The sequence below is a fragment of a genome, unplaced genomic scaffold (assembly GCF_019419815.1).
Source record: "Pyrus x bretschneideri cultivar Hongxiangsu unplaced genomic scaffold, Pyrus_bretschneideri_v1 Contig266, whole genome shotgun sequence".
Lineage (NCBI taxonomy): Eukaryota > Viridiplantae > Streptophyta > Magnoliopsida > Rosales > Rosaceae > Pyrus > Pyrus x bretschneideri.
In genome coordinates this window covers 125,680-197,768 of record NW_025999575.1, presented here as the reverse complement: position 1 = coordinate 197,768, position 72,089 = coordinate 125,680, and the positions used below count along the sequence as shown (strand labels likewise).

The 72,089-nt window shown below is 36.9% G+C and overlaps 2 protein-coding genes and 1 pseudogene across 2 annotated transcripts; 1 reads left to right on the top strand and 2 right to left on the bottom strand.

The window, feature by feature from the left end:
* Positions 1-23,813: 23,813 nt before the first annotated feature.
* LOC103939906 (ribonuclease S-5) lies at positions 23,814-24,769 on the bottom strand. The gene is made up of 2 exons (XM_009350009.2): positions 24,513-24,769; positions 23,814-24,364 (listed from the first exon to the last, which is right to left on the bottom strand). The coding sequence occupies exons 1-2, from the start codon at positions 24,756-24,758 to the stop codon at positions 23,927-23,929; spliced, it is 684 nt and encodes a 227-aa protein (XP_009348284.2). The 5' UTR covers positions 24,759-24,769; the 3' UTR covers positions 23,814-23,926.
* A 5,318-nt stretch (positions 24,770-30,087) lies between these two features.
* LOC125478796 lies at positions 30,088-45,954 on the top strand (the record flags this gene model as incomplete). Its single annotated transcript, XM_048587415.1, has 4 exons — positions 30,088-30,579; positions 31,468-32,175; positions 44,900-45,047; positions 45,917-45,954. Coding segments are annotated over 4 exons (1,386 nt in total), but the record flags the coding sequence as incomplete, so codon positions are not given.
* Positions 45,955-50,052: 4,098 nt separating this feature from the next.
* Positions 50,053-50,165, bottom strand: LOC125478803 (annotated as a pseudogene).
* Between the last annotated feature and the right edge of the window lie 21,924 nt (positions 50,166-72,089).

Here is a 72,089-nt window from a genome sequence, read left to right as displayed (position 1 = left end):
CGCATTTAGGCAGCAACCTCCGGGATTCTACCAAAGGCTGTATGCACCCACACCACCCCAAGCACAACCTACACAACCTAAATCAGGTTCTCTATAGATAATGATCAAAATTACTAACTTCTATAGCGCAGGGAATGCAAAATAGGGACAAAAAGGTTGATGAATTAGAAAAGCAAGTGGGGTAGATTGCAGAGTTCATGGGCCAATTCGGAGAGCAAGGCAAGTTGCCTAGCTCGATCATCGTCAACCCAAAAGGAGGTTTTGAAACCGCTAAGGCTATCACCTTGAGAAGTGGCAAGGAAGTTGGAACTATCCCCGAACCAACCAAATCAAGTCAAAAAGAGGACGAAAAGTTGTTGCTCGAAGAGGAGAAATTGGACAAAGCCGCGCAAGGGTGGAGCAAACCTTGCCACAGGCCCCTAGTGCACCAAAACCATCCCAAACCACCAAGGTAAGTCCAAATTCAAATTTGTCTAGTTCTATTCCACAATATGTGCCTTTTCCTAGCAGGTTTATGCAATCTAAGACAGAGGAGGATGAAAAAGACATCCTGGAGACGTTTAGGAAGGTGCATGTCAATATCCCACTCCTTGATGCAATAAAGCAAATTCCGAAGTACGCTAAGTTTTTGAAGAAGATTTGTACAACAAGGAAATGGATTCGGGAGAAAGAGGTGGTACATGTAAGTGAGAATGTCTCTGCAATGTTGCAAAGAAAGCTGCCACCTAAATGCAAAGATCCAGGTAGTTTCACTATCCCTTGTGTAATTGGTAATACAAGGTTTGAACATGCTATGCTAGATTTAGGTGCATCAATTAATGTTATGCCATATTCTGATTATGCATCTATGAATCTAGGAGAGCTTAAAAATGATGGTGTTATTATTCAATTAGCCGATCGATCTAATGCATACCCGAGAGGAGTTTTGGAAGATATTTTGGTGCAGGTAGACCACTTGATTTTTCCTGCAGATTTCTATGTGCTTGACATGGAGGATTCAACCCACTCTCCACCATCGCTACTCTAACTTGGATGACCTTTCATGAAAACAGCCCACACCAAGATTGACGTGGCCAAAGGAGCCTTAACTATGGAATTTGGTGGTGATATGATTAACTTTAAAGTTTCTGAGTCCATTGAGAATCCTAATGATGTTCGTTCTTGTTTTGCCATTGGTATAATTAAAAATATAGGGCAGGAACGTTCAGCACCAATCAAGAAGGATGCATCTAGAACCACCATCGAGGAAGGAATTGGAGTGCAGCACAAGGAGCACGCCACTACCCTAAAAACACCTAATTTGGCCGTGCCTAGTGATCAAATTGGCGAGATGGTGGCTGCCCTAGGGGCATTGCCACAACATCCTAGTGAAACTAATTAAAGTCAAGACAAAGAGGATAAGGAATCAGCTCAAAGAGGAAACATTATCCAAAACCTTATCTAACCTTATCTAACCTTATCTAACCTTATCCAACCTTATCCTATCTTATCCTAACCTAATCTTGTTCCACCTTAATCCTAGCTGCAAGTGGACCCAAAAACCTAATTTCTAGAAGCCTTATCTGACCCTAAGATGGTGCCACACCCTTCCCCATTTTATTTCTTCTAGAAAACCCAAAATCAGCTACAAAACACTTAGTTTCTAGAAGGCCCAATATTGGACGAATTTCCTAAACCTTTTTCCTTTTGGATTCTGATTTGTTAGGCTTTAATCCTTATGGATTTGGGTATACAAATACTTTTGTGAAACTAATTGGGCCAAATCCTCTCCTAAGTGGATTTAACTTGTTTCTGCCGAACCCTAGGGCCCTAATCCATAAAATCTGCTAAGTTGTAACCCTAATCTAATTAACCCTAGGACTATATATACATATTTTCAGCCACAAATTCGTACCACCCCTGATGCTACACAGAAAACACCTTGCCGCAACAGCCTAGCCTCCATTCTTTATCCTCCATCCACTTCATACACCTCTATACACAACCTGCCGCACCCTACCACCACAATCAGCTATTATTCATCCTTCTAAACAAAAACACACCATTCAAAACCCCCAAATCCACCACCCACAACTTGTGCCGCAGCAAGAAAGAGGAAAGGAAGCCTAGCCGTGCATCAAATTCAACCTAGAATTGCTGGAACGTTTAGGTGTAATCTTTCTTGTGTTTTCAATGTTTAATTTTAAGAATCTTTGCTTTGCGAGTATGAGGAACTAATCCCCTTTTGGCTAGGGGGAATTTCGAAACCATGGCTATATTTGCATTATGATTTGATTACTTTTAGTTGTGATTTCATGAATTGTGAATTCAATTTACTTATCTATTTGAATTAAAACTTGTTTATGTATATGAATTGAGAGTGCACGCTTAATTTGCATGCATAAATCTGATGCTAGGATATAAGGAAACTTCGCCTAATCGTTGGGAACTTATATTCGTAAGTAGTAAAGATTGTTGGTCACAATCATGTTAAGTAAAATTCTTGGCATAAGTATCATGCGCTTTCATAGTTACGAATGCCTCGTCAACCCTTATGATTTTCATAGAATCTAATGATCTTTGATTGTTTTTCTATTATGCGCTTTCATGTAGAGAACTTTTGAGGAATAATTTGATTGCAATGCACTAATTCCATTCAATTCAATGACCTAAGGGAAATCTGAGAATTAATTTAAGCATACCTAATTAACTTGGGGTGTTGAGGTTCATGATTCATTGAATAAGCAATTGGAGATTGTTTTGTATGCAAGTATGCCATGTGTGGAGAAAGACCTCCTAGCTAGCCCACTATCCACTTAATTCCACCAAATTCGTCCAAATCTGCCAGTTTAAGGTTTTGTTTTGTTTATTTTATTTTCGTCCAAAACCAAATCCCCATTTATTTTAGAGTGTCTGAATGGTTAGAATATGTTTTAGATTGTGTTTTCAAGTGTTTCGAGTCAAGTTAGAGCCAAATTTCGTCCAATTTTGTGTTTAGAGTCAAATCTGCCCAGTTTATGTTTTTTAGGCAGTTTTGAGTGTTTTTAGCTTATTTTGAGTCTTGTGAGCTTGTTTTGAGTCTTTTAAGTCGAGTTAAGTGTTTTAAAGTTTAGTTTTATCTATTTGAGTCAGTTTAAAGTGTTTAGCAATCCCTCCTAATCCCCGGTTTAAGAACAATCCCTACTTACTTATATACTACAATTGTCCAAAGAGGGTTAATTTGTGTGTTAAGTTAATTTTCCATCAGGATACCAAGTGGACATCAAGGAAGATAAAGGTTGGGTTCTACAATAAAAAAGTGGCGTGTACCAACGTACCATGTATAGTATTATTTTTATTTTATTCTTCTTTAGAAAAAAGAAAAAAGAAAAAAAAAAAGAAAAAAATAGAAAAAAAAAAGGGAAAGGAAAAAATCAAAATAATTAGAAAAGAAGAGTTTGAATTTGTTCCATCCCTACATCATGAGTCATGGACGCCAATATTTGTAGATCAAGTGTGAAAAGAGGGCCGACCAAATTACATAATGAAGATAGCTTGGTGTTTCTTAAGTTTAAGTTTTTCCCTATCCTTTTTTTTCTTATAGCTCATACCTAGGTCTAATGTTACAACCCTTGTAAAGACCCTTGATCTTTGGTGTTGCATTGACTTACATTAGTGGAGAGTTGATATGAAGAGCAAGCTTATGGGGTTTTGAATTGCTGATCATGTTTTGAGTGAAACACTTTACCCTTTAATGTGTGATTTCTTTATGAGTGATATTCATGGTGGAGGATTTGAAGTGGAAGCTTTGGTTTGCATATAACTATCCTGGTTGAGTAAGTTGTATTGATATTGGTTATTTCACTCATTACACTTAAGAATGTTTTGTAGAGTTTGGTTAATTCTATTTGGAAAAATGTTTCATTCTCGTAAGTTTGGTGACCCTTTTTAGATTGCATTGAGTCCAATTTGTGGAAGGTCTATTGTTTTACTCATCTTTTATTTTTTGTTTTGCTCGAGGACTAGCAAAAGCTAAGTTTGGGGGTATTTGATAGGTGCATTATTTATCATATTTTCATATTAATTATCCCTAAGTTTTGTTAAGGAATTGATTATAAAAGAGCCTTGTTACTTTCCTTTTCTCAGTTTCAGCCATTCTGCGCAGTTAACGTTTTTGGTGATAATTCGACTTCTTGGAGGAGTTTTGATGCAAGGCCAATTGGAGAAGGAAGCTAAGAGGCTGAAGATCATTGTATCCGAATTTCATAATTTTCCATAAAGCCATTCATTCCAGTATTACAAATCAATCCCGCATAAATTGTTTTATCGTTAGAATTGCCCAGCTGTGGGAGAATGAAGATTTGAAGGCTTTCCCGATCTCTCCTGGTGGCATGCGATATATGCTTGGAAAGATAAGCGATAAAAATACGTTTTTCATATTTTTACAGAATTTTCCAGAAGATAAAACGACCCCAAAACTAGTGTGCAAGACAGATGACGTGTTTCTCATGCCAAGAAGGATTATTTCCTAGTTTGTGTCCTTAATTGTTTAGGAGTTTGTTTTATTTAAGAAAGTTTCTCCTAGACCTTTTAGGATTTTTCTATAAAAATTAAAGGTTTTTTTTTATATATATATTAAAAAATAAGACTTAGTTTTAATATGGTAAAATATAAGGCAAATTATAAGAACCCTTTTTTTTCTTTCAGTTAAAAAAGATCTAAAAAAATGCTGGACCGCTAGAAAGGCTCGAACACGGGCTTGGAATTGCAAAATCCCAGTAGCCAATGAGCCACATGCTCATTTTTGCAAAATCTTGCAGAGAGTTCATACCTAAATGAATTTTCAGGGGAGGCCTGGGCCATCTCTAGCATCTATGTGGCTCCGCCACTATTCTGCTGGGCGAGAAAATGCGAGCAATAATAGGGCTTAGATGATCTGCTAAAATCTTAGTGACATTTTTAAGTGCAAAATTAGCCAATGCAATAGGGCAAAAATGACTCACCAAATTTGCTCCATCCACATTTGGAATTAAAAACATTAAATTTGAGTTAAAGTGAGGCTGATTATTTCCTTGGGAGAAAAAAACTTTGCACAGCTTGAATCACATCATTACCCACAATGAACCACCACCAGAAATAGAAAGAACCACCATCTGATGACTAATATCCATCCGATTATCAAGAACCCTATTGTCATCTGTCATAATTGCAATGAAAAAAGAGGTATTATTATCCCCTTCAAAAAGCCATTTGATGCGAGACTTGTCACGAAAAAATGTTTCGTGTGCAATAAGAACCTTTTGCACGCATAAAGAAGCATTATCCTCCTTCGTAAACCTTTCTTCTGAAAGCGTTCTCAAACAGATTTGGCATGGTTATCTTTTACCTCAGCTAATCCAGAAATTGTTTGTCTTGAGTTTGAGAGGAAGGAAGAGGTCCGCCCAATTGAAACCCTGCACATAACCAGTTCAATCTTTCTAATTCAAACAATTGGCACAGTACAACGCAAAGCTAGGTGACGGTGTGAACTCCCATAGGCAAGTGCGATTGTCGATCCTTCCCTCCCATTCTGATACAATCCAAATTCTCAGTCTTTATTCAACCTACCAGTAGCACAGAAGGATTAAAAGAGGGAAAGGAAGGAGAAGGAGGCCGAGCTCCTGAATTGTTTTTGTATTAATATTCTTTCTGTGAAAATTGTTCTACCCTGCAAACCACAGAGCTAGTGCTCTTATACATGAGTGATTACTGCCAGCTGGCCCTATAACAGACTTTACTAAAAAACCTTAATTAAGCGTAATAATCCCAAGATTAAAGCCCCTAATAGTGATTAAGCTAATCATTAATTACAGATCATATCATTCCTTTTCCCCCTTGAAGAAAAACCTTGTCCTCAATGTTAAAATGAAGAATCATGCTTGAACAAGCAGCATTTACCTTGTTTAAATGAACAACACCTTGTTCCACCGTAGGAGCTCTTTGAGCAACACCTAGTAGGATGGTGCAATGAGCAAGGTTATCGTAGAACCTTCTTTCATACATGTAGGAACATGATTTTCTAGGGCTAGAGTATTGCGATCCAAATATAGTTACCTCAAAAGTCTGGTCATAGACTAACCAGCTCAGAGAAGTGGTGCCACCATGATGCTATTCCGGGGCAATAGGCAGAGTCGTAGCCACTCCCTGGATGACCATGCTTGTTCTGCAAGACACGCGATCTAATCTAGATATGGACACCATCAGATCCTTTAAGTCATAGAGTTACTACAATTTAGGAATTGGCGTGCGCCGCAATTAATCACAACTCCTAAGAGAGTGCAATATCTACTTATAGATATCCTCTAGGATTCTCCCAGCGTAGAACAAAGATTCGATCCTAAAATGGTCTTTCTCCCACAGTATAAATACACCCAACTAGGGTTCATCTCTAGTATGCAATCTAAACACTTGAATTCTCTTGCTCACTGCTTGAGTGTAAAACCATTAACTAACTTGACCGTTGAGAGCCTTTGATCGGCACACCTTATCTCCCACGTCTTAGGCTTGCTCATAATTGTCAAACTACCATTCACATTGGTGCGAATTTGGTTCCAACAATTGGTGCTTTCATTGAGATAGAACAGTTGACGCATTCATTATTCCTATAATGTATAACCTACCACCTCAGGTCACTGCAACCATAGAGAGCAATAGCTATACTCGAAAATGGTGAAGATTCGATCAACAAGCTGCCTCCATTCATGGACCAGATCAACGAAATCTTGACCAAGATCAACGCCTTAGTTGAAAAGCTGTAGAAGAATCAAACCTCCGCTTGAGCAGAAAATCACTCTAACTTTGTGGATATGGAGAACTACATGAAGAACCTGGAGATTCAAGCAGAACAAACCCTCCAACCAAAATCCCTGTTTTCGGATATGAAAACATAAGCATTATGAGCCCTGAAGGAAACCTTATAACATCACCCGTTGTCCCGACATCGACAAATGTCATTGATTTGAGCAGAGGTTTGTTATGCAATGGTCAGGTCGTGAATGTAGCTTCTAAGGGAAGACCGCAAAATTTCCATGATTCAATGGGAACGCAAAGAAAGGAGCTTCGTCATTGAGATAAGACGATTCTGAGTCTTCTGAGGACCTAAATCTGTGACACCTCTCTTGGTCAAAAACAATCAACCTCGTATCTTAAACAGGTCAACAGTACGGATTAGGTTGCCACTTTCAATGGCAATTGAGGACCTACCCCCACCATAAAAGTTTTTCCAGCCAAGGTTCAATTATTTCACAGTGATTTGGACCCCAACAACCACATCATTCATTATAGGAATGCCATGGTGCTATACAGCAACAACAATGCTTGGGAGTGCAAAATGTTCCCATTTACTCTAAAGGGACCGACAATGAGATGGTATTTGCAACTGCCAGCTAGATCCATTTACTAGTTTGATAGTTTGGCTGACAAGTTCATAAACACCTATTCAGTGTACAAGACATTTGTAGGCGTCACAAGGCCATGTTCAGGACGGTCGCTCGGTCTGAGGATGAAAGTCTTAGGACTAACCTAAAATGCTTCTAAGCAGAGCTGGCAGAGGTGGAGAAACCCAATGACAAGCTAGATACCATGGCGTTTAAACAAGGGTTGTACATCCATTCACCTCTTTCTCAAAAATTGAACAAAAGGAAGTACGACTACGCCACTTTGGCAGAATGTTTTAATATAACGTATGATCTAACTGACTGGGATGAAAAAAGGAAAGAAAAAAAAAACAATCGAATCAGATTACTCCATGAAGACTAACATATGAAGGACTGATAGAGACACTCCCTCTCTTTCTCAACGATGTGCTACAAGAGAAGAACGTCGGGACAAACAGGCCCTACCATAGCCAAAATCGTACACTAGTCTGAACACCACAATCAACAACATCCTCCGTTGCACAAATGATAGGCCATTCCTTAGGCACCCAAAGCTACGCTCGGAGCACTTAGTAAAGAAGCTGAACGAGTACTGCTTTTTCCATTAGAGCACTGGCCATGCCACCAAAAGCTGCTGAGTGCTGAAGGAACACATCGAAGAACTCTTGGATCAGGGGAACTCCTGGGACTTTGTCAGAGACAAAGTAAGTAAAGAAGGTTCAATTGAACCCAAAGATAGGGATTGATCAAATAAACACACTAATGATGAAGATCATCAACTGGTGAAGAAGCCAACACTTAACCATAAACTGCATCCATGGAGAACGAAGGACTCCAAAGGATGGAGAAGCAATGGGAAAAGTAACAAGAAATCTAATACTAGTTAACTGAGATGGATCCCACGTCAATGCTCCAAATTGAGTGGGAAAAAATGGTAATCCGAACTACACGTAGTTTAATTCGCTTCTCGGGATATGTAGGCAGTCTGATCCAGATTCAATCCTAACGACGTCATTTGCATGAAGACAAGTCCATAGAGAACTCATCGCTCACTGCCCCAACATAAGCTTACGACCAAAAGTGATCCCTGAAATTGGTGTCAGGTGAAATATCCTGAAATTAAAAATATAGTATGCTAGACTGACTAGTCAAACTCACCAGTCAGCTAAGTACATAGTCGTTAGTCACCCTGACATAATTCAAGTAACTCAACTTAGGTTACTAGACAATATCCTAGTCAATAATAGTCCAATTTGCTGATTACTATTATTTTATGTGAGTATGGCTGTAGACCTATATTAAATTGCAAAACCAAGACAGTAGGTAGTATGTGTAAATAAATGAGTTATGTGGCAAGCATTAAGAAAGTCTACGAACAAGATGTTTTTGGTTGGCAAAACCCAACTCTGGGTTAAAACATTGGGGACTCTACGGAGTCCAATCCACTAGTACAAATAAGGTTCATACAAGATGACAGCTCTTTTCCCTGAGCTTTTCACCTTGTTGCACCAAGAGCAACATGTCCAATGCAAATAATGTTATGAAAAAAATTATTCAAATTTTGAATTCAAAAACTGGTAAGTTTCTCCAATCAAAGAGTTGAAGAAAGAAATCAACGTAAACGCAAATAAGGAAACTTTGTCTTAAATGAGGATTTGAAACTTAATCTACACCAAGAAAACAATGCAAACCTACTTCTCAATGATTAGGTGTTTAATGAATGAAGAAGTTTTGGCAACTAGGTTTCATAAATGATGAAGATAGGAACCCCGGAAGCCTTTAGTGCACTTTCTTTCTTTGCAATGTAATCTGAAAAAAGACCAAAACCCAAATGAAGGCCTAACCTTAGTTTTATCAAAAGAAGCCTATTTCTTTTCAGTCAACAAGAACAAGGGACACTTGTCAGCTCAGAAAAAGATTTGGGCTGATTAATGGCTAAAAGCTGACTATTAGCAAAAAGGAGCAAGTTAGCCCATGTGGACAGTCTTAATTTGTGTGCCCAGCTTTCATGAAATCATCGCACAAAATTGGCGAGACAACTAAGCTAGGTAGAATGTAACAAGAATTTAGACATGAAATGCACATGCATGAACAAACCTTTTGAGGTAGTGTGTCACACCCTTGAACATTTATTCCAAGCAGCAACAAGCCCTTAAGGATATATCTAGGAAGTAATGAAAGCATGTGTGGTACAATTACAACGTTGACAAGGAAAGCCAAACACGTAAGTCTAGGCTTCACAACCTCCCTCTTTGGCATTCCATGACAAAGTACCACAAGCCTAAAATTAAAATCACACACCCATACTCAAGAGAAGGTCCAAGGACCAAATCCTGCACAAAATCAACTCTTGACGAGAACAAGTGAAATTCATCACGGGTATATTAATTTCGCATGGAAGTTAATTTAAATTTTTCTCCCCCATTTTGTCATGGTAAGACAAGGTCAAGGTGGAATATGCCATGTAATTGAACTCCCCAAGAAATGATGATTTTCATGTAAAGAACTCCCCCATAATCCTAGATCACGGTTTGAAACATACATTGACAGAATTAATCTTAAAATATTACACTTTTCTGAGAGGGACAATGACTCAACAGAAAAGGAAGATATCAATTCACAAACAGTTTTGGGCAAAACCACAAAACAATGTACCCAAACAAAGGGGAACAACACAATAAAAAGATAAAGATGAAGATGACAATTGTAATCTCTGCACCATTAAGCGACATCTAAACAACAAGCCACAAAGAGAATAAGGAAAAAGTAGTTTGAATATTGATGCTTCCAAGAGATATTGATAATACACGTTCTTGGCAAACGAAGATGTAATGCAATTCTCAAAACAAAACTCTTCAAGGGCATACAAAGATAGTAATGCAGAGATGAAGCCTTGCTTATGATGCAAATGTGATAGCCATCTTCAAATCATAGAACCAAGCATTTAATCTTAAAAGTTCAAGCTTTTAATAATCCATTGATCTTAAGAAACAACACTCCCACCCCCCCCCTTCTTTTCCCCCCTTTTATTTTGGGGGAAAGGACAAAAATATGAGAATTGACACTTGGATCATATTTTAGAGTAAGTAAAGTTACTACCATTCAATTTAGACCAAAGCAAATTTAAAAATTCAAAATCACCTCAAGATTTGGATGAGTACAGTGAATAATATCCAAGGTTAGTTCATATATTACTAATAATGTATGACAATTAAGAGATTCATACGGAGAGAAAAGTATAAAATATTGATGAGTTAACAAATTGGACAGACACATGCATAGAGACAAGATAGACATATGCATAGGGACAGGACAAACTCACAAGGCTTCGAAGCAAAGTTATTCAACCCAAGTTAATTCATATAATAAAGACTAATAGATGGTAAGAGATTTTTGTACGTTCGATTATCTAGAATTTTAATGAAGATGTCAGCTAGCTGTTTTTTAGTTGGCACAAAGGTTAAGGTAAGCGTTTTACCTTCCACTATATCTCTAATGAGGTGATGCCTTATATCAATATGTTTGGTTCTTGAATGTTGGACCAGGGTTCTTGGAAATGTCAATTGCACTTATATTGTCACAATAAACAAGAATAGTGGAATGAGAAATACCATAGTCACGAAGCATTTGTTTCATCCACATCAATTGAGTGCAACATCTCCCAGCAGCCAAGTATTCTTCTTCATTAGTAGACAAAGAAAAACAGTTTCACTTCATGCTATGCCATGCAGCTAGATTGTTCCCAATATAGAAGGCTCCTTAGAGGTACTTTTTTTATCATCAATGCTTCCAGCCCAATTGGCATCACTAAATCCAACCAAATTTGTGTTTGTGTCATGACTATATTGAAGCCCATAATTAGTAGTCCCATTCACATATTTAATAACTTTTATGATAGTGGATAAGTGATATTCCTTTGGAAAGCTTTGAAAGCAAGCACACACCCCAACTGCAAAGGCAATACCAAGTCCACGTTTAGTAAAAAAGAGTAGACTTCCAATCATGCTTCTGTACAAGGTTTGGTCAATATCCTTGCGACTTGAGTCCTTGTGAATTTTAGCACGTATGCTCATTGGTGATTTAGCATCTTTCGGGCTTTCAAAGCCAAACTTCTTCACCAAATTATTGGCATATTTTGCTTGTTTCACCTGAAGTCCAAGAAAGTAGTTTAGTTCCCAACCAGGCTCATTTCAAACTCACTAGTCATCATATTGATAAAATGCTTCACAAGAGAGTTAGAAGTGGAACCAACAACAATGTCATCCACATACACTTGAATAGTTACAACACTAGAGTGATCGCCTACTAGAGCATCAAACCATCTGGGATGATAAGAATGGCGACTGCTCCCGAGTCCTTGTAGTTGGATGCGCCATCAATGTGCAAATGCTAGAAGTCTCCATCGGGTGATGCAAGCATGGCTATAACATGCTTGATTAGCTTTGGGGCATCCTTAGGCAGCGTTATGGTGTCGCCTAGGCTAGGCGTGAATTCTGCTACTAAAACCTCCAAGGCTTAGGCTTTATCGTTGTGCGAGGTCGGTAAACCAAGCCGTATTGGCCAAGTTCCAAGACCCATTTCATTGCTTGTTGAGAAGTGTCTAGACCATGTAGGATTGATCATAAAGGATATTGAGTTATGAATCGTAGAGGATATTGAGTTATGATGATGATTGTCTGAGCTTGAAATAATGGTCTGAGCTTCCAAGCCACAACAACTTATGCCAAAATCAATTTCTCGATCTTTGGATATCTGGTTTCCACATTGAGAAGAGCTTTAAAAGTGTAGAATATTGGCAGTTTGGCCCCCAGCTCTTCTGGTATAAGGGCAAAGCTCACTGCTACTTCTGAAACTGGCAAGTAAATGTATAAGTCCTCACTGCTTTTAGCTTGGATAGTAATGAAGGTGATGTTAGTTACTTCTTCAGGTCTTGCAAAGCTCTTTCGCATTTATCGTCCCATTTATCTCGTTGTGCCCTCTTGATTGCTTTGAAAAAAAGCTTACATCAATTGGTAGACTGTGAGAGGAAACGATTGAGCATGACTGCTCGTTCAGGCAAGCTTTGGATCTCCTTCAAGGTAGTTGGAGACTTCATCCCTAGGATTGCTCAGATTTTCTTGGGATGTGCTTCAATTCCTCGTTGGGTTACTAGGTACTTTAAGAATCTGCCTGAAGATACTCCAAACGTGCATTTGGCGGGATTGAGCTTTATTTTGTACTTTCTAAGGATGTTGAAAGTTTTCGCCAAGTTGCCGATGTGGTCTGATCATTGTTTGCCCTTCACCATGAAGTCATCAACGTAAACCTCCATGGTTACTCTAATTTACTTTTTGAACATCATGTTTACCAGTCGTTAGTAAGTGGCTCCCGCATTCTTAAGGCCAAAAGGCATGACTTTGTAGCAGTAAGTGCCTCGCTCGATCACGAATGCAATTTTCTCCTTGTCGGCTATTTGGTTGTAGCTGGAGTATACGTCTAAGAAACTTAACAGCTGGTTCCTGGATGTTGAATCTACTAATAAATCGATTTAGGGAAGTAGATAGGGATCCTTTGTGCATGCTTTGTTAAGGTTGTTGTAGTCTACACAAACTCTCAATTTACCCTTATTTTCCTCCAGTAACTTGTGAATTTTTGCTTCAATGATCGCCACTCGTTCCGGTACGAAATGTCTTCTTTTTGGATCATCGATGTTTGGCAGAACGTGTAGCTTGTGGCAAGCTATCTTAGGTTGATGCCAGGCATGACAAAAGGTGACCATGCAAAGATGTAATGTTTTTCCCTAAAGAAAGTTGTGAGCTTCTCCTTTTCCTTCAGGCTTAGATGTAAGCCGATTCTAGCATTCTTCTCTGGCTGCTGGGGATCAAGAATGATGTGCTCATCTTTCTCTTTAAGTTTCTAACCCATCTTGTTTGCTAGCGTGTTGATTTGGACACCATCTTCTTGATTTATCTACTGTAATTGCTATTTGGTAACTTTGACGTCTCTTTGAACTTCAGTAGCCTCTACAAGAGTAAAGGTCTTCTATTTTTACTCCTTCAATACTTTCACAGTGCATCGTCGAGATGTAGCCTGGTTAGACTTGATTTCTCTGATTCCTCTTCCGGGGATGCGGAATCATATTTTTTTGACACTTGACAAAGGTTACGACATCTAACTTTATCAACCAAGGTCGCCCTAGAATCCCATTGTAGAGAGACGGGTAGCTTACTGTCGTGAACATTTACTTTGAGACAACTGGCAATGTTTTCACATCAAGTGTAATGTTGCTATGACAGTCTAGGTGTGTTCATTAAATTTGATGAGTACCTTCACTCGACGTATGATTGTGTTTTCCAGGCCAATCTTCTGAATTACTAAGAGCTGAAAAGGCTGAGTGCACTTTTGTTGTCAACCATCATCTTGTTGACTATAGCATGGGCTAGTTGGACAAATATAATTAGTACGTCATTGTGTGGGAAGTCGACGCCTTCTACATCGTGCTTGGTGAAGCCAACTGTGGGTCCATTTGGGTGTTGACTACCTAGACGTATGAGACTAATAGAGCCTGTTGGATCTTCCTCTTTTTGGAGTTGTTGGTGGTCTCTAAGTGCTTAGATTCGGCAAAAATACCATTGATCCGAATTGTCTTGGTTGTCGACTCTTCGTTGGTGTATGCGTTCCTTCTAGGCTATGCAACTAGCTTGTCTAAGTATCTATCGACCTTGCTTTCTTTCACCAGCTTCTCTAGGTAGTTCCTCTAAGTGTAGCAATCATTCGTTATGTGACCTGGGACAATGATGGAATGCACAATACTTGGTGTGGCCTAACTTGGAGGTGTTTTCCTTTGATTGCTATGGTAGCTTGAACCATGGTTCGCACTTGATATTGCGAAGGATTTGGAGAATCGGCATTGAGAACGTAGAATAGTTCTTGGGTGTCGGGCCTCCTTCATCAAAGTTTGGTCCCTGTATTCGGCCTTATGCCTGCTTTTGTTGTTGTACTACTTCCCGTCCCTTTTCTTTTGAGACACTACAAATTCTTTTCGAGGTTACTTGGGTGCCTTGCCTGCTCACCATGCCTCGTCCCAAAGTGCATGCTTCTTTGCCATAACAAATGAGTCTTCCAGAGTTATATCTTCTTTCATGATCAATTCTACGAATAACTGGTGGTTTATTAGGAGTTTTGGAAGGCTGCACTAGCTATCAAGTCTTTGCATCCAACTATCTTCACCTTCTCTCTTTACATAGTCACGGAGCAATTCCTTTGGGTTCTTTTTGATGTTGAACAAATGGTCGAACTTCTTCTCGATCAAGCGATAAGATGAATATTCCTTAGTGAAAACCAAAGAAAGCTCATCAAAACTCCGGATAAGTTGTAGTGACAGGGAGTGGAACTAATCCTGCGCCTCACTTTGAAAAGTGGTGGCGAATATCTTGCATATAAAAGCAGCGTTGTTCCAATAAAGGATCATTACGTTGCGATAGTGCTTTAGGTGCCTCTCCGGGTCTTCATCTCCCTTAAAAGATGTGAAATATGGCATGTTGAACTTGCATGGAGGTTCTACCTGCTCGATCTCATCCATGAAAAGTGACCTGCTTATGCTGGTTGTGTCCCGTCGGAGTGCTTCGTCCATAACTTTATTACACTGAAAGTCACGTAATCGTTCTATCAGGAGTCTCTCTACTTCTTCCTGAATTTCCCTTTGCTGGGGTAGCAGAGCTTTTGGCTACGCTCAATTATGACCTACTAGTCTAGTTTACTCTTTTCTATATTTGGCTCGTCTATGTTATGGCTACGGTGCATGTGGTACATACTTAGCAAAAGAAAAAATTACTCGTAGGCTGTCGGTTGAACTTGAGTTAGATTGAGTGATCATCCGTCTTACTACCTACTCCGATGTAAGGTGAAGGATGCTCTTTATTGGCCTAGCCACAAATGAACAATTCGCTTGGAAAGTTACTCATGTTGTTTATCAAAGTGTGGCCCCAACTGTGAACGATTCTCCGCCCGCTAAGATGAGAGTATACACTATCTTAGGGGCCCAGGTGAGAGTGTACACTGCCAGAACAGTCAGTCCTTGGCTGGTCAAGGGGATGCTTGCCGAGACGCTGTTGAAGAGGTTCATCGTCTGCTTTTGTCCTACTTCAAAACACCTTATTTGGGGCACGTTGCATCTTGGTGCATTGCAAAAGACAAGAGTATACACTATCTTAAAGGCCCAGGCGAGAGTGTACACTGCCAAAGCGGTCAATCCTTGGATGGTTGAGGGGATGCTTGCTGGGACTTTATTGAAGAAGTTCATCGTCTACTATTGTCCTACTTTGGGATACCTCATCTGGGGCACGCAGCATCTCGGTTCCCTGCAAAAGCTGATTCACCAAGGTTGTCTGTTATGCAAGAACGCTTATCAACTCTATAACTTGTCGGGACAAGTGTTGTTCACCATATGGGTTGGAAGAGCTTGGACGATCTACGTCTCCTTAAGTAGTGGAAGGGTGATGGACTCTAGGCACGAGATTTGAGTTGGATGGTATACCCCCTATTCAATCATTAATCTAGAAATCTGAAGTAAGGATGGTTGAATTGTTCCTAGACCAGTTTAGGCTGCTAGGTGGGTCACGTGAGTGAGCTGGAACACTGATTAGACTGCGACAGTGGGTCAAGTCGCAGGAACAGGTCAGGTCATTGGAGTGGGTTGGGTTACTGGAGCACACGTGCATTGGGCCTTTTCTATTCTCACCACGACTTAAGCCAGTTGCTGCGCAGCACGGGCCTAGGCTTGGCACTACTCTATGGCGTTAGCCTGGGAGTGCTAAGCTGCTACTGTTGGCGTTTGGGCCCGGGCTACTGCAGTGCAAGCTGGGCTGCCTCTAAGGCTTACATTTCTTGGACCGTGGCCAAATGATCCTGCTGCCATGGAGCTGGCCTATTCCCCACTGCCACGATGGTCCCCGTGGCTGCCATTGTAGTGGTGCTCCATGGTGGCAAAGTGGCTCCTCTTGCTAGCGCATTGAGTCTCATGGATCATCGTGGTAGGGCTATATCGCGTCCTCCATCATTTGATCCGAATCTTGAACATACGAAGTTTCGTTCATTGTGGTTTCCGAATTTGCTACCATTGTATTTTTCTCCTACATCTATTCAAAGAATTGAAAAAAATCTAGGAATATGAACATATGAAAAATTAACGAACGAACGAGAAATGAAAAAGTCTGAACGTGAGAGTCTTCTTCAAGCTTGTGAATCAAACTCTCAATGAAAGCACCAATTTGTGGATGCACATTTCCGTCGTCTTATCCTTTGATGAAAATGCACCTGTGAAATAATAACACCTAAGATTAAGGCCAAAAGCCTCACGCGCCCATGATGAATGGGGGGCTTTGGCCGAAGAATCTCCGATGCCAAAGTTAGAATTTTGAAAATAATATATTTAAGAGTTTGTGGGGAGCAAATGACTTAACATTTTAGTAGGATAATAGGGGTATTTATAGGAGGGTGGCCGGCCTTATTGGTTGAAAGTGGTTGGCCATATATGATTTAATTGTGTGAATAATTGCAAGATATTACGTGAAATAATATCTTGCAATTAACATGGCAATTATTCCTAAATTATATAGGAAGTTTTGACAGTTAGCTTTTGAATAGAATCAATAAGGGCATGTTTGGTACTCTACTTGAATCCAACTTTTTAAACTCAAAAACAATTTTCAAGTTTTAGGCCTTGAAAACTTCTTTGATAGGACTATTTTCAAAAACTGAACTCAAGACTAACCCAAAAATATAGTTTATTCTTTAAAAACATAAAAAGTGAAGGCCTGTTTGGTATCCTATTTGAAATTTTTTTATCATTTCTCAAAACATTTCTAAAGAACATTTCTTGAAAACAATTTTCTTTAAGACTCAAAAACTTGATTGGTTTGCGATTTAAAATGTTTAAATCTTACAACTTAAACTAGACAAAGAAATCTAAAAAGAAGGGGTCGCAGGAGAGGGAGAAGGAAGAGAGAGGAGGAAAGAAAGTAAGAGATGATTGAATGAAAGAGAAAGAAGAGAGAGGGTCGAACGAGATAGAGAGGAAGAGGAGTGAGAGAAAGAACCGAGAGAATCAAGAGAGCAGATTGGAGGAGAGACGAAAAAGGTAAAAAAAAAAAAGGAGAGAGAAAGAAGAAAAGAGAGAGAAATAGATTTGGAGTGAGAGGCGAGAAGGGAGAGAAAAGAAATGAGTGAGTTTAAGTTTAAAAACTCTAAAAACTCACTTTTATATTTTTAGAGAATAGATTATATTTTTAAGTTAGTCTTGAGTTCAGTTTTTTAAAATAGTCCTACCAAACAAATTTTTACGACCTAAAACTTGAAAATTATTTTTGAGTTGAAAAAGTTGGATTCAAGTAGAGTACCAAATAGGCTCTTAGAGTTTTTAAACTTAAACTCACACCTTTCTTTTCTCTCCCTACTCCCCTCTCACTCCAAATCTATTTCTCTTTTCTTCTTTCTCTCTCCTCTTTTTTTAAATCGCAAACCAAGCAAGTTTTTGAGTCTTAAAGAAAATTGATTTCAATAAATTTTCTTAAGAAATGTTTTGAGAAATGATAAAAAATTTCAAATAGGATACCAAACAGGCCCTAAGGGATTGATGAAGAGTGATGAGAGAGATTTGAATAAAGACCACATTGATCACCTTTGACTCTTCCTTGATTGAGATGTTATTGTTCGTTGCATGTGTGTAGGAATCTCGGTGTGCCTCAAGGGTAATTTTGTCCTTTTCACCCAAAAATCCACATGTCACCTCCATAATTTTTTGGATTATTTTTTGCTCCACAACATCCTATGCAAATGATGTTAAGGTGAAAATGATTCAAATAGTTGAAGGAAGAAACTAACTAGTTTGAAAAGGATTATTTTTTGCTCCACAACATCCTATGCAAAGAAAATATTTTTTGCTCCAATCGAATAGTTGAAGGAAGAAACTAACTAAATCTAAAAAGGGAAACTTTGTCTTAAATGAGGGTTTGAAACTTATACTAGACCAAGAAAACAACGCAAACATACTTCTCAATGATTGGGTGTTTAATGCATGACGAAGGATTGGTAGGTAGGGTTTCATAAATAAGGAAGAGAGGAAGCGTGAAAGCCTTCAATGCACTTTCTCTCTTTGCAATGTAATCTGAAGAAACCAAAACCCAAATGAAGGCCTAACCTTAGTTTTATTAAGTAAACATGTTTGCTTTCAGCCAACAAAGACAAGGGACACTTGTTAGTTCAGAAAATGATTTGGGTAAATTAATGGCTAAAGTTGGCTATCAGCAAAAAGGTGTCAGTCAGCCCATGTAGGTAGTCTTAATTAGCGTGCCCAGCTCGCATGAAGTTAGCGGGCAAAACTGACGAGATAACTAAGCTAGTTAGGATGTAACAGGAATTTAGACGTGAAATGCACATGCATGAACAAACCTTTTAAGGTAGTGTGCCAAACCCTTTAACATTTTATCCTAGCAGCAACAGGCCCTTAAGTAAATATCTAAGAACTAATGAGAGCATGTGTGGTACAATTACAATGTTGACAAGGAAAGCCAAACACGTAAGTTTAGACTTTACAATCCCTGTTATGATGTTTACTCCATATCATCTTTTTCTTAGAACTACACAGTTATTTGATTTTCCACCCCGGAGATATGTAGGCAATCCTTTTTGGATTCAATCACATTCCCTTATCAATCATTCCTATTTTGATTATGTATAAAAGAAGTTTTGATTTTCCAACATCTATTCTTTCTTTTCTTTTTTGGTGGTGCTAGGAATACCTTACTCATCCCAAACAAACACATAAACTTTGCATGAACGCAAGTCTAAAAATTCAAAGAAACATTGTCAAATAAATCTCTCTTAGCCCAGTCCATCATGAATAGTTAGCCGTAATAAGCACAATTACGATTGGTAGGCTACGGGCACATACGCACCCTTACCCGAAAGTCCAATGCAGTATCCGACTCTTGAAAATTTTATACAACTAGAAAAATTGGGGTTATAAAATTCAAACCTAAGCTCTACGCCATTTGAGGGAATAGTCAAAAGGGTGATTTGGAAATCATCCAAAGGTGGCTTTGAACTCCAACCCCAAGTACGACTACTTCTATCCTGGACCAACATACTAAGTCAAGTATGTTCTTTAACATCATATGTTAGCAAAACCGAAGGGGCCACCAGACTAGCCAATCCCCAAGAGGAATTTTATTCCAGTGGAAGAACTACTCACCTAATTCCACCAAGCAAGAGTGTTAACAGCTGATAGAAACGTGGGAATCCAGAATCAACAACCTTGCAAATTACGCATTGAAGCGTGAAAAGAGTCAAACACATCATCTATGGTAGGAAAAGAAGGCAGGTGGGCGTGCACAAGAAGGAAACCAAGATTCTAGAAGAATGATACCATTGATATGATCCAAATCCTCAGTCCTTCGTCAACCTACAAGTAGCACAATAGGATAGAGAAGAAAGGGAAAAGAAGGACAAGGAGGCAGAGTAATTGAATTGTTTTTGTATTAATATTCTTTCTGTAAAAATTGTTTTGCCTTACAAACCACAGAGCTAGTGCTCTTGTACAAAATGAGTGACTACTGTCAACTGGCTTTATAACAGACTTTAATGAAAAACAGAATTAAGCCTAATAATCCCAACATTAAAACCCTTAATAGTGATTAAGCTAATTACTAGTTACCTAATAATCCCAACGTTAAAACCCTTTATAGTGATTAAGCTAATTACTAGTTACCTAATAATCCCAACGTTAAAACCCTTTATAGTGATTAAGCTAATCACTAGTTACAGATCATATCACAATCTGTATAATCAGCAGGAATAATTCCCTAAATTGGACTAATAGCAACAAATTGGACTAGAACAGCCATCGATCCTTGAAGACAAAGTGATATCGCGTTGCCTAGATATCCTAAGCCATACCACTTTACTTTTGCTTGCATCCATTCTGCACTCATAGGCCTCGTTTGGCACATCGGATAGTATTAATAATACAAAGCGGGTGTTTGGTGAGCTTCATATGAAATAAGCACCAGACTATTTATACTCCTCACACCCAGTTATTTATCCCGTCTAAAACCTATGTATTATTAGTCCGGTGGATCCTCTCGCTCACTTTGTCCCTCACGCAGCAGCGCACTCCTTCCACTTTCGCATCTCCTACTCGCTCTCTCGTCTGGATAGCTGCAGGTTAGTCTTTATCGTCTTCTTCTTTTTCTCTCTTTGTTCCTCCCTTCTCCTTTACACACACACACACCTCCCACCTCCTCTGTCTCTCCCTCTCTCTATCACTCTCTCTCTCTCTCCCCTGTTACAATCGTACAATAGTTGTTGTAGTAATAGGAACCCTTTTTAAATGTTCATCTGTCCTTTAAATTAATACATGAAATTTTGGAAGTAAGGTATTTGTTGTATTGATTTGGTAGGTTTTATGTTCTGGTTGTGGGTGTGCTCCTACTCAATTGTTTGACAATTGTCCGGGTTAGTTCACCTTTGATCTCTGACAAGAACAATTTTAAACAAACTTTCCATGGGTTGAAGAAGGAAGAAATGATTCAGATTCTTTCGATCTGGGCTCCGACGAGGATAGGAATATCAATTTACACCTGGGCTCTGCCGAGGAAGGGAGCTTGACTTTCTCCGATTATGGTTGATTTCTGCACATCAACGAGAAAGACGAAGACGAGGAAGACAATCTGGGCTTCAACCATTAAAAATATTTATTTTTGGGATTTTTGTATTTGGTTGATCTATGTGTGGATTTTACAAGGATTCTAAAAGTTGAATTTTTCCATAAATTTTTGTAATTTTTTTGGAATCCTGCTTAAATTCATATGTATATTGCTGAAACTGTATTCAAGAAATGCTCTATACCAAACACAGTATAAATAATATGGTCTTAGTCCGATATTGCACCAAACGTCCGACTAATTAGTCAGTATTATCCGATGGATATTTATCCTACCAATTGAAATAGTCAGTACAGTCCAATCTGCCAAACGAGGCCATAGAGTCTTGGCACCATCAGGATAACTTTGAAATTTTTAGGTCTCGACAGGCCGAGGGTCTCACTCCACCAACATCGATACTGTCTCCAATCTCCACCAATACCGTCTTCAACTTGATAATTACCACATGCTCATGGTAATTACCACCTGTCCAATTTATAAGATGTGGTGCTTTATCACAAAAAAAATCTCGTGTTACTTAAAGTGGAGCAATCCTAGTTAAATTGTTTTTTTTTTCTTTTCCTGGCCAATGTGGGATTCAACAAGAATCCTGTTAGGTAGGGCTAGTTCGATATGGGATACCGACTCTTGTCCCAATTCCCAAACCGAAGTTTTTCAGGAATCCCAATTTCAAGACCGATCCCAAACCAAATTTTCGGGAATCCCGAAATAGTTTCGGGACAAATCGGGAATCCCGAAATAGTTTTGGGCTCATGCGTCAAAACAATCGCAACAACATAGAAACTTCGTTTACAGCTAAACAGTGTAGCTAAAGTAGCAAATGCACACATGAATTCAAAGAAAGTTTCGGCAAAACATTCTGCTATTACAACATTCATAGAAAAATAAAGAAAACTATCCTCCCCCAAAATGGCAAGAAACCTAACTCATTGGCCTAAATTCTCTCATGCCTGTAAAGAAAGAGAGGGGACTGTAAAAAACATAGAATTCAAATATGGATGGTTTCTTGCTAATAAAACAAATCTAATCCACCATGTTGTATGAAGGCTTCGTGGTTAAAAATTCCAAAAATTAATACCGTGAACTGATAAAAAAAATGAATTTATTTAAACTTGCCTAGCTAGCAATGTTGTTGGAAACACAAATTGTAGTTGCTGTCATTAAAGTACAAACTATTGAAGAAGAGCGCTAGATTCAATGAAGATTGCAAAACACAAACCCTTATGTAAAAAGCTTTATGAAACAATAACAGCCTGTTTGTTACTCTACTTGAATCCAACTTTTTAAACTCAAAAATAATTTTCAAGTTTTAACCTTAAAAACTTGTTTGGTATGACTATTTTCAAAAACTGAACTCAAGACTAACTCAAAAATATAATCTATTCTCTAAAAACATAAAAAGTGATTTTTTAGAGTTTTTAAATTTAAACTCACTCATTTCTTTTCTCTTCCTCCTCCCTTCTCACTCCAAATCTATTTCTCTCTCCTCTGTTTTTTACCTTTTTTGTCTCTCCTCCAATCCGCTCTCTTCATTCTCTCGGTTCTTTCTCTCACTCCACTTCCTCTCTATCTCGTCCGACCCTCTCTCTTCTTTCTCTTTCCTTCAATCATCCCTTACTTTCTTTCCTCCTCTCTCCCCCTTCACCCTCTCCTGCGACCCCTTCTTTTTAGATCTCTTTGTCTAGTTTAAGTTGTAAGATTTAAAAATTTTAAATCGCAAACCAATCAAGTTTTTGAGTCTTAAAGAAAATTGTTTTCAAGAAATGTTCTTTAGAAATGTTTTGAGAAATGATAAAAAATTTCAAATAGGATACCAAACAGGCCTTAAACATTTGCACTTTTTCTCTTCGACTACAAGGCTTGATAACATGCAAGTCCCTATTTCACAGAAAGAGTTCGAGGAGGAGGTGAAGGAGCTCGGGTCTACTAGCTTTGAGGAGAAAATAAACGAATTATAAAAGAACCATATGATTAAAAACCCCAAATTTCAAACGAATTGAAGCCACAAATAGACTTTACGACATCAAGATGACCAGATGAAGACAAGAATATTACCTTAATGAAGAGAGAAGTATAAGGAAGCAGAGGTGGTTGTATTGATTATCGAATGCAGAGGAAGTTGTCAAATGCAAAAAGAAAATGGAAGGCTAGAGTTTGGATATAGCATGAAGGTAAGGGTGAGAGAGTGAAAGAGTGGAGGTCGAGAAAGAGAGAGATAGAGAGAGATTTGTGGGTCTGAACTGAAAGGAATATAGGAGTAAGGAGGGAAGGAAGTGAAGGTGAGGTGAGGTCAGAGAGTTTGGCGGAAAGCTCAAAGAGTAAAGGGGAAGGTGAGGTTGGGTTTCATTTGGAATGAACATCTAAGACTAATTCTCAACCAATCCAACGACTTATAATATCTAAAACTATAAATATGTTAACTTCAGTTCGGTTTGGGAATACCGAAAAAATAAGATTGTGAAACCAATTCTCATACCGAAAAGGATGGGATCGGTACCAAAATTTTCAAGATTTTTGGTTCGGTTTCGGGATTTTTTCAGTACGGTTTGGGATTTTCGGTATTTTTTTCCACCCCTACTATTAGGTCGTAGGATTCGTATTTGCGTTCTCTCCTATCTCGCGCGTGGGGCACATTCATTTTTTCCCAAGAGTGTCAAATCAATTGAAAGCAATAATCAGGAACTGCTTGCGCATGCATCCCCATTCAAAAGTAATTCAAATTTTACTTTTTTTATTCTACATTATAATATCCGTATATAGGCCAACGTATAACTTCACATGAAAGGAAAATTCACATATTCATCCGAGCTATAAATAATTAAGCAAACTAGTTCTATATATATAGCCGCGCTCTTAATAGTGGATACTGTTGTTGGGGCATAAATATGGTGATCCTGGTAGAAAGGGGTTGGGGCAATCAATGAAATGTGCTCTATTTTTATCGCTGCAAAGAGTGATCTCAACCAATTCAGTCACCCTAGTCTTCTTTTGGCACTTCAATTTTGGTAACTTATTGTTGGTACCGTTGCGTATGGCATTTTCAATGTCCACCAGCGCTCTGCTTTTCCCGTCCGGTTCAATCTTTGCATTTGAGAGGATTCGAGAGACGTTTTGTTTCTCGGTTATGTACATTTTGATTACTGTTTCAAAGTAATCATTCTCGTTCTGTATTGTGGGATACCCACAGGCGCCATGTTTTTTCCACTGTCTACTCCAGAAGCCTGTATGATTGGTTCGATCGAGCACGTTCGGCCAAATAATTTCCAACTGGGGTTCGAGTTTTTTTGCTCTCTGACAATAGAATATGTACCATTTAAAAAATTTATGATTAAAATTTAAATTAATTGGTATTAAGAAAAATTATACACACACTCGCGCGCACACACAAGTATATAAATGAAATAAACAATATTGACTATCCGATTACTAATAATATTACCTTCCGAGGATTCCTTATCTTGCAATATTCTGGGTCGCCTCCTATTTTGTTTGAAGGCCACAAACCGTGAACCGTAAACAACTTGTCAGTAGGATCCTTACAAGGAGTAGGATTAGAGTTGCAGGCAGCCGGCTGATATTGCTGCGTAAATTGAAAATAATCGAATCCCACCGTGGACGAAGACAATATTGATACAAGTAATGAAAATACCATCGTAACCATGTATATCATCCCCGTAATCCCCATTGAATAATATTTGTTCAGGAGCGAGGCAAATTAATTACTAATTTGATGCATTTGAAGTAGCAGTGGTGGTTGTGTGGATCAATTGGAGATCAAATAAGCTCTTGTATTTATAGTACTAGACAACTAGTTGTAGGCATATGCGTATATGCATGCATAAATAAGTGATCAAATAGCTCTAATTGATCATCCATGATCACGTGTATTTGATTACGTATTCAATAAATTTATAGCAAATTTTGCTCCTTCAACATTTCTATTCAAACTAGTCATGTGCAATGCCCTTAGTTGACCATCTTGATCACATGTATTTGATCATATGTTGTGCCTGTCTAGGTGGATGGGCTAAAGCGACTATTCGTTCCCTAAATTCCCCATGGGCGTTGCGGTTAGGTTGGCAATTTACTCGAACAAAAAAATTAGAGATTGTGGGCATGTCACTACAAGTTAATGCTAATAGACGGGATTTGAGTAATGAAAATTGCGCGTAATTGATTTCTAACCAAAACGATTGTGCCATTGAGTAAGAGTGGCTCAACTTATGTTCTTTCTTTGCCTTAATAATAAGTACTTTACTTATGCAGAGAAATAACTCACAATATGTAAATGGTGAATTAAAGTTCGACACTAGAAGCTCAAGCTTTGATTGAAAAAGAAAGAGAAATGGCTTGTATTTTGTATTGAGATGACCACAACGATTCAAAGAGAAATTGTACTGAAATACAAGTAACTATTGCAAGAGAAATATTTAAAGAGGAATACTCGTAAAAACAACAAAGCTATAATGAATACCCTCCTAGTATGAATACTAAAGCCACTTAACACAAGAAAGAGATTGAATGAAAAGCCATCACTACTACAATATTAGGTTTAGGTGGCGGATGATGGTGGCAGATATTAGAAAAATCCTATCGATTACATCCGACTTATAGTCCTGGCGGATATTTATTGGCGGATATAAAATAAATCATGTCGATTATAACCGAAAATATTTTTTAATCCTTTTTTTAAATATTTTTTACATATTCTGACGGTTTTTAAGTTAATGGTGGCATTTATAACTGACAGAAATTGACTATTTATTATTTTACTCTTTGGTGGTTATTATTTTAGTATTTTGGCGGTTATAACCGATAGAAAGGAAAATTTTATTATTTAAAAATGTTATATGGATTATAAATAAATAAATAAACACTTATTTTAAATTTTTTTTTTTTGTCACTCATGACCCTAAAGTCTAATGAACCCATTTCCCATGAGCCATAAATTTTCTGAGAGAATAATAACAACAGACTACAATCTGAAGCTCTATCATTTTTGTAATAAGGATTATGCTCCCTCATAGGTAAGCAACAAGATACAAAGAAATTCAAACAATTTTTTTCAATGCGTCACAAAGCACATTGTCTGGCACATAAACACACATGAACATCTGGTGTACTCAATCATGTCTGATTTTATTATTTTAAAATGTTATATTGATTATAAATAAATAAATAAACACATGTTTTAAATTTTTTTTTTCACTCATGGCCCTATCAGATATAACCGACACGAACAAAGCAAAATTTTGGATGGCCACCAGAATAATCTCTGAATATTTTTTTTTTTGTGATTTTTTACACATGCTATCTCGGAGTATATACAAACATATTTGATGGTTGGATTGTTGAAACTAGTTTCGTAGAATGCCTATCAAATTGATAGATTTAACAAACACTTAAGAGTTAATGTTATACTTCCATTAAGTATAAAATAAGATTTATCCACTAGTGTAAATATTTTAAATTGAAGATCGAATTCATTCATTGCACTCTTATAGGGTCGAGGAGTGTAGCTGTAAAAAATCATCAAAATTAGAGCTAAGGTAACCGTTAAATTGTGATTTTTCGTTAATAACCATCGAAAACTTTTGTTCCGTTACTTAATCTCTGAATGTTTGTTTTTTGCGATTTTTACGTATGCGATCTCGGAGTGTGTAGAAACAAGTTTGATGGTTGGATCATTGAAAAACGTTTCATAGAATGCGTATCGTATCAAAACGATACATTAAACAAACACTTAGAGTTAATGTTATACTTCCCTATCAAGTATAAAATAAGATTTTGTGGTATCCAATGGTGTAAATATTTTAAATTGAAGGTCAAATTCATTCAATGCATTCTTATAGGGTCAAGGAGTGTAACTGTAAAAAAACATCAAAATCGGAGCTAAAGTAACCGTTAAGTTGTGATTTTTTGTTTATAACCATCGAAACTGTTGCCTAATCTCTGAATGTTTGTTTTTTGTGATCTTTTACGTATGCGATCTCGGAGTGTGTACAAACAAGTTTGACGGTTAGATCATTGAAAAAAGTTTCATAGAATGTGTACTGCGTCAAAACGGTAGATTAAATAAACACTTAAGAGTTAATGCTATACTTCCATTAAGTATAAAATAAGATTTTGTGGTATCCACTAGTGTGAATATGTTAAATTGAAATCAAATTTATTCATTGCAATCTTATAGGGTCGAGGAGTATAGCTGTAAAAAATCATTAAAATCAGAGCTAAAATAGCCTTTAACTTGTGATTTTTCGTTTATAACCGTCAAAAACTTTTGTTCCGGTACCTAATCTCTGAAAGTTTATTTTTTACAATTTTTTACGTATGCAATCTCGAAGTGTGTACAAATAAGTTTGACGGTTGGATCGTTGAAAAAAGTTACGTAAAATGTATATCGCGTCAAAATAGTTGATTAAACAAACACTTGGAGTTAATATTATATTTCCACTAAGTATAAAATAAGATTTTGTGGTATCTACTAGTGTAAATATTTTAAATTGAAGATCGAATTCATTCATTGCATTCTTATAGGATCGAGGAGTGTAGCTATAAAAAAATCATTGATAGGAGCATATTCATGCGACTTAATTAGCTTGTTCTCGTGCATTTATGTTGTGTTTACTTATCTATTTCAGTGTTTAAGGTCACTTTTGTGTATTTTCAGATTATAAGGCCAAAGTGTGCAAGAAGATGCAAATTGGAGCCTTTTGGAGCGAAAGAGGAATGAATGAGTTGAAGACGTGAAGAAACGACGAATTCCTACGCCAACGATGAATTCTTACCAAAACGAGGAATCCTACTCAAACAAGGTTTCCTATTTTAGGAAAGTTAACCCTAAGTTTCCCGTTTTGGTAACCTTTCCTAATCTAAACGTCCGTATTTTCTAGCCACTTTGAAGACCTTGTAGGTACTTTAGGACACAAAACGAAGACCCTAGGCTCCTTATCCATCCTTGCCGTGCCCTTTTATTTTCTTCCCTTCCCTTGCCGTGCAAGGGAGGGCAATTTTGTCTTAGGGTTGCACTTAAAACACATGCTTTTAAACCCTAGTTCTACACCCTTCTAGCCGCACCATCTCCTAATTCCTCCATAATTCTAATCAGCCACCATCCCATTATCACAAACAGCCACACCTTTTCCCTTCCACCAAATACCTTAAACAAACATCCATTAACACCCATTCTCTTCCTATAAATACCCATTCATTCCATTCACCAAATCATCTCATTTTCCATTGCAATACACAAACACTTCCCCTTCCATTTCTGTGCAGTTTTTCTCCTCCATTGCAGCCACTATCCAACCACTTCCCATCCCTCAAAAACACTTCATACCATCACACAACCTATCCTTAAACCTTGTGCTACAACAACGAGGAAGAGAAGAGTGCCTAAACGTTCATACAATTCAAGTTTGAGTTGTTGGAATGTTTAGGTGTTTCTTTGATTTCAAAGTTTCATTTTAATTCTCTTTGTTTTGTACGTATAAGGAATGGAAGAGAAGAGTGCTTAAACGTTCATACAATTCAAGTTTTGAGTTGTTGGAATGTTTAGGTGTTTCTTTGATTTCAAAGTTATGAGGAACTAAACCCCCTTTAGCTAGGGGGTGATTCGAAACTATGTTTATATTTGCAATATGAATTGATTAACTTTCGTTGGAATTTCATAAGTTGTGGATTCAATTTGTTTAACCGTTTGATTGATAACTCATTTATGAATGTTTATTAAGAATGCGCGCTTAATTTTCATGCATAAATATGACGCTAGAATATAAGTGAATTTCACCTAATCGTTATGAACTTATATTCACAAGTAGTGGAGGTTGCTTATAAACAATCGCGTTAAATGAATTCTTGGCATGAGTTTCATGCTCATCATAGTAACGAATGTCTCGTCAACACTTATAGTTTTCATAATGCTTAATGATCTTTGATTGTATCTTTATTGTGCTGTTCATGTAAAGGACTTTTGGAGAATGTTGTGAATTGCTTTGCGCAAACCCATCCAATTCATTAACCTAAGGAAAACTTGACGGTTAATTTAAGCGGACCTAATTAATCCGGAGTGTTGAGTTTCATAATTTATCGAAAGACCAACTAAGAATCAATCTTGTATGCAAGTATAACATGTGTGGAGAAGAACCCCTTAGCTAGCCTTCATTCCATTCATTCCATCACAAATTCATATTTACATTCCGCTTAGTTTATTAACTTGTTTTGTTATTTCAATTTTCGTCAAATCAAAACTTTTCCCCCCCCTTTACTTTCTTGTTCTTTAGTGCTTAGAATCTGTTTAGTTTATGTTTTAAAGTATTTTGAATCAAGCCATAATCTTAAATTCGTCCAAAATTAGTTTTGAGTCTATTGGTTTGTCTTAATGTTTTAAATTTTAGTTTTGCATTCTTTGAGTCTAGTTTAGTGTTTTATATTGTTTTTACGTTCTTAAGTCAATTTAGAAGGTTTTAGCAAGCCCTCCTAATCCCCGGTCTAGAAAGATCCCTCACTTATCCATTCTACTACAATTGTCAAACGAGGGTTTAATTTGAGTGTCAAGTAATTCTCGCATCAAATTTTGGCGCCGTTGCCGGGGATTAGCAACTTTGCTAATCCTTTGTCTTTATTTTTATTTTATTTATTTTTTTTGTTTTTCGTGCATTCTTATTTCAGATTCTTAGTTTGTTTGTCTTCTTGTTTTTCAGGTACTGTGTATGACTCGTAGCTCTCGGCCTATTATAGAGAACATCTCCGACTTTGACGGTGATTTTGAACGCACTTTGAGGAGAACGAGGAGTCAACAAGAGCCACCACAACCTCCACCACAACCTGGGCTTAAAGAGGACGAAGTAGGTATAGAAGAAAAGCCCACTGATCAGATTTTTGAAGAAGAACAAGCCATGGCAGCAGATAATAGAACCATCAAGGAGCTTTCGGCCTCGGGTTTGGATAATGCATTGCCTCTTTGTATCCAATACCCCACGGCTGCAGAGGGGACGACTGAGGTGTTTGAACTCAAATCCAGTTTGTTACACCATATTCCGAAGTTCCATAGCTTGTCTATGGAAGACCCCAACAAACATTTGAAGGAGTTCGAGGTGGTTTGTTCGAGCATGACCCCCGTCACTGTGGATGGGAGTATATTGAAGATGAAGGCCTTTCCCTTTTCACTTATGGACAAGGCCAAAGATTGGCTCTATGAACTAGCCCCGGGAACTGTGACTTCGTGGGAGAGTATGAAGCGTGCTTTCTTGGAGAAATTCTTCCCTACTTCGAGAGTGATTCTCCTACGGAAGAAAATTAGTGGTATTCAACAGAATCATGGTGAGACATTCCCGGCTTGTCATGAGCGCTTCAAGGGCCTTGTAGCTTCATGTCCTCAACATCAAATGAAGGAGGAACTTCTCCTTCAATATTTCTATGAGGGCCTCCTTCCTATCGAACGTCAAATGCTTGATGCCTCAGCGGGAGGAGCATTGGTGGACAAAACACCAAGGGATGCCAAGATTCTCATAGCCAACCGAGCGCTCAACGCTCAACAATATGAAGGAGTGGGTCAAAGGGAAGCCCCACAGCAACAAAGTGTAAATGAGGTGAGTGCTATTTCTGAAATTCAATCACAACTTGCTAATCTTACTTCTCTTGTTTCTCAGGTTGTGATTGGTCCAAAAGCACAAGAACACCAAGTTTGTGGCGTGTGCTCAATTCAAGGGCATCCATCCGACAAGTGCCCTCAACTAATCGAGAATGGTGGGTGGGAATCTGCCAATGCAATTGGTTTCCAAGGACAAAATCAAAACAACCCATACTCGAACACTTACAATGCCGGATGGAGGGACCATCCAAACTTCAAATGGAGGGAGCCACAACAAGCTGCCCAACAAGGAGGATTTAGGCCAAACCCCCCTGGTTTTTATTCCAAGCCGTATGCACCCCAACAATCCCAACAACCTTTGACATCATCTCATTCAGGTACGTCCTTGGAAAGTAATCAAGCTATGCAATTACTAACCTCTATTTCGCAGGGGTTGCAAAATCAAAACAACCGGATAGAAAATAACGAGAAGGAGATGATGGATATGAAGAAACAAATAGGGCAGATTTCTGAGTTCCTTGGACAGATTAGAGAGAAAGGAAAGCTTCCTAGCTCAACCACAGTCAATCCAAAGGGAGGATTCGAATCCGTCAAGGCCATCACCCTAAGAGGTGGAAAAGAAGTTGGGACCGAGCCAAACAATCCCAAATCTGCCCAGGAAGTAGATGAAGAGACGACACAACCTGAGGAAATGTCTAGCTCACCCACGGAAAGAGTGAAAAACCCAATGCCGCAGGCCCCCAATCACCCTGACTCGGCCAAATCAGGTAATTTAAGTTCAAATTCATGTACTTCACGTCCTAATCTGCCCAATGTACCTTTTCCTCGCAGGTTCATGCAAGAAAAAAAGGAAGAAAGCGAGAAGGACATTTTTGAAACGTTCCGGAAGGTGCAAGTGAACATACCACTTCTCGATGCAATCAAACAAGTTCCAAAATATGCTAAATTCCTCAAGGACCTATGCAATACAAAGAGAAGAAGGGCAAACAAAGAGGTAGTAAAGGTAAGCGAGAATGTGTCCGCTGTTTTGCAACGTAAACTACCTACCAAGTGCAAAGATCCCGGTAGTTTCACGATTCCTTGTGTGATTGGACATAATCGTTTTGAACATGCCATGCTTGATTTAGGTGCATCCATAAATGTCATGCCTTATTCCATTTATGCATCAATGAACCTTGGTGAGTTAAAACAAGATGGCGTTATAATTCAATTGGCCGATCGTTCTAATGCTTATCCCAAGGGAGTCCTTGAGGATGTTTTAGTGCAGGTCAATCACCTTATTTTCCCCGCAGATTTCTATGTTTTAGACATGGAGGATTCAAGCCATGCTCTATCATTGCCAATCTTGCTAGGCCGTCCCTTCATGAAAACAGCAAGAACAAAGATTGATGTGTATACGGGAACATTGACCATGGAGTTTGATGGGGACATTATTCATTTTAATCTTTCTGAAACCATTAAACATCCAATTGAAGACCATTCTTGTTTTGCTATTAATATTGTTGATTCTTTGGCACAGGTGCATTTGGATCAAATGAACGAAGATGCACTTGAGGTAGCCTTAGTCCACAGCATAGGAACAAGAAATAAGTGTGAGGGAGTCTTGGCAACCCACGGCATGCAATCTGACCATATTGCCGTGCCCCCTTGTGATGAAGTACTTGAAATGGTCGCTGCCCTCGAGTCATTGCCCTCCCACTCTGGTAAGTCTCCAATCTCACTTTTAGATTCGGTTTTGACTAACAAGTTACTTCCATCAACTGTGCAGCCACCTACACTTGAGTTAAAGCCATTACCTAGTCACTTGAAGTATGTGTTTTTGGGCCAAGATCAAACACTACCCGTCATCATTTCAAACTTACTCACGGCTCAAGAAGAAGACAAGTTGATAAGGGTGTTAAAAGAGCACAAATCTGCCATTGGATGGACTTTGGCGGATATCAAAGGCATTAGTCCCACCACGTGCATGCATCGCATCCTTTTGGAGGAGGAAGCCAAGCCATCTCGTGAAGCTCAACGTCGCCTTAATCCACCTATTTTGGAAGTAGTGAAAAAGGAGGTTATAAAATTACTTGATTGTGGTGTTATATATCCTATTTCTGATAGTCGTTGGGTGTCATCTGTGCAGGTTGTTCCAAAGAAATCTGGCGTCACAGTGGTGAAGAATGAAGAACAAGAGCTTGTCCCCACTCGTGTTGTGACTGGTTGGCGTGTTTGCATTGATTACAGGAAGTTAAATGCCATGACAAGGAAGGATCACTTTCCATTACCATTCCTCGACCAAATGTTGGAAAGGTTAGCCGGTTATGAATTTTATTGCTTTCTTGATGGATATTCCGGATATAACCAGATTGTGATCGCTCCGGAGGACCAAGAGAAGACAACATTTACATGCCCCTTTGGTACTTTTGCATATAGATGCATGCCATTTGGCTTGTGCAATGCTCCGGCGACGTTTCAACGATGCATGGTGAGTATATTCTCTGATTATGTGGAGAAGATTATTAAGATATTCATGGATGATTTTAGTGTATTTGGCAATTCATTTGATCATTGCTTGAATAATCTGACTTTAATCTTGAAACGTTGTGTTGAAACGAATCTTGTGCTTAATTGGGAAAAATGCCACTTCATGGTTAAGCAAGGTATTGTTCTAGGCCATATCATTTCCGAAAAAGGCATTGAAGTAGATAAATCTAAGGTAGACCTTGTTCGCCACTTACCCTCTCCAACTTCGGTTAGAGAGGTACGTTCGTTTCTTGGCCATGCAGGGTTCTATAGGCGTTTTATCAAGGACTTCTCCAAGATGTCCAACCCTCTTTGCCGATTGCTTCAAAAAGATGTGCCATTCAAGTTTGATGAAAAGTGTAATTCGGCATTTAACCAACTTAAGGAGAAGCTAGTCTCGGCCCCCATTATTGTACCTCCAGATTGGAGCCTTCCGTTCGAGCTCATATGCGATGCATCCGACTATGCATTAGGAGCTGTTCTAGGACAAAGAAGAGACAAGCGACCGCATGTCATATACTATGCCTCTCGGACTCTCAATGATGCCAATTGAACTACTCCACGACTGAAAAAGAACTTCTAGCTGTGGTTTTTGCTTTAGATAAATTCCGTTCATATTTAATTGGTACTAAAGTAATCGTTTATTCTGATCATGCAGCTTTGAGGTACTTGCTCACGAAAAAGGAAGCAAAGCCGAGGCTTATCCGTTGGATTCTTCTTCTTCAAGAATTTGATATTGAAATCAGGGATAAGAAAGGAAGCGAGAATGTAGTGGCTGACCATTTAAGCCGAATGATCCACGAGGATCATGAACATGCCGTACCTATCCCTGAAACTTTTCCCGATGAGCAGCTGCTATCCATTGAGGTAAGTGAACCATGGTATGCAGATTTAGTGAATTACTTGGTGGCTAAACAATTTCCAAATGAGCTCAATAGGCACCAACGTGACAAACTTAGACATGATGCACGGTTTTATGTATGGGATGATCCGTACTTATGGAAATTTTGTCCCGATCAGATTATACGTCGTTGTGTGCATGATTCTGAATGTCATTCAATTTTGAGTTTTTGTCATACATATGCATGTGGAGGGCACTTTGGCACACAACGCACGGCCCTCAAAGTGTTACAATGTGGATTTTATTGGCCTAGTATTTTTAAGGATGCTAGAACGTTTTGCCTAACATGTGATAAATGCCAAAGAATGGGTGGTATTAGTGCAAGAGACCAAATGCCGCAGGTTTCTATCCTAAATGTTGAAATTTTTGATGTTTGGGGTATTGACTTTATGGGTCCCTTTCCATCATCTTATGGTTTCACTTATATCTTGCTAGCCGTTGATTATGTTTCTAAATGGGTGGAAGCAAAAGCCACCCGTACTAACGATTCTAAGGTGGTTGCAGATTTCGTGAAAACTAACATTTTTGCTAGGTTTGGAATGCCGAGAGTAATCATAAGTGATGGAGGGTCTCATTTTTGCAACCGGACCATTGAGGCATTATTGAGGAAATACAGTGTCAACCATAGGGTTTCTACACCTTACCATCCTCAAACAAATGGCCAAGCCGAGGTTTCCAACCGAGAGATCAAGCAAATCCTAGAAAAGACCGTTGGGCCAACAAGAAAGGATTGGAGTTTACGGTTAGATGATGCACTTTGGGCGTATCGTACGGCATACAAAACCCCCATTGGGATGTCCCCTTTTCGACTTGTCTATGGCAAGGCGTGCCATCTTCCCGTGGAGTTGGAGCATAAAGCTCTTTGGGCAGTCAAGAAATTCAACATGCACTTAGATGAAGCGGGAAGCCATAGGAAATTCCAATTGAATGAGCTTGATGAAATACGGCACGAGGCGTACGAGAATGCAAGCATTTACAAGCAAAAGACCAAAGCTTTCCATGACAACATGATCCGTGGGAAATCCTTCTCCATTGGGCAGAAAGTGCTATTGTTCAATTCCCGTTTACGTTTGTTTCCCGGTAAGTTACGTTCTAAGTGGATTGGACCGTTTGTTATTACTAATGTTTTTGTTCATGGTGCAGTCCAAATCCAGAGCTTGAAAACGGGACAGGAATTTAAGGTGAACGGGCATCGTTTGAAGGCCTATTATGAGAACTTTGTGGAGCACACCGTGGATGACACCCCATTGGGTACCGTGGGCTCCAATTTGGAGTAAATGGATTCTTCGTCCGGCTGCAAGACGTAAAAGAAAGCGCTACTTGGGAGGCAACCCAATACAGTGAATAAAGCTTGTTTATTGATTTCCGAGTGATTACAAAAAAAAAAAAAAAAAAAAAAAAAAAACATGGCAGAAAGATGGAGTCTTCACAAAGGTTGTGTACTTGAGGCCCCACTACGTGGCAACACTCTCGGAACAGGAGGTATCGGAACAGGAGGTATCGGAGCAGGAGGTATCGGAGCGGAAGGCATCGGAGCGGGAGGCACCGAAGATAGATCATTCAAGGCCCCAAACCTTGGTGGAACGCTGGATGACCCAGGAAAGAGGTGCCTCTGGAAGAAAGCTGCAAACCGTTGACGGTCATCAAGCTCATCAAGCTTCCTCTTCATGCCTGTTGAATAATTGTTGGCAAGCACGTGCAAACTTCGGTTCTCGTACTTAAGCTGTTTGATCTCCTGCTTAAGACTCTCCACCTCCGCCATCAAGGATTCAACCTGTCGGGAGCGAGCAAGAAGGCGTTGGCCCATGTTGGACACAGAGCCAGTGCACTGAACACTCAGAGCCAGGGATTCTTGAACGGCCAACTCATCGGACCGTCCTGAAAGCAGCTGACTGTCTTTGGGAGTGAGGAGGTTCCGAGCCACTATCGTAGCCGTTGTGGGATCCGTCATCACAGAGTCCTCATCTGTAAGAGGGCCATGGGAAGATAAGAAAGACGGGCACCATACCTTACCCTGACGAGACGCGACCGGATCACTGCTTAGACTCAAATCTAAGCAAAGGTTCGATGGGTTGGATGAGCTAGCCATTGTTCACGAAGTTAAAAGAGAAGGGGTGGACGGAGTAGATTTTCAAAAGGGCCGGAGACGAGTTTCAAGAATGGAAAATCTTCAGAGTGTGTAAGTTGGCGGTGATCGATAGCTCTATAAAAAGCCAAGGCAACGCGTCCACCAATTCAAAAAGCCTCGGCTTTTCAGAAATCGCGTTCAACACGTGGAGGCCATCATCGCAACTACACGTCTTTAGCCGACAAGCGCAAAGTTCGGCGACGCTTTATCTGCTTTCAGAAAACGCGTGCAGCTTTATCGAAGAGTCGTCACTATTCCAAAAAGCCGGATTTGCGGGATCAAAATGTTTGTCGACAACGGTAAAAGAACAGTATCACCACTTGCTATTGAATTCCCTATATATGTCGACCTTCATTTTTTTTGGCAAGACAGAACTGAAGAAAATGCCCAACTCTTTTTCACCTCTGAGGGCGCACTCCCAGCAAAGCTTTTCGAAATACTCCATTCTTTCTTCTTCCCCAAAGATGATACCAGATGCCTGGAGTACAGATGACCCAGGAGGAAACAGCACCACAAATACATGTGCTGATTCATTCACCACTTCTTCAAAAGCAAAGGTATCTCATATCATCAAGGGCAAAAGCAAAGGTATCTCATATCATGCTCTTTCCCTGTCTTTTCCTTTGTCCTTGATATTACTTGTATGGCAAAGTGAAAGAAGCAATCAGCCGGCACTTGGAGTCTATCTGGACTCTATTCCCTGGTTGCTTACCTAGCTTTGCTGAGCTATCTTCTAACCCTCTTCAATACGAATTGGAGAGATTGAACAAAGAAACAGATAAAAGGAGGAAGCTCAGACCTTCGGGGGAGACCAAAGGAAGCCTGCTACCCAGTTCAAGAGTAGCACAAAGGAAAATCAACGATGGGAGCAGCGCATTTCAAGAGTAAGCCTGTGGAATCACTTAAGATGAAGCCTCACTGCAATCACCAAGGAGAAGATGGAATTTACACTCCATAACCAGATTTGCATCTCTAAAACTCTTCTCTTTGTTAGATACATTCTGCCATGTTTAGTATGTTTAGTTGTTGTTTTATATGTTTTCTTTTGTTTGGTGTGTTTTAAGCTTAAAACATTGAGGACAATGTTTGATTTAAGTGTGGGGGGGGGGGGGGGGGGTAACTAAGTATGTTGATGCAAATTTGTTGGATTTTATCACCCATAACTTCAAGTGTTGTTCCTTGCTGTTTTAAAATGTTTTTAAACTGTTTTAGTGTGTTTTGACTTAAAAATTCGAAAATCCCATAAAAATTTGAAAAATTGTTTTGAAAAACCCAAAAAGAGTTGTTTTAAAGTTGTTTTTGTGTGTTTGTGTCGTAGGGTACCTTCCAACGCAATGATGAGGATTTGGTTTTTAATTGCATGATGGTTAAAGAAAGTTACAAACATGGAAGGACGTTTGATATACTCTTTGGTTTATGCTTGGTTGTCGTTATAGTTTACGAATTCACATGTAATCACAAATGATAAAAATTAGTTTTTGTAACATGCTTGAAGGAATGAACTTAAACAAACGCTACATCCCTGTGAGACTTGAGCTTAAACGTTATTTGGAGAGTTAACATCTGTGCATTAATGTTTTCTAAAGTCGTTGCATGATTTCATTATTCTTTGCTTGGTTACTACTTAGAAGGCGTTTCATCACTTAGTTCCAAATGCTAGAACTCATGCCCATTTCATTCAAAGCATGTCATTGATTTGCATAACACATATTCAAGATGAAGTTGTGTAGTGAACACCATAGCCAAATTGCCATATTTGCCTTTTCATTTGTTTTGTAGGATTTAACCCCGTTGAGCCTTGTGTAGCCTATGTTCTTTGTTAACCCACATTCTCCTCGCCTAGCCTAGATTAGGACCATCCGTACCCTTGTTCTTGAAGCATAGTAAGCAATGAATTCCTTTTGATTAATGTGTTGCAGGAAATAAGTGTGGGGGAAAGATTATTGATGTGAGTTTATGTGCCATAGGCACGTTTAAAAAAAAAAAAATGAAAGAAAAAAAAATTGAAAAGTATTGGTTGTTGAAGTAAGGGCCCAAAACAATGAATTAGGCCCTAAGAGTTGTTAGAATCTCCCCTATTTGTTTAAAAGTTGATTTCTGCATTCTAAAGGAATTCTAGGTCTTAATTTCATTGCTTTACTTGCTATTGCTTAAAGAACTTTTGTTTATCCCTATCTTTCCTTGTTAGCCAACACCCCAAGCCCCGTTACAACCTTTGACTTCTATCTTGAGTGTTGTGCATTTCAATTGTGGAGTTTGAATTTGGTATGAGCATATGGTGTCACTGGTTCTCGCATCTAAGTAGTAGCATTCCATTCATGAGATCATATCCAAACACGTTTAATTACTCTAGAAATTGCTTTCTTTGTTATAACGTATGTGAGTACTAGTCTTTCATGTTTACATCAATCTGCTCACATATAACTAATGTAGGGTGTGTAGTCAGAAATCTGAGTGAAAATTGAGTGCATAGCTAGTGAGGAATTGAGAGAATTCTCTAAGGCATGTTACTACTTTCAAAATGTGTGTTTAATTGATTAAATGCGAACTAGTGAATGGTGACTATGATTAAGTATGTGCTTGAGGGGAAAGAAGACTAAAAGCTATGTGTGTAATGATCTTAGACATGTCATGTTTCATTGGAAATCCCTGAGGCAAACGTTGGAAGGTTTAGGTTATGTTTTGTTTGTTTTGTTTCGTATTGTTTACTTTAGTCGTTTTGTTTTGCTCGAGGACTAGCAAAAGTTATGTGTGGGGGAATTTGATAGGAGCATATTCATGCGACTTAATTAGCTTGTTCTCGTGCATTTATGTTGTGTTTACTTATCTATTTCAGTGTTTAAGGTCACTTTTGTGTATTTTCATATTATAAGGCCAAAGTGTGCAAGAAGATGCAAATTGGAGCCTTTTGGAGCGAAAGAGGAATGAATGAGTTGAAGACGTGAAGAAACGACGAATTCCTACGCCAACGATGAATTCTTACCAAAACGAGGAATCCTACTCAAACAAGGTTTCCTATTTTAGGAAAGTTAACCCTAAGTTTCCCGTTTTGGTAACCTTTCCTAATCTAAACGTCCGTATTTTCTAGCCACTTTGAAGACCTTGTAGGTACTTTAGGACACAAAACGAAGACCCTAGGCTCCTTATCCATCCTTGCCGTGCCCTTTTATTTTCTTCCCTTCCCTTGCCGTGCAAGGGAGGGCAATTTTGTCTTAGGGTTGCACTTAAAACACATGCTTTTAAACCCTAGTTCTACACCCTTCTAGCCGCACCATCTCCTAATTCCTCCATAATTCTAATCAGCCACCATCCCATTATCACAAACAGCCACACCTTTTCCCTTCCACCAAATACCTTAAACAAACATCCATTAACACCCATTCTCTTCCTATAAATACCCATTCATTCCATTCACCAAATCATCTCATTTTCCATTGCAATACACAAACACTTCCCCTTCCATTTCTGTGCAGTTTTTCTCCTCCATTGCAGCCACTATCCAACCACTTCCCATCCCTCAAAAACACTTCATACCATCACACAACCTATCCTTAAACCTTGTGCTACAACAACGAGGAAGAGAAGAGTGCCTAAACGTTCATACAATTCAAGTTTGAGTTGTTGGAATGTTTAGGTGTTTCTTTGATTTCAAAGTTTCATTTTAATTCTCTTTGTTTTGTACGTATAAGGAATGGAAGAGAAGAGTGCTTAAACGTTCATACAATTCAAGTTTTGAGTTGTTGGAATGTTTAGGTGTTTCTTTGATTTCAAAGTTATGAGGAACTAAACCCCCTTTAGCTAGGGGTGATTCGAAACTATGTTTATATTTGCAATATGAATTGATTAACTTTCGTTGGAATTTCATAAGTTGTGGATTCAATTTGTTTAACCGTTTGATTGATAACTCATTTATGAATGTTTATTAAGAATGCGCGCTTAATTTTCATGCATAAATATGACGCTAGAATATAAGTGAATTTCACCTAATCGTTATGAACTTATATTCACAAGTAGTGGAGGTTGCTTATAAACAATCGCGTTAAATGAATTCTTGGCATGAGTTTCATGCTCATCATAGTAACGAATGCCTCGTCAACACTTATAGTTTTCATAATGCTTAATGATCTTTGATTGTATCTTTATTGTGCTGTTCACGTAAAGGACTTTTGGAGAATGTTGTGAATTGCTTTGCGCAAACCCATCCAATTCATTAACCTAAGGAAAACTTGACGGTTAATTTAAGCGGACCTAATTAATCCGGAGTGTTGAGTTTCATAATTTATCGAAAGACCAACTAAGAATCAATCTTGTATGCAAGTATAACATGTGTGGAGAAGAACCCCTTAGCTAGCCTTCATTCCATTCATTCCATCACAAATTCATATTTACATTCCGCTTAGTTTATTAACTTGTTTTGTTATTTCAATTTTCGTCAAATCAAAACTTTTTCCCCCCCCCCCCTTTACTTTCTTGTTCTTTAGTGCTTAGAATCTGTTTAGTTTATGTTTTAAAGTATTTTGAATCAAGCCATAATCTTAAATTCGTCCAAAATTAGTTTTGAGTCTTTTGGTTTGTCTTAATGTTTTAAATTTTAGTTTTGCATTCTTTGAGTCTAGTTTAGTGTTTTATATTGTTTTTACGTTCTTAAGTCAATTTAGAAGGTTTTAGCAAGCCCTCCTAATCCCCGGTCTAGAACGATCCCTCACTTATCCATTCTACTACAATTGTCAAACGAGGGTTTAATTTGAGTGTCAAGTAATTCTCGCATCAATCATCAAAACCATAGCTAAAATAACCGTTAAATTGTGATTTTTCGTTTATAACCGTCAAAAACTTTTGTTCCGTTACCTAATCTCTAAATGTTTTTTTTTTTTTTGCGATTTTTTACATATGCAATCTTGTAGTATCTATAAACAAGTTTGACGGTTAGATCATTGAAACTAGTTTCGTAGAATGCATATCTCCGTTAAATTTGCCTAAATTTTGAAGTGGGAAAAGTAATTTGTGCTAAATTTGTATTTATGCTTTTCAAGTATTGATTAGACAATAATTAAACCAAACAATTATTATTTTATTTTTTTAAATCGTAACAAAATTTTGGGGGGGGGGGAATTTAAAATTTTGGAAGGGAATTTTGCCGCCATTTTTTTTTTATCGGTTATAACTAACAGGAATGAAAGTTTTCTGTCGGATTATACTTTAAAAAAAGTTATGTCGGTTTTAACCGACAGTAATGAAATCCAAGGGATCGAAATCAGCCCATCTTCTAAGACGTGGCCTCATTTTGGCTAACAAGCATCCAAATGTCCAACTCTCTTTCCCTGCTATCACAGCTCCCGATTGAGCAAGCAACCATGGACGTTCTCTCAATCTCATCGCCTAAATTCCTCCCCACCCCAAAACCCCCTCAATCAAATCTCTTTCCCTCCAAACCCCAAAACCCACTTTCGCCTCCAGGTCCCAGGCCCTCGACTCCTCACTCCTGATTTCCTTGGCCCCTCAATCAAATTTTCCAACATAATACCCCTCCATCTCTTACTTGCTTTGGTGCCTTCTCCCTTCCTCATTCCTTCCCCCTTTTCTCCTCTCCTCATTTCCTTCTCCTTCTCTTCTCTCCTCATTTACTTCAACTCCAACACTTGCAACTGACAGCCTTTGGGAAAGGACAAGGTGAAATAATTGATTCACTTTTTAAATTCTGGGTTTTATTTTTAAGCCACGATTCATTTCCAATTATTGTGATTTAGTTTTACCTTGTTTCTGATCTTGTTGTGATTTTTGAAGTTGGGTTTTTGTGCAATTATTGGCTTAACTGATCACCATTAGTGCTCTTAATCATTAGCTTAAGTTGTTTGATTCTTCACGTAATCAATGTCCTATTTTGTTCTGTCAACAGAAATTGCGTAATATATTCTATGATCTGCACTTCAGATACCATAACATCACCGCTCCAATTTCTTTCAGTCCCTCCGTTCTAAGAACAGATGCAATGTTCCTTTGCTCCTGATGAACACACCAACAACACACGAAGATGCTAAGAAGTTATGCTGATTGCGGGATGCTCTATAAGGAGAGGGTCTTGATTTTGTATATTTTGGTTTTAAAGGGTTTGTTCTCGTTCATAGTAATCTCAATTTTCGATGGTGGAATTGGTTGGGTTGAGGTTGTACAGCTGCTGCAATTGCCGAAACCATGTTGCCCTTCACGATGATGTCATTTCGAAAGCCTTTCAGGTGAACATAGTTTGAGTATGGAAACATGGGTTGAATATGGAAAATTCAGTAAATGGAGGGGAGGGGAAAGAAATGATGGTTTATATTTTTTTTTATTATTAATATGTTTTTTGTCGGTTTTATCCGACAAGAATGCTTTTATTTATTCATTATTAATAACTTTTCTGTCAGTTATATCCGACACAAGTTTTGTCGGTTTTAGTATTTTCTGTCGGTTTTATCTGACAAAGAGAGTGCTCTTATTTATTCATTATTAATATATTTTCTATCAGTTATATCCGACACAATTTATGTCGGTTTTAGAGTATTTTTTGTCAAAAAATTCATTACCTAATGTTGGCAATTCTGTTGCTTATTATATCCGTCACTGCATCCATTTTCTGTCAGATTTTGCTTAAAATCCGACAGTAATATAAATTTATTGTCGATTATCATAGCGACACTAACAAATGATTTTGTATTAGTGCATGAAGAGGCCTTCTATTCATTTTATGAAAACAAGTGTAATTTATGTGAAGAATTTAAAGGCCATGAGTTGGCCTTTTGATCTTCTCATTTTCCTTTCGTTTTTTGTAAATAAGTGTTGTAACTCATTCCTTAAAATATTGTATTTTCATCCTAAGACATGTAAAATGATCATTTTACCTCTGAATGGATGTCTTAATTAACTTTCGAGCCTCGATTTGAATTAAAATCTCTTATACTTTCTTAAGTTTCATAATTCTATTCTCGTACATTAGTTTAACATCGAAAACAAAAATTATAGTCAAAGCCTCGAGGGCTTATTTGTAAATTACACTAAAAACCTTAAGTGTGATTACACTACTACTTCCTTCTCTCTCATTTCTGAAAACACTCTCTCTCTAAGCTCCAAGATCTTCAATTCAATCCCCATTTCTTTCCTAACCTTCAACAAATAAACAACCAAAACCCCATATTCTCAATCTCTGGAACAAGTGGAACCTCGTCATACCATTGCATGTGCTATCAGAGCACTGGGCAGTGGTCTGCCATGGAATTCGAGAGCTTCTAGCTCAATTCTTGAACTCAGGTGAGGTTCTTGTTATTATGTGAGTTTTTGGGTTCCACTACCTTGTCTTGTATGAGAATTGTGTTGGTTTTTATGATGGAACTCAAGGGTTTTGATCTTTGTTGAATTCTGGGCATGCAAGACTAGCTCCGACGACGAATTCTGATGAATGTCATCGAGTTCAAAGTTGGCTGGGGTTGTAATGCCTTTTAGGGCTGGTTTGGTATTTCTATGCTATGAAGAAAAAAACTGTTTTTGTTGTGCTATGAGAATAAGCGGCTGTCAAATAAAGTAGCAGAGTGTTTGGTAAACTTTTTTGTAAAAGTGCTTTTGAAAAAAAAAAAATCAGTATTATAGTGTTTGATAAACTTTTATGTAAAATAGATGTGAAAAAAAAATGATTTTTTAAAGCTGGGTATTGCAACTTTGTGTTTTTGGCTTTTTTTCATCCAAAACTATGAAAAAAAAACTGAAGTTGAATGTTTACCAAACATAAAAAAGCTCCCAGCTTTTTTTGATAGCCATTTTTTTCAGAATCACCTCAATACCAAACTAGGGCTTAGGGCTGGTTTGGTACTGCTGTGCTTTGGAAAAAAAACTGCTTCTGCTGTGCTGTGAGAATAAGCAGCTGTGAAATATAGCAGCAAAGTGTTTGGTAAACTTTTTTGTAAAAGTGATTTTGAAAAAAAAAAAGCAATATTATAGTGTTTGGTAAACTTTTATGTAAAACAGATGTGAAAGAAAACCGGTTTTTCAAAGCTAGGTTTTGTAGCTTCTTGTTTTTGGCTTTTTTTCACCCAAAACTGTGAAAAAAAATTAAAGCTGAATGTTTACCAAACACAAAAACAGCTCCCAGATTTTTTTGATACTAGTTTTTTTTCAGAATCACCTCAGCACCAAACCAAGCCTTAATCACCTGTATTTTAGTTTGGGATAAAAGTGGTGAAGTTTGAGCCTTGATTTTGAGTCTTAATTTGTGCATGTAATGCATTTTCTTTCCCTAGTTTTCGGCAAGAGGAGACGGACGAACTCCGGCAAGTTAGAGCCATGATTCATCCCCAATGTTGTTGTATTTGTTCTGGGTAAGTCATGTTCGTGGGATTTTCCTCAAGTTTGAAGTGATGTTGGCCTCTGTTTTGGTGCATACAAACTCTCTGCAACTCCCGACGAGTTTTTCTGAGCAAAAATCGTTGAATTTGAGGTGGATTCAACCTCTCATCCTTGTAAACCAGCTTTAGGTGAGTCTCTTGATCCCTGGGATCAATTTTGAGCTGAAAATCTGTGAATTTGGTGCTCGCGGGAAACCCTGATCGTCTCTGTGCTTTTTTGCAGATTCCAGGTAGGGTGCCGGTGACGATGAACGGCGGACACCGTTAATTTGGACTGCAGCAGCGACGGTGTCGTTAATTTTAACAACATATCCTTTCCCTGTAGGTATATTCTGTTAACTTCCTTAAAGCCTCATCGAACCGGCGTGTGGCTCTGTCCAACAGTGAGTTTGACGTCTACTCGCCGGTCTGCGGCAGCAAGTATGACGACGCGTTTGCCGGCAACGACAGGCTACAGCGGCTCGTGTTTCTTGGTGCGTGCAGGACCCATGATTTCGGTGTCCTGAATCATGTGACTCCCTCTGTCTATGCAAATTCATTACCTAAATGCTAGTTTTGGACAATTTCCATAAAATGTTAAGCAAAGAGCCTATTGACGAGGGACGTTTTATTTAACTATGAGTGGAACCCTTCTCGAAAATTCAAATGCTTTTACTATATATATATATATGTATGTATGTATGTATGTATGTATGTATGTATGTATGTATGTATGTATATGTATGTATATGTATGTATATGTAGATGAAATGTATCACTGTTAGTCTTTGATGAGGCTCATAACTTAAATGATATCTTAAGGTCATTGGTATTTATTTTCATCACATGGTTATCATACATATTGTATAGCTATAGTCGAAAGATTTATTGCAGGTACATTTTCTATTCTAGTAGAGGCTAGAATTTTCAGGTAGGTGCTAGGTATTGATTAGGTGGACACCATTTCATACGTTACGTTATTTATGATTAATTTACTTTCTTTGATATGACGAATGTGACTACTATTACTGTAGTATTATATGTTCATAGTTTTCTTACTATATATGTTTTTCAAAACAGAGGTTATTATATCCGAATGATTTTGACGTGATAAAACTGGCCCGCTCAAATTTTGTTTTGTTAACCCCTTCAGGATATAGCAGGAATAAGAAGAACCAATATGAGTAGGCTTGGCAGTAAGGCTTTCGTCCTTTGGATTTAGGGTGATGGTTCATTTACTACAGTTTTATCTTTATTGTAATAATTGCATGATCACACTTTTGATTATGCACAACACTGCACTTTTATGTGCTTACTATTGTGTGAAACTTCTAACTGATCTGATGTGATGTGACAATAACAGGATTGAATTCCAAGATAAGTGGGGAGGTTGATAACTGAACCTTGTAGCAGCTTTGGATTTATTAATAATGAACGTTTTTGTTCAAATTCTTGCACATAATGGATATCTTACGATGGCTTCATCATTAAGTTGGCTTGTGACGTCATCTCACAATGGAGCCATGTGGTTGGGGTGTGTCAACAAGCTTTTGAAGAAAAAGAAAGTAAAAAGGATAAGTATTTTAGGATAACTCTCTAGACATTATAGAACATTGAGCAATATTTGCACTAACCTTAAAAATCGAAACATGATGTCAACAATCCAAACCATTCATCTTCTTCGAGCCACTACAAGATCATGTTTCAAAAAGAAACTCCAAAAATGGGTTTTTGGTCATGAAAAATAAAAGCGTAAACGTAAGAGGTAATCATATGATTAGATTTTATCACTAAGGTTCATGGATTATGATGTCGAGTTTTGGATTTGACTTCTTCACAAGAAATTAAAAATTACTAATTTTTAATTAAAAATTATGATGTCGAGTTTTTATCGCCTGTAAATTAAAAATTACTATTTTTTTTTTTTGAAGTTACAGGAAAAATACTATTCACGAGGGTTTGAAGGGTTTCCAAAAATAAAAATAACATTCTAACCGTCGTCAAAGTGTACAGTAAGTGATCCTGAATGTTGGCGTTTTTTTTAAAATTTTTCTTTTTTACATTTTCTCATTTCTATGTTAATTATTATGAATTTTTATTAAATAATCACTCCTCTTAAAAGCAGACAGTTAACAAGGGTTTGGAGGGTTGTAAAAATCCAAAACGACGACTTAACAATCATCAAAGCATAGAGAATGAGATCATGAGTGTTTGCATATTTCTTACACTTTTAAATTAATTATTACGAATTTTTTAACATGCTTTGGTATTTTGTTGGAAAAATCAAACTACATTAAAAAATTCATAATAATTACTTTACAAGTGTGAAAAATATGAAAAAAAAAAAAAATATATATATATATATATATATGCAAACGCTTGTGATCAATCCTTGACAATTTGACAATGGTTACATCGTCATTTATATTTTTAAAACCGAAGAAATCATCGTGACCATTTTTAGAAAAGTTAAAAATATGCAATAGTTCATAGTAATTAATTTACACGTGCAAAAAATGTAAAAAATTTTATGCCAACGCTTATGATCACATCCTTTAGACTTTGACGATGGTTACACCTTATTCCTCACTGCCGCATTGCAGTTTTCTGGTCCGTGGCTAGAGTTTATGATTTAAGGTTTTATTTCATAACATGTCACACATTGTCATCCCAAACAAGAGTATCATAAACTATTTCAAGACTTGCATAACTTTGTCCAACAATACTTAGACCAAAAAAAACAGTTCATTTCTCCAGTGATAAATCTGTACACCTAATGGAAGTCATGCAACAAGTCTGCAGCCTCTACTCTTGGACAATAGCTACGAGGAACACGATATCTTAGAATTGGTTCGTTTAATACAATATCATAAATTACTATCAACCCAAAATAAGAGTATCATAAATTGTCACAAGATAAACTAGCTGACATAACAAAAAATGTACTATACTTTTCATTTATAATGTGCTCAGTATCATTCCACTAGAAATATAAGTGACGCCCATCGCATCCATGAAATGATAGAGATTACTAAAGAAATTACTGGAAGCTTCACAGAGTCTAACTCCTAAAATTAGATATGTAGTCTTTATTTAGACACAAGAAAAGGAACAATCCCAGCTTTATATCAAATGGCCTACAAAAGTTCAATAGCACCACACAAGCAGGAGCTTGCGTCGTAAGGCAAGAGGAGAAGAATTTAGTGGCTTACTGAAGAGCTTGCGACCTCAAACCTTGGATGATATAGCACCATAGTAGAAAATGGGGATGGGCTGCAATACCACCATAGTATTACAATAAACAATGAAAACCAATTCAATTTGTCAACAAGAAAGCATAGTGTACTTATATCTAATACTTTCCCACTACCTTTTAGGTTAATATTCCTCCAATCCCAACAGATCGAGACATTAGATTGAATGTTAACTCACAAAGTTTCTATTTTATGACACTCCAAATTGACATTATATTGAATGTTAACATTTAAATGCTAAGTGCATGCAAAATTTGGCTACTGAAAAATTAGAAAAATTATTGACAAATAATTAGTTAATATCTATGACCTGATCAACCCGTAGAACAATGTAGGCAGCATCTGCAGCGTACTTGAGAGCAAAGAACCTGTAACAAACTACCCAACACAGTAGATTAATACGTATATCACGTATCCAATTTAAATGTGTCACCAAAGCCAGATTATTAAATCCTTATCAAAAGTTAAAAATTGACAATATACAGAACATAATTTAGCTTAAGGTCAAGCTTAAGATTCAACCAGAGCCCAATTTTCAAGAACAAGATTTCAAAAACATTTCCTGCGAGCCAGACCTTGAAAATGTTGGTCATTGTTAGGTTGGTTTAATATTAAATAAATTGAAATTGATGTGTTTTTGTGAATTTTATAGAAATTATATTTCGGTGATAAATGTAGATTTTCGAGATGAATTACAAGGGAAGCACGAAGGAAGAGTAAAAGTGGGATGCTGCTAGGAAAAACTTGGCACTTGGCAACGCTGCAAGGAAAAAATCCTCCAGCATCGTCACGCGCACATACAGACTACCATTTCCAGAACTCCATAGAGGTTGCAGACTTCCCAGCGCATACACACACTCAAATACAAAGTTGGAGTTCAAGATTTCCTCCATGTCATCGAAATCATCCATGTTTTCATTAGTTAAATGATGAACTAAATCCTTTTGCTAGGGCTAGGGTGTACTTTTATCATGAACGTATAATTCTCATTATTTTATATTAATTTTAGTTATTTTCCATGTTAAGTAATTGTTATTATGCTTTGTTGTTATCAAATAATTGGCCATTATTTGTATGACTGATAGGTTGGGTTTAGTAGACTGCTTCTCATAACAATTACCATGATTTTCATACCCGAGTACACATACTGGTTATAATTTGTGTAGTTTCGTATAATTATCCATTAAGCGTAATGGTTTTGATTATGTATAACTATGGCTAGACATACCATGGGTAGATAGTTACAAACACAATTAGTATATTCTGATAGAAAATATTGACAAATCAAGGGATAATTGCTAGTAACATGGGAATAATTTGATGTTAATATGAATAACGGGATTAGATGAGATTGAGAATTAGGAACCTAATATCATAGTGCTTACATACATTAATATTTTATAATTCATTCGCATTTACTTTGTTTTCGATTGATTGTTATTTTTATTAGTGTTCGTTCCTTTGTATAATTTAATTTGTCAATTTAAGTCTTTTTTTCTTTAATTTTAGTTTGAAGTTAATTGTAACATATAGTAAATTTAGGTTAATCTTTTATAATTCATTCACATTCACATCTACTTATCACTATATTACTTTAACGATATTGTACACTTGCAATTATCACAAGAAGTTTTTGGTGCCGCTACCTCAGATCGAATTTAATTAATTTACTTCTGTGATTTTTTATTTTATTTTATTTTTCTTAATTTTGTTTAATTTTTTTTTTTTGGGGTATATTCTCACTCTTTTTCATTGTTTCTTGAAGGTGAATGCTTGGTACACATTTGTTAGATTACATATTACTTGAGTTTGAATCGGAAATTGAGAAAAGACTCCGTGAAATCTGCAAGGAACAAAGAGAAAACAATGAGAAAGAAAGCCGGCAAGAGAAAAAGATGACGTTAGTTTAGAATGAAACGATGGGAGACCTTTACATTCCAACCATTCGAGAATCACCATCCAACGTAGTTCTTCCTGCACCTACAAGAAATTATGAATTGAAGAATATCCACTTCAAATGAAAACTGAAGATCCGTTGGCACATAATAGAGATATCTTCAACATGGTGTCAAACATGGCATTGACATAAAGGGTCACCAAGGAACATCTCAGGATGAAAGTTTTTCCATACACTATGAAAGAAAAAGCGAAGACATGGTTGAATTCCATTAGGCGTGGAACCCTGAGTTGGAACAATATTTAGAATAAATTTTTGGAGAAATTCTTTTCGACTCAGAAGACCGATACACTTAGAGATAATATCATGCAGTTCACTCAACAGGCATCGGCGTATGAGACTATTTCTGAGGCGTGGGAGAGATTCAATAATTTACTAACTCAGTGTCCACATCATGGTTTGCCTACTCTAGTTCTCATGAGAATAATTTATAAGGGATTAATAGTTTCAAGCAAAGCTGCGGTGAACAACTATGCAGGGGGATCAATTAAGAACAAGATGCTAGCTGAATGTCAATCACTTTTTGACACTTTGGCACTTGAAACACAATATTTTGAAGCAAAAGGAAAGTGTGCAGGAGTTTCTGAGATTAATAATTCTAGGATAAATTACACAAAACTACCTCAAGTATGGGTCGAACCACAATCTCATACCTCGTGTTTTAAACATTGCAATGTTATACGTCAAATTTTCTGTCAATTAGCTATTAAATGATAAAGTAGCAGGAGTAGAGCCCATCCATTTTCCTAAAAACAATTAATTAATAATACATTATTATTTTATATTTAACAATTATATAAAAGAACTCTCTTCCTCACTCACTTTCTCTCCTCACTTGTCTCCTTCACTCTTTCTCTCTCTCTCTCTCTCTCTCTCTCTGCTCTTACTGTTGGAAATGTGCCCTAAAATCAATCATATGATGATACTTTATGGACATTTCACATGTTAAACTAATCTAGTTTAATATTAAGGGCAAACATTATTGTTTGAGCCGTCTCATATAAATGTTATATGCTTAAACGATAAAGTCCAAGGAATATGTGATTGGAAGAATGCGATCTAAAGAAGTTAGATTCATGAGACCATTCTTTCGTTGACAAATCCTAAACGTTCCTGATCATAGGATTGTCAATTGGGCATTGACAGTCCGTTAAGATCAGTACGTGCTATGTCTTCTCTCAGGGAGAGTGACTAGTCTCGAGTCATTGGTGTGTGTGACATCAAGACAAGTACGTAGGTGCTCAATAGAGAATGAGTTCACTAAACACGATCAACGAAGAGTTCTCATATTCATGTCACATGAGAACTCATGGTTGGGATAATGCAAAGTAGTCCTTTGACCTGAGGCATCACAGCTGTCTTGTGGTTAGGTACTTGATCTTTGATTATGTCAAAGTCACTCTATCAGGGTGTCCACGGCATCGTCGGGGTTAAGCCACTTAGCCATGGAGGCAAGTGAATGCGCAACAAGCGATCTCTAACCTTCAAACTGTTTGAGGGAGAATACTCTATGATATGATTTAGAATCTCTGGCTAGAGTATGAATGAGATGTTGGAATGCGTTCCAGATCACATTCAAGGTAATCATATAAGTACAAGATTCACATTGGATAGTAGACATGAATAAACTATCAAACCAAACAATGTGGTCAAGAGTATTGTATTAGAGAAAGACCGTATTGCATTTGTAATCCTAAAACTGAATAGGTTCTCCACCTCTTCTGATTAGCTTGGGTAACCATGACATGCTGCTAGGCGTCAACCATGGTTTGTGGAAGCCCTAAAAGTGTATTATCACTAACGGGAGAATTGAAAGTAAGTTTCAATTCACAATCGATTAGAAAGAGTTTTAATCGCCCACTGCCTCGCTAAAAGGAACCTAATGGATCGTTCACCGAGTAAGGTAGAGTTTGAAGAAACAACGGAGATGAGTAAGAATAATTAAATGGTTTAATTATTTATCTAAGGCTAGGATTAATTAATATGTTAATTAATCAAACGAATAAGTTCGTTAAAGACCTCGGGTTAGTTTTGGGCCGCAAGGCCCAATGGGATTTGAATGTCAAGCCCATTAACTCAAGTTGTATGACAACTTGAATAAACAAAGGGCTTGAAAGCCCAATAAACCTATAGGCCGGCCATGTGTAAAAGAATAGGGCTTTTGGTCCATTAGGTCACTTATTTGAAGGGACTATATAAAGGACTTTATAGCCTAAAATTTACTAAGGGTTATTTTTGGGGGAAAGGATGAGAACACAAGCTCTCCTTTCTCTCTAAAATTTCGGCCAACCTTGGAGGGATCATCTAGCAATCAAACTCCTCCAAGGTCACTCATTTCTTCTTCATTATGCCTTGGTGATGAATAATTAGAGGTTCTCAATTTTGGGAACTTGGAGAAACCTTTTCATCCATCCAAATCCATGGATCTAAGATGCAAGGAATGAAGGCCCTCTCTTTGGGTGATTAGCCTTTGCTTATGCAAAGAGGAATCTACAAAGGTATTGATTTCTCAACTCACTTTGTTTTGAGTTGAGTCTTGGTTCACCTATCTACTAGGCTTTGAATTTCATGGGTAAATGTTTTGTTTTAAGTGCATACAAGCATGATTCCGCCTTTAATTGTTAATTGCATGCTATTGATGTTGCTTAAATGAACATGTTTTTCACAAATTTTCCTTCACTTACTTGCAAGAAATTTTTCAATGTGACCAGTACGCAGGGTGGTACACCACGTGTCATTATACAAATGGTGGGATATGTGTGTTAAAAAGCTAATAACTTAAAAAATAAAATCTCCCGCCACTTATATAAAAACACGTGGTGTACCCTCCGTATTCCAGTCACAATGAAAAATTTCTTCTCAGTTGCAAAAATGGCAGCCATGGTCAAACCTCAGCACACCACCTAGCTTTGTTTCTCACTTGCAGAGAAACAAAGCCATGTCTAACGCATCCAACAAGATCACCACCTAGAACTCCACCTCCATTGAATTGTTCACTTGGCTCGAGGTGAACCTTTTTTCCGATTTGATTTTAGGTCTGATCTGCCGAACCTGCAACACCAACAAAAGTTTACAGATATCAGCATGCAGAAGGTACAACAAACAACCTGACCTGGCCAGAATATGAGGCATTTCCCACAACATCAACTGGAGTTATGGAGATTCCTTCCTCGCCATCAACAATGTTTTTGAAACACCAACAAATGCGCTATGGAGAACCTTCGTCCTACTATGTGACGACATTTTCTTTAGAGATTTGCTTTGCAGCGGTGAGTCCTTGAGTAGGTCCAGAATAAACCTCTCGAAGATCTTCAACCACACTTCCCATAACACATTTGTCACCGGCGACTGGTACATTCTCGACTAGAGGCCAATAGGCATTCGAGTAGAACCTTTGGGCCCATCTTGGGCTGAAGGAAGATTTTCAAAAAGGGAAGAGATAGTGGCTACGACGAAAATCGCAGTGGTTGAATTGGGAGTTGCAAGAAAAGAAGAAAGTGAATGAATGAGTGAGGAAGTGAGTTTCCTTAGGGACCAGGAGAGGAAAAGAGTGAGTGAGTGAGTGAGGAAGAGAGTCTCCCTGAGGACCATGAAGGGACAATGGCGGTGGGTTTTGTTGTTGGGGGCTGCGGGGGAGAATTGCAGAGGAAAAAAAAGGAGGGGGTTCTAGAACAGAAAGAGGGACAAAGGAACGGGACGGTTGGAGTGGGGAAGTGGGTGGTGGGGGTGGGTCCCACAATTTCTGAATAATTTTTTAAATGATTTTCTATATTTATTAGTATTTTTTTGTCGAAATATATTTATTAGTATTTGTTAATTTTTTAATTTAATTAGGTAAGGATGTGGGTCCCGCACCTACTAGCTCATAATATAATGGCCAAACTTTAAAGAAAATTTTATGACATAGCAATGAATTCGTAAGACAATGTATGACATTGCAATGTTTAAAACATGAGATATGAGATTGTAGTTCGACCCATAATTGAGGTAGTTTTGTGTAATTTACCCAAGTCGAAGCAATTGGTAGTAAACTAGACACTTTACTTGCTATGAATGGGAGAGCACTAATTCAAGAGACTTGTTCTATATGTGCTGTTCTTGGTCATTCTACAATTGCTTGTCCGTATGGAGTTGATTTCCAGAATTTGTTCAAGAGCAAGCAAACATGGAGAATGCTTATAGACGTCTTGGTAATGATCTGTACTCCAAGACTTATAATCAAGGATGGAGAAACCATCCAAATCTCTCTTGGGCCAACAATCAGAATGTGCAAAAGCCACCATTAGGTTTTCAACCTCAAGAGAAGAAGAATAATTTGGAAGATATCATTGCTCAGCTTGCGGGTAAAGTGAACACTATTTCTATTAATACGAATGAGTTTATGAGCCAGACTGAGACAACTCTTCAGAGCCAAGTTGCTTCGATAAAAAAATTTAGAGGTTTAAATGGGGTAGCTAGCTCATGCATCAACAGTTAAAGAAAAAAGTTATTTTCCAAGCCAAACTGAAGTTAATCTGAGAAACCAAAAGCAAGTAAAGGCAATAACTCTTCAGAATGGAAAACAAGTGAAGCCTATAGTGGATTTCGGACCAAATATCGAGGAGGAAGAGGTCCAAGAAAATGCACAATTGCAGTAACCATTGTCAACTGTCTTACTAATAGGATTTTTAGGTACCTACGCAAAGAGGTTAAAATCACACAAAATACTTGCAAGAGAACAAGGTTGTTGTGGTATAAACGGCTCCAGCAAGGTCATTTTCCACTTGGATTATTTAAAACAGTATGTGCAAACCCTAAAATCTTAGTTAATTATTTGAAACAAAGATTGGGAAAAGGTTGATTTTGAATTTAAAAATAATAAAAACAAATTTTAATAAAAATAATTTAGGGAAAACAACTAGTGACCAATTAAGAAGAAAACAAATCACAAAGAAAAGGTTTTGAGAAATAAATTTGGAAAAGCACTAGAGTTCCGCCATCCCTTTAACAATCTTATGTAGATTTACTAATTACTTACGAATTACCCATGCAACTTTGAAGGTTAGGGTTTCCTAATACATATTGTACTTGTGGTATTCAAGTTAGAATGTAAACATGCAATCCATCTGTGGTATTCACATCAAATATAAACATGCATGACTCATTACACCTTGTGAAAACCCTTTGAAAAACCATGCAACCCCTAAGACGTGGTATTCGGCCTAGGTGAAATTACAACTATCAATCACAAGAAGCAATACTCAATTCCCCGGTGGTATTCCGACCGAATTGCATCCGATTACTTATCTAAACATCCTAATGGTCGCGAATCATTAAGACACAAAGACAGTTTAAACACAGTGATTAATAATTCAAAGCATGCATGGATAATATCATAAGCAATTAAATAAAAACTACATATTCATGCTAAGGCTCAAGGCATCGCCCTAGCAAAAGAAAATTAGTTACGCATATTCATAATTAATATTAAACTAGAAAATGATTGAAAACACCTTGTAGAATAAAGTTTGAAAATCTCTAGCTTTAGCCAAATTCTTCTCTCCAATATTACGTTAGAGAACCCCTAAAAGGTCTTAGAATTAGACTAGGAAACCAAATAAATTGAAATAAAAAAGGAAGCATAATCCTAAATTGACTTGGTAAATTCGCCCAAAATTATGCACAGCCACGTTTTGGACCCATATCAGCTCCAAAACTAGACCAAAATAGTTGGATTTAAAGCTTGGGCTATTCTGAACACTTCTCCATATGGCCACAAACCTATATGGGGTCATCTTGGGCTCCAAAACTTGCATAAAAGCTCAAAAACGTCACTTTTCAACAACGCGCACTGATTCTCTATTAAATCACCAGAAAAATAATCGCTTGGTAGAAAAATCCCAAATTTTGACATGAAAAAGCCAAGAGACACAAATGTCCTCCAATTTAAATCACTCCAAAATTTGTCTGTTTGTTCACATTTTGCTTTAGAGGAAGTCGAATGTCGTATATTAAAAATATAAAGCAAAATATAAAAATAATTATCAAATTGTACTAAGAATGGGGTAAAATATATAATATAATATTGACTCATCAAAATACCCCCAAACTTAGAAAAAATAAAAGCTAACAAACTAGAAAGTTAACTAAAACTCAATGGCAAAAATTTTCACCTTCAAAGTTGCAATTGATAGAACACATTAAAAATCAGAACATCTTTTCAAAAGTTCTAGCTAATCCCACTATAGAGTCTAAGCCATTTAGAATCGATTAGAAAAGAATTCAAAAACTTCATTTGGTGTAAATGAACCAACATAGCTAAGGAGACTCGACTAAAACCCATACCCCTCGTCCTTTTGTTTCACACATACTACATTCAAATATAACTATTTTTTTTCCTTATTTTCGATTTTTGTTTCATCCTTCCTATATATATATATATAGGAAGTGGTTGGTAATTGCATTAGCATTTATTTGATCTATTTCTGATTCATACATTCTTATATTATATCTGCATTTCTTAATCGTCGGTCCTCAGTTCTTCTTTCTTCCAGCCAAACAGTAAGACGTGGTCCAAACATTAAGTCCCAGGAGAGGCATGAGCGGAGCGCATGAGCGGGGGAAGAGTCTAGACATACGAGGAAGGTGAATCTTTTAAGTCTTGCATATAGCATATTTGTTTTGTGTGCATCATGAGTAGATTATTTAGATCTAGTTCAATGGCCAGCACTAGCTCTAGATCCAACTTAGGAACTATACCTGACATTGTCAATGAGGAACAAAAACTTGATTTTCAAACAGATGAAAGTATTGATTTTCTGAATGGAATATTCCAAAGGTTTCAACCCAAAATATTTACAAGAAAAAAATGGTCTTTGACCTCTTTTAAATCAGAACATCACGTCAAAACAGTTGAGAAGGCTTATGCTCTTAGCAAAGAACATGAGACTTGTCAATTATTTTCTCCAGAACAAATCAAAGCGCATCGCAAAAATGGTCATAACTATCTTCATATTGGTTTAGTTCAAATTGCAGTTAAACCATTAACCCAGAAAGGTCTTAACACTTCTATCCTTTTATGTCTACGCGATGCTAGATTTACTGATTTCAACGATAGTATACTAGGAATGATCGAATCCAGTCTTTACAACGGACCTATCCATTTTGATTGTTTTCCCGATCTCACAATAAGTCTTTCTGATCCACATGTTTTAAAAGCTGTTACTCTTAAAATCAAAACCTCTGGGTATCACGTCCTGGAAGGAACACAGCCTTTGGCACTTATTTTCAGAATTTATTACAAAGTCACTGGCACAAACATGAATTTCCAAGCTTTAAACAAAAGCCCTCGCGACCATACTCTTTTGATCCAAACAACCCAAGAAAATGCAAACATAAGAGTACCAAGAACCATTAGGTGGTCAGACATCAGTCTCCCTTCAGACTGGTGTTTAATCAACAAAAGTAAGCCGGTTTCTGTCCAAAATAGTCTAGTTAATCTAGACAACATCGAACAATATTTTGATGGCACTGTAAAAATTAATTTTGATCGACCAGCAAGGCAATCTTGTGAATCAGTACATTCACACAAATCTTTTGCTCCTAGCAGACGGTCTTTTTCTGGATCCACGTCAACCGATAGACTGGGTCGAGATCAAGATTTGATCAATGATTTGCTTAAATTAAAGTTTGTTAATACTTCTTCACAAGTTGCACATCCTATTTACCATCCTCCAAACCAAGAAGAACCCACTTCTCCAACTGCTTCTGATTTTGAAACAACATCGGTGAATCACCAATTACTTGTTTTAAACAAACCACATAAAATTCGATGAAGGAAGCTTAAAGCTGACATCGCTTCTGAGGAAAATATTCCCAGAAGAAATATTTTTAGAAAAAAGTATTGTGATAAAGAAAAGCTAGCCATATATGCCGAATGGAAAGCTTTTGTAGAACAATACCAATTTGAAATATCTTTCTTTGGTTTTATTGAAAAATATTATGAAACAAAAAAATAAAGTTACGGTTGTTACCAAAGAAAATTGGGTTAAGGAAGACAAAACTCTGATTTCTTCCAGTCATCCTCCCAAAGAAACTATTTTGATTTCCACTGGTAATACCAACATTCCCGCAACTCCTTTTAAAATTCCAAAAGAAGATTCTGGTTTTAAACCTGTCATTGAACAGAATAATTTTACAAACCAAAGTCTTCATACTATTGGAAAACAGTTAGACAAAATAGAAACTAAAATCGACAAATTGTCTCTTCCAAAATCTTCTCAGAAAGAAAAACCATTAGTGCATTTTACTGATACTTCTTCAAGCTCTAATGCTTTAAAGTCTATGACTACTTTACAAAAAATTGATCATATGCTTACTGAGCTTAAAAAAGAAAAAGTTGTCAATGTTTTGCAAAACAATGATGTTTCTATTGAAGGAGAAAATACTTCTGATATAGATTCTTCTCAGAAAACAGAAACTAGTTCTGCTATTCAAAAAATTGAAAATGCTTTTCAAAAAATTAATATTCAACCAACTTTTGATTTGAAACGTATTCGTACTCATCCTGTAAATCCCACATCTTTTACAAAAAACTGGTATCCCAGACCAACACCTCCTGATCTTCAATTTGAAGAAAGAAATATTCAAAATCAATTTTCAGTCTCTGCTGACAAACTCTATGAATGGAATATAGATGGATTGTCAGAACAAGAACTTTTGAACAAACTTCAACACATGTCCATGGTTGCCAATAGCTACATTTCAAATCACAATTTTACACAAACACAAATCGTTGACCTACTAGTCACTGGTTTCACCGGAATGCTTCATTCTTGGTGGGAGAAGCACTTAACTTCTCAATCCAGAGATGAAATACGCTTTGCAATCAAAAAAGATGAGGAAGGACTTCCCATCTTTGACGAAACGATAGGATAGGGAATACCCGACGGAATAAATACTTTACTTTACTCGATTATAGAACACTTTATAGGAACACCTAGCAACGTTACTACGCGTATTCACGACCAACTGAGTAATTTAAGGTGTCCAACCTTAAGTGATTTCAGATGGTATAAAGATGTTTTTATATCCAGAGTTATGCTTCGGGAAGATAGTAATCAACCTTTTTGGAAAGAAAAATTTATCAATGGTTTACCAAACCTTTTTGCTCACAAAATTCAGAATGTTTTAGTAAACGAAGAAGGTGTCCTACCTTATCATACCCTTACTTATGGTAACATAGTCAATGTTATACAAAAGGAAGGATTGAAAATGTGTATCGACATGAAGATTTCAAAACAAGTTAATAAAGATAAATCTATTGCTAAATACGAACTTGGAACGTTTTGTGAACAATATGGTTTACCTCCAATAGCTCCTTCAAGTAAAAAGAAAAAAACCCAACAAACAGGCAGGTTTTCTAAACATCAATCCAGATTTTATAAAAACAAAAGATATTCCAACAAACCTTTCCAAACAAATAAATTTTATGAAAAACCATCTTCAAACAAAAAACCTTTTCGAAAATCTAAAAAGGATTTTCAGAATAAAAAGGGAAAATGCTACAAATGTGGCAAATTTGGTCATTTTGCAAATGAATGTAAAGTTAAGAAGGTTATTAACCAGCTAAAAATCTCTGACGAAGAGAAAATTCAACTTATCCAGGCTTTAGAAATTAGGAACACCGACTCTAGTCAATCTGATAAAAATTTGGATTTTTCCGCCTCAGATTCTAATAGTTCTAGTGACGTTTCTTCGCCAAACATTAAGTTTGGATGCACAGACACTTGTTGTAATAAAATTTCAGTACTTAATAAACAAGAAGAACAAGAAGAGTTTTTAATAGAATTAATTAGCAAAATCGATGACCCTGATTTGAAATCTTTTTATTTGAAAAAACTCAAAAATTTAATTTCTCTTCATTAACCTGGCATTAGCCAAACTTCTTCTCAAAAGATTTCTCTCAGTACCACTTTGGAACGTTTTAATAAACCCAAAAAGGAAATCACCATCAAAGATTTGCAAAAAGAAGTTAATCAAATTAAATCGGAAATTAAGTTTTTAAAATCCGAAAATATCGAAATTCGCTCACAACTCAGTAGAGTTCACACCCAAATGATGCGAGAATTATACGCACACAAATTAAACCCTCTTTTTGACAATTGTAGTATAGATATAAGTAGGGATCGTTCTTAACCGGGGATTAGGAGGGATTGCTAAACACTTGGAAACTGACTTAAAAACTCAAAAACAAAGTTTAAAACACTAAACTTGACTCAAAGAATGAAAAATTAAAAGTTAAAACACTTAAACAAACCTAAAACCCAAAACAGCAACTAGAAGACTCCAAACTGCCTAAAAACCACTTTCTGGGCAGTTTTGAGCACCTACACTAATTTGGACGAAATTGGATGAAAACTTGAATCAAAATACTTAGAAACACAAATCAAAACACTTTCTAACTAATTTGGACAATACAAAGACTGAAAGGACTCAAAACAAGTTCAAAAGACTCAAAACTACCTAAAAACACTAACTAGGCAGTTTCTGACCTTAAACACAAATTTGGACGAATTTAAGATTATAGGTGGATTCAAAACACTTTAAAACACAAATTAAACAGATTCTAAACACTATAGAACAAGAAAGTAAAGGGGGGTTTTGTTTTGACGAAAATTGAAATAACAAAACAAAGTAACAAACTAGACAGAATGTAAATATGAAATTGATGAAATGGAATGAATGGATGCTAGCCAAGGGGTTCATCTCCACACATGTTACACTTGCATAATAAAAAGATTTCCAATTGCATTTCAATAAATTATGAAACTCATCACCCCGAGTTAATTAGGTCCGCTTAAATTAACCTTCAAATCTTCCTAACGTTATTGAATTGGATGATTGCATACGACAACCCAAAACATTTCCCACAAGTCCCCTACATGATTGCATAATAGAGATACAAGCAAGAATCATTACGCTCTAGGAAAATTATAAGTGTTGACGAGGCATTCGTTACTATGATTGCATGAAACTTATGCCAAGAATTCGTTTAACGCGATTGTTTATAAGCAACCTCCACTACTTGTGAATATAAGTTCGTAACTATTAGGTGAAACTCACTTATATTCTAGCGTCATATTCATGCATGAAAATTAAGCGTGCACTCTCAATAAACATACATAAATAAGTTATCAATCAAACAGTTAAACAAATTGAATCCACGACTTATGAAATGCAATTAGAAGTAATCAAATCAAAACGCAAGCATAAACATATATTTCGAATCCCCCCCTAGCCAAGGGGGGGTTTAGTTCCTCATGATACAAAACAAAGAGAATCAAAGAAACACCTAAACATTCCAACAACTCAAACTTGAATTGTATGAACGTTTAGGCCCTCTTCTCTTCCATTCCTCATTCGTACAAAACAAAGAGTATTGAAATTAAACATTGAAATCAAAGAAACACCTAAACATTCCAACAACTCAAACTTGAATTGTATGAACGTTTAGGCCCTCTTATCTTCCTCTTCGTTGTAGCACAAGGTCTAATGGATAGTTTGATGGTGTGAATGGTTTGGGGAGTGGTGAAAATGGAAGGAGGAGGCCACGGCAATGGGATGATTTCTGGTGTGGTGTTTGGATTATTAGGGAGAGAGCATGGCACAAGGGAATGGTTGGTGTTTGTGACTGAAAAATGAGATGAATTGAATGAATGCAATGCATGGTTTTATAGGGAGAGAAGGGATGGGAGAACATGTGAATGGCAGCTAGGAATGATTAAAGAAGGGAATGCATGTGTAATGACAACTAGATTGGTTGGTGGAAATCTGAAAATGGATGGGAGAGGGAACATGACAGCTAGGTAAAGTGAATGTGGCTGTATGTTTGAATGATTAAATGATGCATGTGGGTTGGAAATGCATGTGCAATGATTCTTTGGTGCTGAAAATGCATGTGTAAGCATGTGTTGGCTGAATTAAAGAATGTGAGGGAATGATGAAAGGGGAAACATGACAGCTAGGTTGAATTATGAAGAGTGAATGCATGTGGCTGATTTATGTGAATGATTATGGGTGATTATGATAAGTGATAAGTGGTGATGATAAGTGTATGATCTGTGATTATGATAAGTGATAAGTGGTGATGATAAGTAATGATTTATGATAAGTGATAAGTGGTGATGATAAGTAATGATATGTGATTATGATAAGTGATAAGTGGTGATGATAAGTAATGATATGTGATTATGATAAGTGATAAGTGGTGATGATAAGTAATGATATGTGGGAGTGTGGCTGAAATGAAGGAGTGGAATGTTGGAATGTTATGCACGGCTAAGGATATAGGAAAGGTTTAAATGTCCTAAAACTAAAGGGAACAAGGTTCCAACACTTTGGTCTTCAATTAGGTCTTCAATTTCATCCAACACTTTGGCTCCAAGCATAGGCTATCCATCCTTAGCCCAAAAGTGCTCCAAAAGTCTCCAAAATGCATCTTTTTGCTCCTTTAGCCCTTTGGACCTACAAACACACGAAAATAGCTTAAAGTACTAAAATAACTAAAGAAACATAACGTAAATGCACGAGAACAAGCCATTTAAGTCGCATGAATATGCTCCTGTCACCAAACACTTGAACAAGACAGTTCTTCTTCACATTCTGATTCCGACGCACAGTCAAACAAATCTTCTTCTTCAAAAAATCTTGTTTTAAGTCTTTTAGACAAAATTAGAATTCGTAAATGGTATTCAAAAATTAAGATAATAATCGAAGATTTTTCTTTCGAAACCATCGCTTTAATTGATTCAGGCGCAGATTTAAATTGCATTCAAGAAGGATTAATACCTACAAAGTATTATCATAAGTCAACTGAGGTACTTAGCGCTGCAAACCAATCCCCAATGAAATTAAAATATGAGATCCCCAAAGCCCATGTTTGTCAACAAAATGTTTGTTTTAAAACTCCATTCGTTTTAATTAAAAATATTTCTGATCCAGTTATTTTAGGACTCCCTTTCATTGCATTAATTTACCCTTTTAAAGTTCATCACAACTATATTTCGACAAAGGTTTTTGGCCAAAAAATTACTTTTGAATTTTGCATGGAAACCGATCTTAAAAAGTTAAAACAACTTCAAAAAGATAATGTTTCAAAAACCCTCAACCAGATTACTGCAAAATCTCAACAAATTGAATTTTTGCAAGATGAAATTAAACACAAACGAGTTGAAGAACAGCTCGCAAAAAAATCATTGGTCGAGTCTATTAGCCAATTTTCTGACAAACTTATTAAAGAAATTTGTTCTGACCTTCCCAATGCTTTTTGGCACCGAAAACAGCATATTGTTAAACTTCCCTATGTTAAAGATTTTGTTGAGTCAAAAATCCCCACAAAAGCCAGGCCCATTCAGATGAATCAAGAAATTTTAGAATTTTGTAAAACAGAAATCAATCAACTTTTGGAAAAAGGAATTATTCGTAAAAGTAAATCTCCATGGTCTTGCCCTGCTTTTTATGTCCAGAAAAATGCAGAATTAGAACGCGGTGTTCCCCGATTAGTTATTAACTACAAACCTTTAAATGATGTTTTATAATGGATCCGTTATCCAATTCCTAACAAAAGAGATTTGATAAAAGGACTTTCTCAAGCAACTGTTTTTTCTAAATTCGATATGAAATCAGGTTTTTGGCAAATACAAATCCATGAATCTGATAAGTATAAAACTGCTTTTGTAACTCCTTTTGGACATTATGAAAGGAATGTAATGCCTTTCGGCTTGAAAAACGCACCAAGTGAATTTCAAAATATTATGAATGAGATTTTTAATCAATACAGCCATTTTTCCATTGTCTATATTGATGATGTTTTAATTTTTTCAAAAACCATTGATAAGCATTGGAAGCATTTGCATGCATTTACTAGGATCATTAGGTCTAATGGGTTAGTCGTCTCGGCAACCAAAATTAAGTTGTTTCAAACCAAGATTAGATTTTTAGGTTACCATATTTACAGGTCTACTATCCAACCCATAGACAGAGTTATCCAGTTCGCTGACAAATTCCCATATCAAATTATTGATCAAACTCAACTTCAACGATTTCTTGGATCTCTTAATTATGTCTCTGAATTTTATCCTCATCTTCATCAACAATGTAAACCTTTGTTCGATCGTCTCAAGGAGAATCCTCCATCATGGTCCCAAAATCATACTTCCATTGTCAGAAAGATAAAGAATCATGTCAAGACTTTGCCTTGCCTTGGCATTCCAACTCCCGGCTCTCTCAAAATAGTCGAGACCGATGCTTCTGATATCGATTATGGAGATATCCTCAAACAGAAAACTTCTTCCGGATCTCCTGAACAAATTGTTCGTTTCCATTCAGGAATTTGGAATCCGACTCAAAGCAACTATAGTACTATTAAAAAAGAGATTTTATCTATTGTATTATGCATTAGCAAATTCCAAGATGACTTATTAAACCAAAAATTTTTAGTTCGTGTTGATTGCAAATCTGCAAAACATGTTTTACAAAAAGACGTTCAAAATATTGCATCAAAACAGATTTTCGCACGATGGCAAACCATATTAAGTATTTTTGATTTTGAAATTGAATACATTAAAGGTAGCCAGAATTGCATACCAGATTTTCTGACCAGAGAATTTTTGCAGGGGAAGAATGGGTACTAATCCTACTCAACAATGAAGGCTCCCAGCCACCCTTACCCAAACCCCAGCACCAATAAAACAAGAATCCATTCCCGACTCTTCATCAGCCCTCACCATCACCAACAGATTCACTCCTTTAGGATCAACAATAGGAAATATCCGTCCAAACTACCAAACGGCCTTAACCACCCCTTATGATCCCTACTCTTCAGTACATTCTCCAGCACCTTCACAACCCAAAACACCTAGCTATGCTAAAACATCCCCATATGTCCAAAACCCCAATTCAGAAAAGCTTTTTAGCATCCCTCTTCACATTGACAAAAACCAACCCCCAGAGCGCATTGCCAAATTACTCCTTCCACCAAATTTTCATTTCTTACCAACTGAATCCTATAAAAGCCTAAAATATTATCAGGCCATCCTTTCAGAAATAGAAAGCATTGCTATTAAGCCAATTTACAGCACCACTCATCAAAACAAAATATTGTATCATTCACTCCATATTGGAAAATTCCTTACCGAACTCGAATGGGGAATTCCCCTTTATCACACAAAACCCTTCATACTCAGCATGTTCTCATCCCAAACAACCATTACAATTACTATGATTATATCCAAGCATGGACCAACATTTTCCTCCACCAGACAGAAGATTTTAGTCATTCATGGTTCATAACCTTTGATAAGAATTTCAGATTGCGGTTTCCTGCATGGTTTCCAGATTGGTGGGCTTCCCATGGCCCAAGCTCTTCTATCATTCCAGATGACCTTCGTCATGTGCTCACAAACAATTTCCAGCCCAGTTTTGACAGAAGTCGTTTCGACAACAAAGTTACTATTTTTTCACTGCTCATGGCCAAGTATAAGATCCCATGGATTCTCAAATGGAACTTTGAAGTAGAAACTGGTTGTATTTACAGAACCCGATGGGTAAAATGGTGGGATAAATTCAACCACCAAAAAATTATTGATCTTGTAAAAGTGGAATTTCCCCAAGCATCTTCTCAGGCATTGCCAATCAAAGTTTCAGCTTCGTCCTCACAAGCTTTGCCAATTCATCAGCAATTTCCTGAGTTGCTAAAAACCCAGGAGCCAATTCAATCCTTATCAGACATTAGTCCGTCATCTTCCCTTAAAGGAAAACCTTCTAAGTCCTCCAGCTCGAAGAAAAAGGAGAAATCTGATAAGTCCTCCCAGCTTCTGGACTTGGCTCAATAGCTCATGGCTAAAGCAGCGATGCTACAAAAAAGAAAAGGTTCAGATTCGGACTCTAACGCATCTGATGCCTCATCTCAACTTCCCTCCAAATGGGCAGATCAAGCAGATCTTCAAGATGCCCATGACCCATTTGATTATTAACCTACATTATTTGCCCATGTGATTGTACCAGCCAACAGCATCTTCAGCAGTAGCTGCCATCATTTCCTCCTCAGAAAAGTCACTATTCATCAACAGTGAAAGACAAGAAGTCACTATTCATCAATAGTGAAAGACAAGAAAAGTCACTATTCATCCAACTTTTGTGAAAGAAGCAACGTGATTACACAGTCACCTTTCATCTTTTTACCAGCTTTCTTCAGATGGAAGCGGGATTCCCGGATCTAAATTGCAAGCATCATTCATTCTCCTCGCTCTATAAAGAGAGGTTTTCATCTTCAGAAGAAGCAGAGTTTTTTAAACACAAGAATTCAGTTCAACAATATATATCTCTGCTCATCCACAAAGGACAGAGATTTTAAACACTTGTAATACATATATATTATTCAGGATGCCTGCGTGCTCCACCTTGTTTGCATACACCATCTGCCATTAGGCAATATCTGTTTGTAGTCTGCATTGCAGTAAGTCTTCAATAAAAATTAATTTCAAAATATATTTGCATCATTAATTTTAATTCTTTATTTTCATGGAATTACTTTCTATGATTAATTTAAGTTTTTCATTTCATGTTATCATCAGTCACCCTTGGATGTTTCTTTTCAATCAACCAGAATTCTTCCTAACTCAATATATTGATATGTTACTTTGTTTCTATATATATATATATATATATATATTTGCATCATTATATATATATATATATATATATATATATATATATATATTAGCAACAGTAGTGGTCGTTTAATGTTAGTTCCCTTAACTAGACCCGGCAATTTTTGACACGACACAAAAATAATGGGTTTCGGGTCAACACAATAACTAATCGGGTTATTATCAAGTGACCCATTAAGAACCCGTTAATAACAGGTTCTTAGCGGGTATACACGCGGGTAACACATGGGTAACCAGTTTCAACCCGTTAAGAAAAAAATTATTTTGATAATTTTAAAGTTTAATTACTAAAAGATTTATTATAAAATACAATAGCCATATTAATATATACAATATATTCTGTATTAAATATATAGTTTTGTATTATTATTCTATATAAGTTAAATAAAAAAAAAAGTTTTAGTCATTATTTATTTTTATTATGAGAGTTCCTTATTATCATTACTAGGATAAATTTTACTTAACATGTTGTTGTCCAAAATTAAAATAAACTAGTATAGTATTTGTATAGGCAAGAACTAAGAAGACATACATACAAGTATGAAAAATGTGAAAGAATATATAAACACTCGTGATTCATCATTATTCCTCCACGAGTAGATAATGGTTACACTTACATTATCGTTTAGATTTTTAAAATCTTCCAAACCCTCATGAATAATGTTTTTTATTTGAGGGCAAAATTAATAATAATTATTGTAGAAGTGTAAAAAATGTAAAAAAAAATATTTAATCACCCATAGTGACAAGCTTTACAACTTTCATGAAGGGGCCAGCTTCGAAATCCAACACTATAATCCATAATCCATAAACCTTAAATTTATATTTAACCGTCGATTGTCATTTACTCTTTATTCTTCTTACTAAATTGCATTTTGAAAATTTTCTTTTTTGAAAACATGATCATCTGGCGGATGTAAGAGGATGAACGGTTCAGATCTTTGATATCACGTTTCAATATTTACTGTTAACTGAAATATGAGTTGATGTCATATAGTTTGTAGAAACTTTATAAACATCAAGCAATATTTTCACTAACCATAAAACCCTGAACATAATATCAACGATCTAAACCGTTCATCATCCTGCATCCTCTAATAGATCATGTTTTCAAAAAAGAAAATCCGAAAAAACAAAATTTGATGAGAAAAATGAAGCGTAAATGTAAACAACAATCAATGGTTAAATTTTGATGTATGATTTATATGATTATAGTGGTGAATTTCAAAGTTCAGCTCTTTACGAAAGTTGTAAAGTTTGTCATTACAAGAGTTTATATATTTTTTCTATAGTTTTTACACTTCTACATTAATTAAAAAACTATTAAAACTTTACTTAAATAACAACAGTAAGATAAATGAGAGCAAATTTGTACCGTTGGATTCTATTTCACTTATATTATTAGAACTTTTTTGGACGAAAAAACCCCTTCTCTATTCCATTATTTTCCAATTTTACCATTTGATCAAAACAAAAGCCCTAATCCCTTTCTCTCCCCACTCCCGTAACCCTCTCCCCCTTCTCTATTCCATTATTTTCCAATTTTACCATTTGATCAAAACAAAAGGCCTAATCCCTTTCTCTCCCCATTCCCGTAACCCTCTCCTGATCCCGCCATCTATTTTTCCTAGCCCTTCTCTCCCGCCGTATGCTCAGTTCTTCCGGTAGCATCTCTCAGTCTCTCTTTTCTCCTCCCTCATGCAGTGGACGGATTCATCCTTGTCATCTCTAGTCGTCTCTACATCTCTGCATCTCATTTCTCCATCTTTTTAAGTTCTTCATTTTTCCCTATTTGTTATTAATTTTATGTTTTATGTCTGTGTGTTTTTTATTCAAAGGTTGGTTGGTTGGTTGTTTTCTTTTTAATCTTTTAAATTTGTTGCTATCATTCTGTCTGGCTTTTTTGAATCTTTGAATGTGCATCACCTTGGGGTTGATTTTCATACTTTCTCATTACTTTTTTGGGGATATTAAGTTACTATCAATTTCTATCAACATTTATTCATATTAATTGTTCTGTGGCAGGCATTTGCAGTTGGATTGAAGAAACTTGGAACTGTGGAAGTTCAGAGCCTTCCCTTCTTCGACACTGTGAAGGTTAAGGTTGCTGAGGCACATGTAATTTGGATGCCGTTAACAAGCTTGGATTAAATTTGAGAGTAGTAGACTTGAGCACTATAAGTTTTTTATTTTTATTTTTGTAAGTCTCTTGCATCAGTTATTTCAATAAATGTTCTCTGAGGACGGAGGATGGAGTGCTTTTACTTCATGAGGTTATTGAATGTTAAACTCCAATCAGATCACTGTTTCGTTGACAACAACTACCTTAGAGGACGTTGACAAGCTTTTCAAAGCTTTTGCTCTGAGCAAGCCTGTAAGTGTTTTATATCTTTATCATAAAGTTGATATTTTCAATTTATTATAATGTTAAACTTGCTACTGTAGAAGAGTTAATTTCTAGTAGGCAGATAGTTATATTGTTGTTCCTATTATGCATAAAATCGTGGTAATAATTTGTGAGATTTTGTGTCTACATAAATCCAGTAGTGGTTTTGATAATTAGAAAGTAATCTCTCAACTTCTTTGTGATTATAGTTGCTTTGATACTGTCATAGGGACTTTATCATATGTTCAAATTGATTTTGATATATCCATTTTCTGTTTAGTATTTATAACACTCTTTGCATATTTACATGTTAAAAACATAATCTATAGTTATATTTTCGCTCCTGCAACAATGTTTAATTTTTCTAGGTTTAGTTTATGTGGAAGAGAGTGCTAATGTGGAAAGCCTCACTAAAAACTTCATCAATATAACTCTTGAAGACAATATATCAAGCCAAAGTTCCAATACTATTTCCCATGGTAATTGAGGAAAATTGAAGGGTTTGATTGGAAGAAAATGTGCAAGGTTCCAATGTTCTAATGTTCCAATGTCCTTAATTTTGTAAATCTTTTGAACATTTGATGTTTTGTAATGTTCTAATGTTTTTTTTATTATGCTCTTATTTTGGTTATGTAAATATACACTTAAAAGAAAAATGTGTTTTTATGTTTTGGATGTGACAATATGGTATGTATATACTTATTATTTGATTATTTATTGGTTTAAAATATATTTTCCTTAACAGGTAACGGGTCGGGTTATATTACCTGTTAATATTATCGGGTCGATTTCAGGTCGACTCATTTTACCTATTTATTTTAACGAGTGTTATATGACACGACCCATTAAGATATCGGGTATGACACGACACGGAAAACACGACATGAATGCCAGGTCTACCCTTAACCTTTCGATCCAACCCATGTAACAAGATTTAGCTCAATGACTCCCAACCACAAGGGCTTTAGGGCACTAGGTGTAGAACACCCCTAAGGACTTACTAACTCGAGCTGAAAAGGCTACGAAACCAACTAACCATCCTGCCCCATGCCAAAACTCTACCGTTTGACATGAAAATCACTGCTGATTAGGCAGAACTGGCCCGGTTACTAGGCAAAGCCTCGGGTGGAACAATTATTACTTTATTCATAACAATAACTAACTTCACTTAAAACAAAAATTAAAATTAAACTTAGACTAAAAGTAAGTGTTTCAATCTCACTCCCCACAAACCATGTTGATGTGAATGTGCAAATTTTCAAAGTACAACTCATGAATTAGTGTCTAAGCAACGATAAATAGAAAAGACTCTACTATGGGACTAACCTTTACCATGCCCATTTGTTCTAATATTTAAAATAATCTATGGATATTCACTAAAAAGAATGAAATTTTTTTCATTTACCACAAAAATTAAAATCTTAGAACTTTAAAATTTTACTTTCCCACCCCCAAATGTATTTTGCACTTTGTTCTCAAGGTGTGGAAAGATAAACAAGACACATAAAAATAACAAAAGAAAACTAACACATTTAGACTCGCTAAAGAAAAACAACAAAATTATAAGAAAACAACAAAATTATAAGAAAGCACATATAAAATAAAATAAAACTCAAAACAAACACTTAATTATAAAGGGACACACCTGTTTGGAATTAGAATCCATTGTGCAAGACAAAATGTGGGCCTGGGAAGGATGACACACAGAGCCATTTTAATATCATTTGCAGAAGTTGAACCCAGCCCGCAAAATAAAGGTCCAATAATAGCATAAAAGCTGCAGACCATGCAAACGGCACACGTACACCTCACACACGCACCAAACCCTAACACCGGCGTGGGAAAAAAAATCATTGGATTCCCATGTCTCACTTCTAACCTCGAGGCCAAAGCCAAACGGCTTTCTCCCCTTTTAATTCAAGGGAGTTTTAACGAAAAACTCACGGTACTATTTATTTTAATAAAAAATCACATTTTTACACTAAAAATCAATCCTGCTACTATTCACTTTACCGTTTATTTTGTCTTTATCATTAAAACTCAATTTTCAAGCATTTTTCATTAGTTTTCCCTTAATTCAAACACCTATCTTGAATTGAGCTCTTTAGGCCATCTCCAACCGAAGGGTCCAAAGGGCCGAAAATAGCCTGAAAATTATCTCCAACCGGAAGCTAGGCCAAATGACTCGTGGACCCCACTGGACAAAAAAGGGCCAAAGAGCCAACCGGGCGGCCCAAATGAGCCAGCCAGCCGGTCCCGGGCTCTAAATTTAAACACAACGGCTAGCTGATGTCATGCTAAAATCAGTTACTGTTGTGTTTGAATTTATTTGTTTATTTTTTTTTTGGGCCAAAATTTTGTTTAAAAAATTTTAAAAAAATTCTCATTTTTTCTTATAAATACCTAAGTCATTCCTACACCATTTATCACAAAATTTTCACCATTCCTAACAATTTCAATTCTCATATTTTCTTACCTCTTCCAATAATCTTTCCTTCAATTTTCAATAATTTTCAAATGGCCTCATTTGTAATGAAAGGTAGGGCTTGTACCCGAAAAGAAGATGAAGCTCTTTGCAGGGCTTATAGATGGGTCTCGGAAGATAGTGTGAGGGGGAGTTCTCAAACAAGTGAAGGTGTTTGGACTCGTGTGTCCAAAAAATACTTAGAGTTCTACGAAGGCACCACTCCACCAAATACCCGAAACTACAAGAGTTGCTCTTCAAGATGGAAGAAACATCTTCATCCAAGTTTGAATAAATGGCATCAAGCAATGTTAACAGCCGCAAGTAGACATGAAAGCGGCGCCAATTACAACGACGAAATAAGTGTTTTCACAATTTATTTTTAAATATTTTATTATATTACATTTAATTTCAAATTAATTTTCTTTAATTTTTGTAATTATATTTTCTAGGTACGTCAAGCGGAGGAATTGTATATGTAGGGCAACTCGAAATCATTTCAGCATCATGGTTGTTGGGTGATGCGAGAATTATACGCACACAAATTAAACCCTCTTTTTGTCAAATTGTAGTAAGTATGTAAGTAGGGATCGTTCTGGACCGGGGATTAGGAGGGATTGTTAATCACTTGGATTTCACTCAAAAACGTAAAAACACAATATAAAACACTCTACTAGACTCAAAGAATGCAAAACTAAACTTTAAAACACTAAAACAAACCAAAAGACTCAAAACAGCACCAAAACACTCAAAACTGCCTTAAAAA

What these genes read in the sequence shown, in the direction of transcription:
- LOC103939906 (XM_009350009.2), bottom strand. Translation starts at nt 24,758, where the DNA reads ATGGGGATTACGGGGATGATATACATGGTTACGATGGTATTTTCATTA. An exon ending in AGATAAGGAATCCTCGGAAG is followed by an intron (nt 24,365 to 24,512) that starts GTAATATTATTA and finishes TTCTATTGTCAG; the next exon opens with AGAGCAAAAAAACTCGAACC.